Raw genomic sequence first — 72,089 nt, forward strand, 5'->3', positions numbered from 1 at the left:
ACAACTAATAAAGTGTGCTATCTACTCTATCTATCTATACTTTTCAACTGTTCTAAATTTGCCAGAACCATCCTGAATTTTCAGATACAGTTCTGGCAAATTTGGGGCAAAAGGGGACAGGTTTTTTATACACCATGCACAAAATGAGTATTCTTGGACATTTCCAAGAAGGGTCGGGTCAGATGTAATCATTAATTTTCCCACATAAATGTTGGCAAAATTATGTGTTATAAGAAAAATTGCAAAAACAACACAAATACTCCAATTTAATAACTGATACTGTATTGAATAATTAGCCAGATCAACCAGCAAAATAAGCAAGATTTTGCCGCCAAGTTATGAAAAAAAAATATCACAATTCACACACCAAAATATTTTACAAACATACTCATATAAGGAAAAAAAGCAAAAGGGGAAGGAGTATGAAGTGGTGAATATACACATAAATTTATTGAAAACAGCAGACAGTCCCCAACTTTCTTTATAAATAGTCTCTTGTTAGACCCACACTAGAGGGGGTGAAGTGGGCAAGGCTTCTTCAGTGCTTTACGTTGTGGATTGCAGTGCTAGCCAGTCTTTGACATCATGTAGCCATCATACACATGTCAACTCATAGTCTTTTTTCAATAAAGTCTATACACGGATTCATTCTCATTTTCTCGAATATTGAATTTTCTCAAAAATTCGGCAAACTTTTGTAAAAAAAAAAAAGTGCACATCCTCTGGGCAGAACCCTTGCTGGACAAGGCTGATTAACGGATGCAAATATTTAACCAAGATGACATTGTCTGAATTGAACTATTGTGTTTCCAACAAGTCTCAAGGATAATTCAGACCTAATTTGATCGTCTTGAGGAACATGGCTTGTTTCTTGGTTTTTGTTGATGTGAATGAAACCCATTATTTGGGTCTTAAAATTCTGACAAAAATTTGATTTGTTACAAAAACCATAATCCTTCAGAAATAGCAGTGTTTGTCCAACTCTTCTACCAGTTTTTAGCTCTGAGGTCTTCTGGAATTCTTGACCAAAGTGGATGGTAGAGAGCAAACTGGTTCATCAAACATTCAAAGTCCAAGGATTTTGGGAGAACCTCGTTACTGCATAGGCATGTAAGGCCAATTAAAGCTGGACCCGGACAAGAGCATGTCTCGGATTAAAGTCTCAATGGGCGTCTTTCCGACTAGACGCACAAAGAAAAGTTGTTCTATAACTGGTGCAGAGACAATGCGCAGTGACGGCAGACGCAGTAGAAGACGACCAAACCGGGTAGGTTGAGTAGGGTACTGGTTTCGGACATACTCTTCTAGGGCACACTGGGACTTCTCTTGAATGCTTTCCACGTGTCCAATATCAGACAATCCCACCGCATCTACAAACCAATATGATACAAATTAGTTTTCATGAAAACTTTCAACATAAATATCTAAGAACACAATAGTCTGTAAAGGTAAGAGTTAAAAAAAAACCATTAAATCATTGAGCTTACCAAATTGGCCACTTAGGTGCTAATATAACGGTTTAATAATAATGTAATAACTTTATTTCAAAGTCCCACCACTAAAAATATGCCACTCAAATTAGGGTCAAATTTTCAAAAATTCACTGTTCCATGCAAATTTGAACAATTTGCTATACCCTTTGAACTATTTGCCTAAACTGGTGTGGAAGATTGCATCGACAAGAAAAAAAATCACATTACATTGGGCTCTCCCATAATTTTGTGCAGATATCATATCACAGTAAGTCTGAAGGGGCTATCGGAGTGTGTATAAAAGCTGAGAAAGGAAATGCAGCAGACAACTTGTGAGGAATCTGGATATTGAGGAAATGTCACAGCTCAAGGCTTAGCCATAGAGATAGGAAAAGAAAGACATAAAACACTGAAAACCTGTACATATAGTGTGTGAAAGCACAGCAGTATGGAAGATTACTGTTTAAGAAAAATAAAATAGGTCATATATACATTTTCAGGGTAATTTGACACTTTGGAATACAATCAATTCCCAGTGAGTCGATTTCCTATGAAATCAATTTTTTACGACAATTCAAGGTATTTCAAAAGATTTGTTTTACTTTCCACTTTCAAAATATGGTCCCTGTTGCCGGGTCCCACTCTCGATTAATAGCTGAATTTGCCAGCAAAAGCCATTGGCTTGTAGTATTACACTATAACCAATCAGATGAATGGCCACCCATGTAATGGAAGGATGTCTCATTTTCTCCAGAATGGATAGCTATAATCCTCCATGCACTGTGGCCGATGAATAGGGGTTGTCTTCATGAGACATCCCATTTGAATCTGCAGAGTATATACTAATTGGCACTTGATCATAGAATACATTCATCTCAATACAGATACAATATAAGCCTCCTAAAAAGATTCCAAGACCCAGCATCGTCTACTTTCGACAATACATCAATCTGTACTTCAAAGACGCAAAGTTCTCCCTTGATCTCCCGTGATCAGCTGTAATTTGTGACAATTAAATTTCCCCACAGCACCACCACTGGAGAAATGAAGTATTACACAGCATCCATTCAAACAAATGGGATTTCTGTGTAGTGTGGGCCTGGACAAGTCCTCCAGAGTTCCAGATGTTCTTTGTTACCACCTTCTACTATGAGAAAGTAATAAGGAGCTTTGAAATCAAAGAACAACACCATCAACAATCAATAGAGAGATATTGATTGATGTTGACGTCTGAGCTTTGCCTTAGGTGAGCAGCATACATTCTGGTTAATGATTTGCTTGTGGTGGAATCACAGACTAATCTACAAGCATTAAACTGCCTCATTTCCATCTACGTTAGTAACAGCAGCACTCCAAAGTCAATGTCCTGTGTGGTATGTTACAGCTCGGCACTGCTCGATTCACACAGTCTACACAGAGAGAGCAATGTCCTTGGAATAAAGATTACAGCGTTAGCTTTCGTGGGAAGGAATGCATTACACCCTTGCATGTGTTAAATATGGCCTATGGTATAGCAAACGTAATTATTAACGCAGGCGGGTGATACCATGCGTCACATTTGTCCATTAACTGATTCCTGACCCTATTAATGGCTTTAGGGAAACCGCACATGGAACTGGCTGCATTGACAGATGTCGGGACTGTAGCTCACAAATAAAGGTTTCCGCATTATTAGTGTTGATTGAGAGATAACAATTACCAGGCGTTCAACCACTCCCTGTCAATAAGCTAAAAAGGTGCCTTGTATATTGTGGAGAGCTCTTCAAGACCAACCCTTCAGGTCAACACAGATGATTGGGCCTACTAGACGACCTTCATCCAAAGACAGAAGCAGCATTGAAGAGATCCAACTAGCATATAGAAACTTACAGGCAGTGCTCCATGGCACAAAAAAATCATGAAAATGAATTCTTAAAGGGATGCAGCGTTAAAAGATGACCAATTTTTAAATTAAGTTTTTGTGCTTAATGTATTTTATCTTATGTTTTGGGATTTTTTTCATATCACGATCTGTGTTGATAAACACAAATACAAGTCCTGCAATTTTCGTACTGACCACTAATGGTTATTATAGACCCATATTTCCTGTCCTTCCAGAAAGAGTTTTGAGCAATCTCCTTATCATCAGAGGCAGGATTACAGTCACTGATAACAGCTCTAGTAGATGTCATATAGTAGATAACATAGGATCCACCTTCCAGCAATAAGTAAAGGCCCCGTTACACATAGTGATGTCGTTAGCGAGATCGCTGAAACGTCACAGGTTTTGTGACGCAACAGCGACCTCGCTAGCGATCTCGCTACGTGTGACACATAGCAGCGACCACCCCCCCGCTGCGATATCGCCGATCGTACCTGAACGTCCTGGTACATTTTTTTGATCGTTTGTGTCCCGCAGGGCAGCATTCACCACTATGTTTGACACCATAACAATGATGAGCGACCTCAATGGCACGCCTGGGTAGAAACACTACACCTCTATCGAGGTCTGAGTCGTCAGAATAGCTGCTGTGTGACAGAGTCCCAACGACCGCCGAAGTCGTTATACGGATCGCCGTATCATTGCTGCGTCGTTAATTAGATCTGCCTGTTTGCCATCTCACTAGCGACCATGTAGCGATGTACCAGCGACCCTGACCAGGTCGTATCGTTGTCGGGATCGCTGAAACGTCGCTACGTGTAACGGGACCCTACTGTCACAGCTCACCTCCTCCTCCTGTACAATTACAGGTTACACCTCTACACAGCTGATACCACAAGATCCACCATTCACAATATACACTGTCAATGCTCTCCTGGTCCTCTTGCCTTTACAATTTCCTTGCACACTCTCATTAGATGCTTCCATACAAAAGATAGTGTCAGAGTCTATTAATTGCTGCAAATTTACATGTGAATTTCCTGGTAAAAAAAAAACAACTAAAGTTTAAAATAGCCCCAGTGGCTGGTGTGAAAATTGTATAATATGGAAAAAATGATGCCAGAGACTAAAAAAAAAAATCAATTTAACTGAGAAACCTGATTTAAACAACACATTGACACATTCCCTTTCAGAGGAAATAATATTATTAGATAATGAGATCTAATTCACATTTTTATGTCTTCTTGAGAGTTCATGTATATATGTAGGTGGTCACTTAGCGGAGAGTTTCAGAATCCCAGAACAGATTATTTTCGGCCAACCCACTCTCCCAAAAGAAACCAATACTAGAAGTGTCTACTTCCCTTCTTCATCTTTTGGTTATGGCTAGGGCAGCAGGTCTCCATACTGAAGCTAGCCAAATACATTACATATATTTTGTGAAAACACATCAATTTTGAACGGACCAGACAACTCTTCCTGAGGGGAAAGAAGAATCAGATCATTGCATTTCAACTGCCCAAACGTTTTGTTCTTGAGGATATAAGCCACCACCACAAGTGTCTGTTCAGAAGTGTCTGGTGGTGACTTGTTTCCGTTTCATTTCATAGAACACATGTACCTTCTCCCGGGACGAGTGCACATCTGTAGAGGGAGTTCAAAATTGATATCTGTTTGCCCAAATAACATTTGACCAATAGTTATCTATTGTCTTTGGCCAGGCTTTAACCATCAATGGATTACGTAACACAAGGGTGAAGATTCAGGATTATCTCCAATTCAGTCAACCAAAAATATATCTTTACACAACATGTAGTCATTTGTTGTAAAAATAAAAATGTATTAGTCTATAGACCGACATTGACTTATTAAAAATATCTTCAAGATAAGTCTTGCCTAACATTTTTAAAAGAGGTCAACCACTTTTTCAACAGTGGTTCAGCTTGGTTCATTGACATCCTAAAAATTGTGAATTCTACCCCTAAACCTTCAGGTGACTATACAAATTAGTTTAATGCTGGTCGAAAGCAACACATAACAATTTTATGTGTACAGAACTTTTTGGGGAAAAGACATGTTCCACGGGAGATGAGTAAATGGTTTACTCTCCCACACACAAGTGTATGGGAGGGTACAAGTGTTTTGGGGTATCGTAGAACATTCAGCCAAACAAGCACATGAATGTAGTCACCATTATGATAGAAGAAGAGTTGAAAGCTCTTGACCCTGCATTTCTCATGGATTGGGAAGTCAATTATGAGGAGCCATTTCAAAAACAATGTTTTTAAAGTTTTAATATGCCAATATTATATAATTTTTCCTCTAAAATTTGTTTAAGGCCTCTGCCACACTCACGTGAAATTCACGCACGTGCCGAGAGACACGTATTTTCCCTGCGTGTTGCGTGCAGGTAAGTACGTGTCTCTGGTACGTGCGTGACACGTGTGTTCTACGTGTGCTATCCGCGATAGCACACGTAGAATCGGTAATTATTATACTCACCTGGTCCTTCCTGATGTCCGCGCTGCTGTCCGTGGTGCTGATCCTCGGTCTCCAGCCCTCCCGTCTCCCCGCTGCTGCTGCTGCCAGGCAGTGAAGTGAATATTCAATGAGAATAATGAGCGGCGGTCGGCAGCAAGAGGCAGCAGCGGCAGAGACAGGAGGGCTGGAGAAGGTGAGTTAATGTTTTGTTTTTTTTTCAATGACATGTGTGTTTTCTCCGGCGCGTGTCACACGGGACCGCATCCACACTACACCCGTGTGGTGCGGGTGCGGGCCGTGTGACACCCGTGCTGCCGGTGAAAAAACGGACATGTCAGCGCTTTCAAAAACGCACACACGTACAAACGCACACGGACACACGTTCCGTGTGGTTTTACGTGTGTATGCCTGCTACAATAGGGTAGCATTGGTTAAAGTGTCTCCGTGCCGCCGGTACGTGTAAAAAATGACAAACACGTGCCGGAGGCACGGATGTGTGGCGCAGGCCTAACTGTCAATTGCAAGTACTGCAACGCCTCCCATTTTATTGTAAAATATGTGTATGGCACTCTGAGATGTCTTAGGACTCTATTAAACCCTTTACAAGCTCTATAACGTGAACACATCTATAATATCCAAGTGACCTCAACATATATGGCTATGGGTAAACAAATGGTGTCTGTTCTTTGCCACTCTGCTGTCACACACTATATGTAATGTTTATTGAGTGTTTTACGGCTTTCCCTTCCTATCTCTATTGCTCACCTGTTACATCCGTTCACTATTCATATTCACCAAAAACAGGCTGCTGCATTCCCTGTCTTGACTTTTATACAGGCTAGAATATTCCATCGTTATTTCATGTGATCTGATAGATTCAAGACACTATAGTGAAGCTTGCGTGGCTGCACCTGAGGTCATGTGAGGCTTCTCTGGTTGATACCATCTACTGCTTTGTATAAATGGTGGGAGGCATTTATTTTTTGGCGATTTGCGCAAATTGAATTGTTTGAATTCCTGGCAAATTTCCTCAAATTTCAAACAAATTTTATTTTCATGTAATCGATTTGCTCTTCCCTACACTTATGAATTAACTTCCTGTAGATACTATCTAAAACTCTTAATCTAATGCACCCCTCTATTGTTGGAAATATAGCATGCAAAATGAAGAAATCTCATGGAAAGTCCCATCGGGAAGATCAACCTGATTCATCCATGGGTGTAACTATGTACAGATATTTCCCGTAAGATAAGAATGACTGTAAAAACTAAAGTGCGTGGTCAGAAGAAATATAAATTTGCCTACTCCTATAAATGGAATCTTCAAAAAAGTGAAGTGGATAAGCGGAATTTTTTTAAAATGTTTTGAGATTTATTTGGTCACGGAAGGGTTAACAAATATGGTGGGAGGCTGAGTTATGCCTGCAATGGGCAGCATTTAGCCCAGTCTCTGGTACATATGTCAGGGTAGCAGGTGGGCACGGCTGATTTAGCAGGGACACCCATCAAGTGTCTCAGTTATGATCATTGGGATCTTTGAAGGTCAACCTGAAATGTCACTGAAGGGCCTCTGTATGGCTGCCTGACATTATCCATCTGACCTAGTGGGCACCCCTCCTGCGTACAATAAATCATACGCACTGACTGTTACCTCTGCGCTTCAGCATCAGTTACTGACATTGGTGACAACATGACACGGGAGACTTGTGCTCACACTGTCAACCTTCATAACATTGAAAATGGCCGTTCCCGAGAGCCCCCGTATTACAGGCCCCACATTCCACAGACGCAGCTTTTATATCAAGTGTTAGGTAATTTACTGCAGTCTTTAAATGTGGAGCACAATATTTGTGCTGAGGTTTGAAAGGTTACAACCAGGACAAATGTCTTACATGCCTTCTCCACCATCACAGTTGTCACCAACTGCTTACTTTCTTCCTACAATGCACTATATTCTGCAGCCTCTCAGACATGCCAGGGTCGGTTCAATTTTAAGAACCTGTTAAGATATATAGTTCAAAGGTCACACATGATCTTATACAACCAATGAGATACTTGAAATTGTTAGTGATGAAAGCTGGCAGCTGATTGGCTAAGCAATGACAAACATGTCCCTGTAGGGCCCGACAGCTAAGTGGGCCCACCACAAAATGCTTAAGTAATTAATGTGGACATTGCAACAAGGCATTAGTTTTTTTTTGCATTTCTCTGTGATGACATCACTCTGCATTATTCCTTTACTGTAACATCATTATTTGTGTACTTTCTGTTCTCTACGCTGTAATGACACTGAATAGATTATGCCTAAACTGTGGGATCACTATGTGACTTTTCCCACTGTTATGACATCACTACGCACATGGTCCATGTACTGTCACGTCACTGTGAACATTATCTCTGTTTTGTGACATCACTGTATGCATTTTCCTTGTACTGTGATATTACTTTATGTATCATAACATTATGACATCTTCACTGTGCACATTATTCTTCTCTTGCGACATCACTCTACTTGATCCCATTACTGTGGTGTCATTATGTGACATCACTAAATACACTATGCCACTATTGTGACATCACTGTGTTTATTATCCCTGTACTGATGCAAATTGTCTCTTCAGAGAGGAAGAAGACTTGAACTCTAGTGACACTTATTGGAAGTAGTAATCCTAAAAGTTAATTTCGACCCTTTAGTGAGCATTGCCATATGACTCAGGATAAAAAGCCAAACCAGAATATCAATTTGCAGACTGAATGTTTTGGGGTATTGCCCCTCCCTCATCAGTACAAAGTTTGAGATCTGATTTGGCTGTGTGAGATGCTAAAGGTACCGTAACACTAAGCGACGCTCCAGCGATCCCACCAGCAACCTGACCTGGCAGGGATCGCTGGAGCGTCACTACACGGGTTGCTGGTGAGCTGTCAAACAGGCAGATCTCACCAGAAATCAGTGACCAGCCCCCAGCCAGCAGCGACGCGTGGAAGCGATGCTGCGCTTGGTAACTAAGGTAAATATCGGGTAACCAACCCGATATTTACCTTGGTTACCAGCGCACACAGCTTAGCGCTGGCTCCCTGCACTCCTAGCCAAAGTACACATCGGGTTAATTGCCCGATGTGTAGTCTGGCTATGTGTGCAGAGAGCAGGGAGCCGGCACTCGCAGCGTGAGAGCGGCGGACGCTGGTAACGAAGGTAAATATCGGGTAACCAAGGAAAGAGCTCCCTGCTCACTGCACATTCAGTTGTTGCTCTCTCGCTGTCACACACAGCGATGTGTGCTTCACAGCGGGAAAGCAACAACTAAAAAATGGTCCAGGACATTCAGCAACAACCAACGACCTCACAGCAGGGGCCAGGTTGTTGCTGGATGTCACACACAACAACATCGCTAGCAACATCGCTGTTACGTCACAAAAGTCGTGCCTCAGCAGCGATGTTGCTAGCGATGTTGCTTAGTGAGGCGTGGCCTTAAGTCTGGGATCTATGGGGTAAAGTTTCTTCTTGTGGAGAGTGGCATGCCAGTATGCAATGTTCCTATGAGAGTATAAATATCCAAATTGTCTCTGCAGAGAGGAAGAAGAATTGAACTGAAGTGTTACCTATTGTAATTAGCAATCCTAAGTCAATATTGACCCTTTAACATGCTTTGCCTCATAACTATACCCTGGAAATACCGTGAAACACTGTGTCTGCAAATTGAGATTGTGCTTTGGCTTTTTATCCTAAGTCATATGGCAAGGCTTGTTAGAGGGTCGATATTGATTTTTGGGATTGCTGCTTCCAATAGGTGGCACTAGAGTTCAAGCCCTCTTGCTCTATGTAGACGCAATTTGTATATTTAGTTTCCCAGAGAAGCATTGCAAGGCGTTTAAGTCTCCTCATACAGGCATGCCAGAATTGGCATGTCACTCTGCACAAGGAGAAACCTTACCCTTTACGCACTTATCCCTGTACTGCAACATCATTGCGTACATCATCCCTGTACTGTAACATCCCTGTGTACCTTAATGTGACCCCACTTTGTACACTATACCTCCATTATGATGTAACGGTGTGCATTAGCCTTGTTCTGTGACATAGCTGTGTACCTTACAGCTGTACTGTAACATCATTGTGTGCATTATCAGGCTATGTGCGCACGTTGCGTACTAGCCCTGCAGAAATTTCTGCAGCGATCTGAAGAGCACACGTGCGCTTCAAATCGCTGCAGAAAATGTCCGTAGAGAAAAAAAAAAAAGCCGATTCCATGCGCTCTGCCTGCAGCTCCTGCCATAGACAGAGCAGGAGCTGCCGGCAAAGCGCACGGAAGAAGTTACATGTCCCTTCTTAGAACGCAGTGCTTCGGGCAGCAGCCGAAGCGCTGCGCTCTAAGACGCCACGTGCGCATGGCCCCTGCACAATCTCCATAGACTGTACAGGGGACGCAGGACGCATGCAGTTACGCTGCGCTACAAAGCGCAGCGTAACTGCATGTATTTACGCAACGTGCGCACATAGCGTCACTGTTCTGAACATCACAATGTGCATTATACCTGTACTTTGTCGTTGTGTGCCTTATACCTGTAATGTTAGATGAATGTCACAGTAATGTGACTGGGACATTATTTTGTGCGTTGTCCCAGATAATTTGAGATCACTGCTTAGCTGAACAAGCACTCCTGTTTATGAGAGAAGCCGAGATGGCTGTCAACTGAATGGCTGAAAATTTTTCGAGCAGCAGGTTTAAAGCAACTTTATTTTTTGGAGACCTTGCAAACAGCAACAGAGATCACAGCTTCTCAAAGACCTACAAGCATGACATGGAGGAAAAAACTTAAGGATATTTTCTAAAAATATTACTCACCAGGTGTAAACAAGGCAACGGCTTTTAAGCAGGAATACTCAGCAGAGTCAACATGAAGTGCCTTCAACTTTTCCACTTGTTCTTGAAAGACCCGGATATGGTCCATGAAAGCCACAACTCGGTCAGCAGACATTGGGGAGGCATGGAGGCCAGCTGCTGCCAGCAATGGTGCCACATGGAGTGGCATGGAGCACTGAGCAGCGTTGAGCACGAAGAGCTCACTCCACGTCATGCGAAGGAGAGCGACTTGGTCTGAGAGCTGGAAGTCAGGGAAGAAAGGAATGTTCTTGGCCCACTCAATGGCACTAAAGAGCAGACGGGCGGCCAATTCACAGATGTTCTCAATTCCCATTATGTTGTTGGGCTGGAGGCACTGGGCACCATATCGAGAAGTTGGATATGGCTCTGCTCGGAGGAGCAAGGAGATGAATCCAGTTAAGTAAGAGTGACCATTGTAGGGATCCACGTTGTTCAGAGCATACTGGCCAGGGCTGGTCTGGGGGTGCGACATTCGTCCACGCTGGACTGCTACAAAGAAAAAACAAGTTGCGGATCACTATTCAAGTTCTGAGAGACCCATCAGTAAATTTATCAGAAAACAAAAAACTTACACATCCTAAGAATTAAATTTTTGATTTCAAACTTCTGATTGTAATCCATAAACTTCTCTGATTTTGTATCTAATTCACAGATTGAAATCAACCCGATCTAAATTCCTCTTAGGAATCAAAAGGACCCATTTTATAACCAGCCCATAAACCCTCACGTTTTAGAAAATGTGTTTACTACTTGAAATACCAACTGTAAATATGCACGAGACCTACAAAAGCCATCAAATCATGTAATGGAAAACAAAATCTGCCTTCCTTGAGGGATATACAAATTGAGAAATAACGGTGCAAGAGCAAAAAAATAAAAGGGTTTAAAAATAGTAAAAAAAATAAATAAAAATCTCTTATTTTTATATTTAATTGTTGACACCAAACTGGTCAAATTGGGCTTGAAAGAAGAAGATGGCTCAAAAAAAGTTTAACATTTTCTTTCATTCTTTTTATTAGTTTAAGGCTATGTGTCCACGGTAGAATGTTGCTGCGGATTTTTCTGCATGAAAATCCGCGACTTTCCCGGCAAATCCACACCTTTTCAAAGGTGCGGATTTGCCGCGGATTTACCGCGGAATTGCCGCGGATTTTGGTGCGGATTTTTTTTTTTTCCCAATTCTATAGCCAAAATCCGGATCAAAATCCGCAACAATAATTGAAATCAGCAGCATGGGCACAGCATTTCCAAAATGCCATAGAAATGGCTGGGAAGTGCCGCTGCTGCAGATTTTCGGAAAATCTGCGGCTTTTCCGCGAGAAATCCGCGGCAAAATCCGCGCATTTTCCGCAGCGTGGACACAAGGCCTAAAGGGGAGTGCCACTAGGGGGAGTCGCATCATATGAAAACAAATATTATTATAAAAAAAACAACACAACAATAATATTTGTACAATTAAATTAATAAAGCATCTAATAACGTTACACCTCCATTAAATTTCTCATAAATATATACAAAAAAAATAATATATATATATATATATATAAAATGCCAATAAAAGCCGCTGTGACCTAAAAAAACCCCATAAATATCTAAAAATATTAACTTATAATAAGTATTGAAAGAACACTACCATATTGTGACAAATAGACAATAATAACAATAATAATATATTATACATAATATATATACAGTGTATATAATACTCTATATATAGTGCCATACAATAATATTCTGTTAACTTTAAAAAAAATCCCCAAATAGAACGATAAAAAAATAATAATAGTATTTTAATATAAATCTTTTTCAATCTTTACATTTTTAGCACTTTTAACTTTTTTTTTTATTATTGGAGATACAAAATAATATTTTATGGTTCTTAAAAAAAAAAGCTAAATTTTTTTGCGTTTAACTGCTTTAATGCAGTTTCTATAAGCTTAGACTATAAGATAAGAAGCGGACCTAAAATAATACCGACCTATAAAGATTACCTACCGACACCTAAACAGAAAGATATAAATCAGTAAATCACTAAAGGTTAAAAAAAAAAGTTCCACTCAGGATATGTGGGCTAAAAAGATGAGTCCACGCAAGGCGATAGTTCAGTTTTTTGCTATGGTACTTTTTATTCTGTATTCTATATGGGGGGGGGGATATACATGGAAAAAAGAAATGCATAAAAAGACGAAATTGCAGAAGTAACATAACACGCACGCACAAAAAACACCTTAAAAATACATACCCGCATATGATACTACAATAAAAAAATCCCTTTTGTGTAGAGTTTTTTTATTTTATTTTTATTTTTTTAGAAAAATTAGATTAATATGATGGATAGCACCGCTAAACTTCTTTGCCTCTTTTCTTCCCTTAGCATCATATCAATTTAGACTTGAGAACCCTATTGGGTGTTTGCTATATTACTTTCCAGTGTAACATCAGATTTTAGCATGTAGACCATCACCGATAGCCCACCCTCTAGTCTTGTTGAACCTCGAAATGCTCTTTCCTAGACAGTGACTTGTGTCTCTCAAGCAGGAGAAGCTCATAATCCAAGGGGAACCAATATTCTCATGACATACTGCTCTTTCCTGGGAGAATGGGGTCCTGTTTTTAGCTATGTATACCAACTCCCACCCCCACACCAAATAAAAAAAATGGTCTTTTTATACTGCTGGGTTAAACCATTATAATAATGGCCACTTGGTTTTAAGTGCAGTAGCCACATCTGCTCAACCATTTAATTACAGAGCTGAATTGATCATAATTCTACAACGTGTCATAACAGGAGAGGCGGCTTGAAGAAAAATCACCAGGGTCACCATAAAATTATTGGTAATTAACCCATTCAGTTTACAGCTCACTGTTCAGTTCAAACGCCTGTGTCTTTCTTTTTTTTGGGCGGGTGGGGGTTGTTGTGTTGATATTATATTGCCCCGTCTGCCTCTCATCTCGTGTTTTGTAAAAAATGTGAGTTCTAAAGCTACCACCATGGACTGTCTATGTGTACAAGATAAAACATTGTTTAAAAGAACTGAAGTCCTCAGTGGTTGATACCTTTTAATGAGGTTATGGTTATGTGTACAAGGAATGTTAGTGGAGTCCCAGAGAAGTCCCAGAGAAGTTAACAAATCTAAGAAGACTCTAAGAAAAATGTATCCCGGTGTTTTATATTTATCTTTTTTTTCCTAATGTAAAGGTATATTTTTGAGCAGCCGGAATATGGTGTGATTATATAAAGTAGAGTGGTACAATTCCACATAACCAAACCGTTGGCAATTATGAGCTGGAATGTTGAAGTGCCACACTTACGATGCTGTTTACATCGTTAAGGAGAGAGTAAATCGCTGCTCCTAAGGCATGACAAATGAATCAAAAATAGAAAGACAATTTTTGGCAAACAAAGTGCCACTCTTGTCTGTGGGCTATGACGGGTATTGCAGTTCACATGACTGGAAATACCAATCATAAACTAAGGATGGTCAGGAAAAATAGGTTTATCTATTGGATTCTAGGTATCAAGAAAATCAAAAGAAAACCTTCCCTTTTTGGAAAAAAAGGTTTGGAATGGGGCTTAGTACCACACTACCGCCAATGAATCACTTTGTCTTAATAAAGAAGTATGAATAGAGATCTGGGGCTGCAAACTGCTCTGCTAAAGAAAATATAGCTATGGCACTAGTATGATTCCCCTTCCTAACCTTAAGCTTAACTCTAACCCTAACGCCTTCCCTAAGTCCTTTTTTTCTCACGTATGAGAAAACGGACTGATAATTCTGATTAGACTCTGATCAGAGTGTGGTCCGAGTAACATCTGATTTTCTTATATATGGAGAAATAAAAAAAATAAATTCTCCATCTTCTTCATTCTGAGACTCCATAAAATTCGTTCCACACTCAGATGTCATCCGAGTGTGGATCGATGTTTTTCACCACCCCATTGTCTTGCATTGCCCATTTTGTTCTGACCGTCCGATCAAAAGTAGATATATCGACAACATTTTCCGTGAATCACTCTATCCAAAGGAAAAATTGGACATGTGACTGGCCCCATTGACCTATCACAGGTTCAAGTGCTATGCATGAAAAACACGGAAAGCACTCATACGCAAGAAATCGGACATCTGAATGACACCTTTCCTTAATTCTAACACTAACTTTTTCCCTTACCCTGAATATTTAGTAACCTGGCACTGAGCAAATCCCTCTGATAGATAAGTATGAGAAGTCTTTTTCGTATTGCGTAGAAACTTGTTTTTATGACAGGAAAATTAAACTGCCAGCTTCTGTGTGACAGGAATAAGTAAATGATCCATGTAACGCAGCATAATATGTGAGTATCATATGGATAATGGTAGTAATAATCACTCGTGTCACCCTCAGTATATAACAGCCAGGTTTTTCCTCTCTAGAAGCTTATTTTCTGTGCAAATTAGGCCCTTCCTCTGATATAAAATGGTAATTTTCCGCAAAGGTCAGCTGACCTGAATATATTAGACACTCAGTGAGCTGATGAGATGTTGGCAAATGGTCTAATGGTTTAACCTATTACCTGCTATGCTTCGATGCGAGGGAATTAAATACTGACTGAAACATTTAATAGAAGATGATCCAATCTGTGATGGTTTTGAAGCTTTTTAAGTAGAAGTTTCAAGAAAAACAAATTAACGCAAAGTGAATTTTTCTTCCCTTTTTTCAGTCAAACCGTTCATGAGTGCATTGTTGCATTAGCAGTTTTAGTTTCCCATGAGATAGACCGGCCACACCCAGAAGATGTATGGCTGGTGCTGAACCGGCCCATAATTAATGAAATTTTAAAGAGTTATTTTTTTGCTTTGTAAACCCGGCGCTGATATGGGAAACTCAGATTCTCATGAGAATAGTCTAATTTTTATGGCGTTAAGGTTATATCAGATTCTACCTCCCCTGAACATCTAAGATCTGAAAGACCTGAATGTTTCTTGCTTTATTAATGTTGCCCTCAAGTGGAACCAAATTAAAGTGGGATTAACCAGTGTAATGTGTATGGGGGCCTCACAACATGCCACTGGCAAATGATGTTGGAGGAGAAAAGGAGCCAACATGTTGATTCTTTTAGTTTTGGTAAAATAAGCCACCAACAGAGGAGTCTCTCATAGCTCACAGAGGAAGAACTGTTCAAGTAGAGAGAGTGCTCCTGTATATGAAGGAGTCTACAGAGACCTACCAGCCAAACCTATCGACTGAACCATCGTTCGGCCAACATGTATCTTGTCATGCGGACTATGGGGATAGCAGGAAACCTTGGCTCCTAAGCTGATCCTCAGGCTAGGGGGCCCTATGTCATCCTTAGTCTCAGGGATATCCCTAAAGGTGGGGATGCTTGAGTCTCCTTCCTGGCCTTGCTCCTGAGCAGCTCTAATCTGATACCACCTCCTCCAGGGGAAGTTGGGACAGGAGTGAGATTAAACCCACAAAACTAGACATACAAGGGAAAGAAAAACTCTGTCACACAGCACGCACAAACAGCGGTATCAGACAATAAAAGTTAAAAAGGAAAACAAGAGAAGGGAGGAAACAAAAGGACTATGGGTAATCTCCACAACCACTCCAGACAAAAAGAAACACTTTCCAGATAGTCTGGGACACCACAACACACAAACCAACACAGTATAACCTATTAAGACTGGAAGTACAGCACTCCTGAAGTTATGACTGGTGCCCAGATAGGATCCAATCCCATAGTATAAGATGCAAAAAATCTGGCATTCAGATGTATTAAAATGAAACAAAAGATCCCTTTAATTGGTTGAACCATGGGTAGTGTACAAATTAAATTTTTGTTTTGGTCTCATCAACCTTTGTCAAAAAGACACTGTCAGTAGTGCTTGTGCTTGACGACCTGTAGGGCTGTGAGAGGTGCATTTTTGTTTAATTTTAATACATCTGAGTGCCGGATTCTTTGCACAGTATAACTAATAGCTGGCATAGGTAGAAGATTTATTTCAGCCTAAATATGAGAGGAGCAGATGTGATTGGCTTCCTCGCAGCATGTGATCAAAGGAGCCTAACAAGCAGACTAGTAGAGGTTAACTCTTGCTGGCCTGTTATGAGTGAGCACACAGCATGTTGATGCCCGAGTTTGACTGTGTTGATCAGAGAAACCATCAGAAGGAGTGTCAGACTCTCCAATGTGAACAGTGCCTGACGCCGCCATAACAGTTGGTGAAGTTTGTGGAAAACTCTGTGTGACATGTCTATTGTGTTGGGGGCACTTTGGGCTGGGTTCAAATTTAGGTGGCTGTACTTCACAGTCCATAAATGGACTGAAATACCCAATCTTAAATCTTATAAGGCTGTAAGTTTGGGTCAGGAGACTATCAGTTGGTCTGGGCATTGCAGTCCACATACAATCCAAGTAATATGGCCATTTGACTTTGTTACCAATCACTGCTGCATGTAAGCATAGCCACTGCTAACAAATGATGAAACACTAATTTATCAGTTTATCACATTCATTATATGGACCTAAAAATTTTCGTTGGTCATCAGCACAGTAGGTCATAGGGATGTGCTGACAAAAATAATGAAATGAGAAATGTGTAAGCCCTCAACCCAATCATTGCTAGGTGACATTGGTCCTCAATGAGCACTAAGTATATCAGGGATTATTTGTGATTATGGCTAGCTTATCTGTATGTGTAAAAAGACCCTTATCAGTATCTAACTGAATGGGTTTACAAACAAATGGCCATACAATTAGTGCAAAGTTAGCCAAACTCACCAGCCTCCGACCAGTCTTTTTGTATCCAGGTAAAATAAGCTAATGTCATAGATGTCAAGATGAAAAGAAAAAAACATTTTGGTAACGTGTTAGCCAGTTGAAGATGTAACTTCAATTCAAAGCTAGCAGTCACCTTCAGTACTAGTGTCGGAGAGATTATAAGAACACAACCGTATTGGAGCCCAGGATATTATACCTCTAAGATGATGTGTGGTGGTATCAATAACTTAGACATTTTGGATTAATATGTTGTTTTTTTTAACTCTAATAGGGCCAAGTGGAGTTCTAGGTGTGACTATAGACAATACATTTTTTCAAGAAATTAGCAAGTCTAAGGAGAGTAAAAAATAATTGCTATAGTGTAAGAGTAAAAACAGACATTTTTGACAGATTAAATTAGCAGATGTCTGTGGAAATGGCTTTCCAATGTGTTGCAAAATCATTTTGACAGATGGTCATTGAGGCAAGTGTTAGCAGAGCATTTGGGCCAAAAGATAGAGCGGGCCATAGAGCTAAGGAGATAATTGCCCAAACGATCATTCATGCGGACAATTGTCCCTGATCACTGCCTGCTGTAAACATGATCAGTAGAAGTGAGCGAATCGATTAGCAGGACCTTGATCGAATGGCCGTCTGTATTCTGTAGTTTCCGAATGGAAGCCATACTTGCAGTCATTCTCAGGTCCTCTATTAATTTAGCTGATGTTTTATATTATTATGGGTGCTTCACAGCACAAGTTGATATTGCAGCAGGCTGGCTAATCATAAGTGGAGAAAGGGATATCAGCAGGTCGCTTTTTTCTAATGACCAGTGATCGAATGATGATCACATCTTCTAGGCTACCATAAAAAATGTTGTGGTCAGCACATTCACTTGTGTAACCCTATTTTTTTATGAGATTTTAATACATTTTTCCATTTGTTCCCACCATAAATGAAATCTTGAAACAAAGCCTCGTTCTAGCTTGAGTCTCCGAAAATCACCTTCTGACCATGTACTCTTGGATTTTTTTGTTTTGGTTACGGGAGAACTAAATAACACTTGTGACCATCTTGAGCACTCAATATCTCACAATGAGATTTACCAACCAAGGAAATGTTGGTAGGTCACCTCACTATGAATGATCAGCTTACCGTGTTCAAAATTGTTCTATTCAATTTTAGTTCCTGATCCAATTTTACAAAGTTTACTACAACTATGTTGTCCGGGATCACAGGTCTGAATCTAACCAAGCAATGTAGTATTAAGGATCTTCATGCTGCCCTTCCTTTACTATATGTATGTTCGAAATAAAAAGTTAGATACCAACATTAATATATTCTTTACAAAACACTACAGATTATGCTTGTACTATAAAGCAATAGATCACATAAGAATTTTTTATTTCCCAAATTGGTCAAATGTTGTATTTTTTTTAATTCTTAAAAAAATACAGATTTTTTTTATTCTCAAAATAGAGACAGTCCACAATATGAAATCGTTTTCAGCTGTCAGATTTTAAATCTGGCCCTTACATAACGAATAATTACATTATAATCGTCACCATTAAGCTCTTTATCTACTAAATTGAGACATCATCTTCGAAAAGAAAAAAAAAAAGTCATCCCCTGGCTCTTGTTTTCGTACCAGAGTAATTTCCTCATCTCTTGCTGCTTAGGAATTTTGATACGTACTGTAGTTTCTATTGTGCCATTTTGACAAGCTCTTTAGAAAGAAGCTGAGCTAAGCTTGGTACAATTGTTAGATTCTACACAGAAAATCTACTGCTACATTCTTCTGTTGACATATTCCGAAAGCTTCTGCTCATTATGGGTGGGTGGGCTAAAGGGGACTTTAGATTAGAAATATTGGTATAACGCAATGGTACACGTATCACTATTTCTATACTATCCCCTATTTTGCTATTTTTTTAGTTGACTTTTATCTACTTAGAACTAGTGTAGTATTTTATGTTTTAAGTGTACTCGTTCCATTGGTCTCCAGCACGGTTGAGTCTACTAGTAGCTTTTTTAATCTTTTATAACTAATTTATATCTTACTTTCTTGTTTGCACATTACTACAACATACATATTTCTTGACAAAACCTCTTTTACCCTTTAAAGGGCGCTTTCACAGGTAGAATTTTATGCAATATTTTTAGTCAAAGCAAGAAATAGAATCAAAAGGAACAGAAAATGTAAAGTCTGGAGTTATATTTCTCCTTTCTCTGGATTTACTGCTGCCTTTGGTTCCCAAAAAACTCGACCAAAAACTACAACAATAAAAAAGCACCTTAATCTTGCCACCTACTTAGAATTTACATTCAATTATTTTTTTTTACATATTTAAAAAAAATAAACATAAAAAAGAAATTGAAAACTAAGAAAAAAACTATAAAACACAATGGAAAACTAAAAAAAATTTGGAAAACCAAAACTTTTTAAAAATCTATTTTGTACCCAAAATATTTATATATTCTATTTTTAAAGACATTTTATTTTGGAATTGAGTCCTCATGTAAACATTTTTAGAGAACCTTTTATAAGATTTATTTTGCTCATTGACAGCTCAAGTTGAGTCATTTCAACCTGTCATGTAGAGAATATTAACGTTGACTGATCTTCTACCGTTCAGTCATTGTCTTTGTTTCGAAATTAAACATTTCTCATCTCCTGAAAATCAAGACTTTCAGCTACTAGAGTTTATCACCTCTGGTAACATTTGCTTTTTTTTATGATCTGGTAAGATGAAAAGAATTCATCATGGGCTTTCAGGACTGAGAAAAAAATTAATTGCAAAAAGTTTCAAAACTGTCAAACTATTTTTTTTTTTGTAAAGCATGTCAATCAACATACTTTCTCAACATGCCAGTGTCCTGTGAAGGGCTGACCTTTCTAACATTGTGCAAGGTGTTTAGAGTAAGGATCGGGTGACATGGCTCATTAACCCTTTCTGGACTGAAGGCTTTTTTTTTCTCTCAGTGAGGATCAGATGACTGGGATCTTAAAAAAAAAAAAAAAAAAAAAATAAGACAATGCTTAAACTATTTACGAAATTATTAAAAAAAAAAAAAGGTTTTACTTTTTATAACTTTTTTAACTTTAACACGAAAAGGCTTAAGAGTCCAACTTTTTATTACATTTATTTCTTCTTATTTTTTTAATGGAAAGCTCTGTTTAGTCTTTATAGACAATCATTGAATCAACATTTTTTTTTATTTCTTATTTATAATTCATATTTTATTATTAGTCTTTTTCGATTAGTTGGTGCTCTAATGTAAAGTTTGTGATTTCGTAGTTTTAATTGATTTTCATTATTAGTCTTTTTAATTAGTTGTTATTTTAATGTAAAATTTTTCATTTCTTAGTTTTAATTCTTAAAAAAATTTGTTTAAAAGAACAGAGAGTCCTCAGTGGTTGATACCTTTTAATGGCTAACTGAAAAGATGGTAATAATTGCAAGCTTTCGAGACTACTCAGGTCTCTTCATCAGGCATGGTATAACACAAAATCTGAAGAGTCACATACTTATACACAACAGGACTTAGAATAGTGCAGTAAAAAAAAAAAAAAAAAAAAAAAAAAAGAACAAGTTATATGAAACAGAACTATCTCTATGGCAGGGGGACAAGCTGTTCTAGCCATAAATACTGCTGCAGTTCAGTGTGAAAGTTTTATTGTCCTTTGATAAGGGTCTGGTCCAGGGCTGTGACACGCTCGGATGGTCAGAGGAGCACATCTTTTAACTGATGTAAAAAGACATGAATCCATGAGACACATTCATTCCTTCTCTGAATGTGTCAAAGGTCATCATAAGTTTGTACTCCCATAGTCTCCTGTCTCTCTGGGACTTGAAGTTTCCTTTCAATACCAGCAATTTCATGTCCATGATGCTGTGGTCTGGGTTACAAAAATGTTTGGCCACAGGTAGATCCATCCTTTTTTCTCTAATTGTGTGGCGGTGAGAATTCATCCTTGTCCTGAGCTGTTGTCCTGTCTCCCCTACATACAGACCCCCAGTTGGACATTTGGTACATATAATTAAGTACACCACATTGGTTGTGGTGCAGCTGAACGTACCTGGGATCTTGTAGTCCTGATGTGATCTGGGAATCTTTATCTTGTCCGTTGTCAATATTAATGGACAGGTCTTGCATTTTTTCTGGTTGCAGGGAAATGTTCCTGTTGGTGTTGGAGAGGACAGGGAGCTTCTGACAATGATGCTTCTTAGATTTGGGGGCTGTCTAAAACACAGAAGTGGGGGGTCTGGAAAAATAGATTTTAACCGGGCATCTTTTTGCAGTAATGGTTGTAGTTTCCGTGCAGCTCCTCTAAACACCTCCAGATGTGGATTGTAGGTGACTACAAGAGGGACCCGGTTGTTCTCTTCTTTGGTTTTATAATGTAGAAGATGGTTTCTTGATATTCTGGTGGCTCTTATAATCTGGTTTTCAATTGTTCTTGGGTGGTAGCCTTGATTCAAAAAGGTTTTTCTGAGGCCCTCAAGGTGATTGTCTCTATCTGTACTGTTGGAACATATCCGATTCAATCGGATATGTTCCAACAGTACAGATAGAGACAATCACCTTGAGGGCCTCAGAAAAACCTTTTTGAATCAAGGCTACCACCCAAGAACAATTGAAAACCAGATTATAAGAGCCACCAGAATATCAAGAAACCATCTTCTACATTATAAAACCAAAGAAGAGAACAACCGGGTCCCTCTTGTAGTCACCTACAATCCACATCTGGAGGTGTTTAGAGGAGCTGCACGGAAACTACAACCATTACTGCAAAAAGATGCCCGGTTAAAATCTATTTTTCCAGACCCCCCACTTCTGTGTTTTAGACAGCCCCCAAATCTAAGAAGCATCATTGTCAGAAGCTCCCTGTCCTCTCCAACACCAACAGGAACATTTCCCTGCAACCAGAAAAAATGCAAGACCTGTCCATTAATATTGACAACGGACAAGATAAAGATTCCCAGATCACATCAGGACTACAAGATCCCAGGTACGTTCAGCTGCACCACAACCAATGTGGTGTACTTAATTATATGTACCAAATGTCCAACTGGGGGTCTGTATGTAGGGGAGACAGGACAACAGCTCAGGACAAGGATGAATTCTCACCGCCACACAATTAGAGAAAAAAGGATGGATCTACCTGTGGCCAAACATTTTTGTAACCCAGACCACAGCATCATGGACATGAAATTGCTGGTATTGAAAGGAAACTTCAAGTCCCAGAGAGACAGGAGACTATGGGAGTACAAACTTATGATGACCTTTGACACATTCAGAGAAGGAATGAATGTGTCTCATGGATTCATGTCTTTTTACATCAGTTAAAAGATGTGCTCCTCTGACCATCCGAGCGTGTCACAGCCCTGGACCAGACCCTTATCAAAGGACAATAAAACTTTCACACTGAACTGCAGCAGTATTTATGGCTAGAACAGCTTGTCCCCCTGCCATAGAGATAGTTCTGTTTCATATAACTTGTTCTTTTTTTTTTTTTTTTTTTTTTTTTTTTTACTGCACTATTCTAAGTCCTGTTGTGTATAAGTATGTGACTCTTCAGATTTTGTGTTATACCATGCCTGATGAAGAGACCTGAGTAGTCTCGAAAGCTTGCAATTATTACCATCTTTTCAGTTAGCCATTAAAAGGTATCAACCACTGAGGACTCTCTGTTCTTTTAAACAATTTTTTTATCTCTACTGGCTAACACGGTACAAAGATATATTTTACTTGTATTTTAATTCTTAGTCTTTTTAGTTATTAATTGTTGCTTTAATGTTAAACTTTTAATTTCTTAGTCTTAATTCTTAGTCTCTTTAGTTATTAGTTGTTACTTTAATGTAAAATTTTTCATTTCTTAGTCTTAATTCTTGGTCTCTTTAGTTATTAGTTGTTACTTTAATGTATAATTTTTCATTTCTTATTTTTAATTCATTTTTATTCTCTGTCTTTTTAGTTATTAGTTGTTGCTTTAATGTAAAATTTTTCATTTCTTAGTTTTAATTCTTAGTGTTTTTAGTTGTTGCTTTAATAATGACTGTGTTTTTAGTTACTCTTTGTACTTTAGTTTGATAAGACATATTTGGTCCTGTATCAAAAAGACAAAGCTTGACACAAGATACATCAATTACTTGAAATTTTAGTGGATGTTTAGTAGATGCTACCAGATGCCTAATCCCAATTTTGTAAACAGATCATCAATGAGTCTTGTTGGTTCACAGGAGAGAGTTCTCAGTTGTAACTCACTCCCACTTTTGTCTTTCCCTTTGAATGGTTGTTATTTTGGGCAGATTTTAAGATACTGTCTTGGCAGCAGTAATGGGGGATCTTACAAAAAGCCAAATTTCCCAGGGAATTTTCATTATATCAACAACTTCCCTACTGGGTAAGATGTAGGTGGTCATTTTAGCAAGAGTAAAAAATAACCAAAATACATTGCAGATGGAGTATTTTATTGTTTTTTACTTTTTCAATTAAAAATATAATCCTGACATATTTACAATTCTTAAAAAAAATCTCATTCTGCCTCCATGGTTAAAAATAAGCAGACAAAAAAACAGCAGCTAAGCTGTAAAAGACAATTCTAATTAGAAATCAGTCATTTTTGTCTAGTTTTTTTTACTTTTAATCCACAGAGCCAAATAGACAAGTTTTTGGAAGTCTTTATAACAGCACACAAAAGAAGTAAAAAAAGCATACAATTAATTTATAAAACAAAAACTGATTAAAAAGGACAAATAAAAACTTCATAATAGGAGTTTAGTGTAAAAAAAATATACAAATTTTTTAATTATACTATTTGATTGACATAGATGTGTAAGCTTAGTTGACCTTTCATATTTTTCTTGTGTTTTTTTGTTGTTTTTTTTTTCTGTGATTGTTGTTCTCCTTTCTCACCCTTGTTACCCAACACTTTCCATGTAAAAATGACCTGAAAAAACCTAATAAAAACAATAATGAAGAAAAATACACAAAATATGGCATATAAAAGGAAATAGCCATGTGATATTTTGATTTTATTTTTAGAAGATTGCTGATAAAATGTGAGCCAAAGTAAAAATAAGGATAAAGAAATAAATAAAATCAAAATAATATAAAAGATGTAACAAAAATGACATGAGAAAATTAGCCGTAAATCTGAATCCTATGAAGATTTTATCATTCATATTCTTTTTCAATGAGAATTTTACAAAAACTAAATATTCAAAGGTAAAAAAAAACTTGGATTGGATTTGATTTTTCAAAATTGATACTATATTAGTGTCTTGTGTAACAGAATTGATATCCCCATTCACCTTTTGTGCCTTCCCTATTTCCTCATAGACTGTAAGCTTATGAGCAGGGCCCTCACTCCTCCTGGTATCTTAATTTTGTTATTTTGTATTGTCTCATATTGTCTGTACATGTCCCCTCTGAATTGTAAAGTGCTGCGGAATATGTTGGCGCTATAGAAATAAAACTTATTATTATTATAACTTATATGCAAATAGAAACCTGAGTTTTTTTAGCAACAAAATGTAGAAATTATTTTTTACTACTTTTCAAAGAATCAAAAAGAGGAGAAGTACAACCCAGAGAGGAGCTGCAGCACAGAGAGAGATTCCAGGATAATAGATCTGCTGACAATGATCAGGCGTCTCATGTAGAATCACATGGGACACATGTTACATTAGATGTGTCCATGACTTATTCATAAGTCCCAGCACCGACATGAGCACAATGCTGGGATACTTCATGGTAATGGAAATTCAGTAGCTGCAACAGCTGTCAGTCTGAACACAGATAAATATACTCCGGACTATTTGTGGAACAAGTGTGGAGATCTTCTGTGAAGATATGGGGCCTGAGTACGTAAAGAACACAGATACTCCACAATTGGCTATCAATTATCACTAATCTATCTATCTATACACTATCTATACCTTGTTCATCAATTTTATCCATCTATCTAATATCTATCTACTTATTGTCCTCTATTATCTCATATAATTCTCACTTTACTATTTTTTATCTCCTGATATCTATTTAATCTATCACATGCATTCATATCTAATTATCTTGCTATCTATCAACTCTCTATATCATGTCCATCTCATATTTATCAATTGTATCTGTTTCTCTCTAATTTCTATCATATCTATCTCATTTAACAATTTACCTATTTCTCTTAAATGTCTATTCTATCACTTGCCATAATATCTAGGAATTATATATAGTCAATTGATGGATAGATAGATAGATAGATAGATGATAGATAGATAGATAGATAGATATCTAACGATCCACACCATGTCTATGTATTTTTATCTAATATTTATCCTTGAGCGTATCAGGTATCTATATATTGTGTATTTATCTTTGTCCTGTCCATTCCTACATCTATTTATCTATCCACAATGTTCTCATATATCTATTCTTTAAGTATGTAATCACAGGCCAAAATAAAAATAACTGCAGTAACAAAAAGTGCAAATATGCACAATATAGATGGATAAACCCCATATATCTCTACCTTGAACCATACATATTACAACGTTACTCCTATTATAAGATTTACTTAAGAACAATAGTAAGATAAATATCTCTGTTGAAGTATAATGAGGAAAAATAAATGGACAGGGATAGCTGAGATTTCCCATGGGGCAGATACACGCTTTCTATGACATAACAATCACAATTTATTTCTCCTGGTTGTGGTGCAGAAATATAGATGACACTAAGCATATAATAGTATGGCAATGAGGCCTGCACCACAACAGTGTGCTAATAGTGAGTGTGCATGTATTGCAGAGGGTGTGTAGTATAATTATGTTGTGTGTGGGTGTAGCCTGTGTATTGTGTTAGTGTATGTGTGTCCTGTGTGTACTATATGTGTATATGCATGTCTATGTGTGATATATGTTTATTGTGTATGTATGTAGTGTGTATATGTGTGTGTATATATTCAAATTCAAATAAGCTTTATTGGCAGGACCAAATACACATTAGTTTCGCCAAAGCTTTATATATCTATATAGATATATATGTATGTGTGTAGTGTGTGTATATATATATATATATATATATATATATATATATATGTATATATATATCTGTGTGTGTATTGTGTATATATCTGTTTGTGTGTATATATAAACATGTATATGCGTATATATGTGAGTGTGTGTGTATATATATATATATATATCTGGTATGTGTTTAATGGGTGTGTGCTTATATGTGTGTGTAGTGTGTATATATAGTATGTATGTGTGTGTGTGTATATATATATATGTATGTATGTGTGGTGTGTGTTTATTATATGTGTATAGTGTGTGTGGTGTATGTAGGTAGTGCTTGTGAGTGTGTGTAGTATGTGTATATGTGTGTTCATTCTTATCTCTGTGTACATATAACAAGTCTGATAAACTACACAGGAATGCTGCCAGACCAGGTTGTTCCACTTACGGGACTTTTTTTTTTTTTTACATAAACTACCACTTTAAATCTTGACAGATCACATTCATAACCAAGCAGGTCTTATGACATAACCTAAAGTTTATTATTATTTTATTTTTATTTTTGGTACTAATGCTGACTAATGCCAACACTCGTTTGTCCTTTCTAACAATTAATACAACACTTAGCAACTTAGGAAAGTATTATCTACATGTCTCTCTAGCTATCGTCAATTAGTGGAACCACAACACTGGGAATGAATCTCGACAGATGGGGAAAACACTAAAACATTTTAGCCAAAATATATTAATAGGAAGAGATGTTTGTATTCACAGTAAAGGCCTGACAAATATATATATATATATATATATATATACATTCATACATATATATATATATATATATACACACATATATATTTTACATATTTACATATATATATACATATATCTATATATATAAACATATTTTTTATATATATTTATATACACACACACACACACTCGTGCATGCATGTATGTGTTTGTATGTACATATGTGTGTATATATATATATATATACCGTATATATATATATATATATATATATATATATATATATATATATATAATATTATTAGGACATCACATATATCCATTACTCCCAGTTTTTTCTTACATCCAATTTCGGTATCTCTACAAGTTTGTTACCATGCCTACTAAATTATATTTATATTATTTATCAAAAACTGATATATTTATTTTCTTTCTGCCACCTAATTTTCCAGGCGACCTATATGATATCATTAAACCATTTTTTGGGGGGGGTGGAGAAGGTCAGCGCTCTCATTTAGGCCGTTTCGATTGCCTTTATTAACATCATTATCAATACATTAAGCTGTGAATATTTAGCTTTTTATATATCTCATATTCTTTGACAAGTGGATAACATACATTTATGTAATTTTTAATGTATTTATATTTACTTTTTATCTGTAAGCATTTATATATTTTTTTTAGTGTTTGGCTTTCTACGAACAACTACAGTAGTAAAGACCAAAAAGAATATAAATAGTAATAAAAAGTTGCATCGAGGAGCCAGTTTAGGTTCTTTCGAAAAAGGAAAACATCAGAACCAACCAAAAGGTTGAAGAACATGACCAGTACGATCCCACCTTAGGCTATGCAGGGACTCACCTTCTCTCCTCATGCCAACTTTTAGGCACTTCTTTAGCCGACAGTATTGGCACTGGTTCCTATGATGCTGATCTATCGGACAGTCTCTGTTGCCCCTGCAAGTGTAGGTGAGGTTCCTTCGGACTGATCTCTTAAAGAAGCTTTTGCACCCTTCGCAGGTGAACTGACCATAGTGTTTGCCACTCGATTTGTCCCCACACACCATACAGTCCACGTTGGGAACTCCTTTGTCCCCTGAATGAACGGGGTCCTGCCCTGGGACAACTCCTTTAGGCGTGCTTGGCGTTTGAGGTGTGCCTCCAGGGTCTTGATTGCACAACCCAGGTTGATTGCTCACCTGAGAGGCTGCCACCCCTGGGATGTCTTCCTGCCAAGGATTAACCACCATGGCCATAATACTGTATCAGAAGCTGATATCCACAGCTCCACAATCAGCAGCAACAACCCAAGCTAGGAGGGTGGCTGGGAAAGTGTGCAAAGTTTACCCAGTGCGATTGCAAATGGAAGAGAAAAGCACTGCAGAGAGGCCACCTGGTTGCTTTAGGAAAATATATATATGTATATTTCTCCTCTGATCCAAATGCACGCTGCCCCCACGCTGTGTCCAGAGTCCAGATATCCCTCCAAGAAAACAGGAAGACTGAGCGTGCCTTCAGATCCTCCTTCCAGGGAGGGAGAGATTAGTCATGCACTCACAGCACTAATGTCCATGTGTGTCTTTTATAACAAATCTTTAGACGCAAGGGAGAAAGAAAAAAGTTGGCTTCACCTACAAGAACAAAAAAAAAATAAAAAAAAATTAATGACTAAAGAAAAAAACAATACCATCAAAAACAGTACACTAAAAATAGGAAATGCAAACTTTTTATTATAAAAAAAATAATTCACAATAATGTTAACACTTACATATAATACTTAATATATATTTTCTTAACACTTATAGATATATCCCACGCTTGAAAATGAAAAAATATGTATTCTCGTACCATTTACAGATATATCCTGCAATGCTTTCAAATTAAAAATATATATATTCTTGTAACAAGTATATATTCCGCAATGCTTTAAAATAAAAATATTCTCGGAACATTGCTAGATATATTTGTGATGCTTTAAAATAAAGAATATATATATATATATATATATACATACACTCAAGCTGATTTCTGCACTGGCATTCTTAAAATTTTAACATTTAAAAAAAAAAATAAAGAAAAATTGCACATGCAAAAAGACAATATTTTTGTGTGTGTGTGTGCAGGAAACGGTACGAGAAAATAGGACATATGAGTGTCTACTTACAATCTGCCTCCTTTCTGATAGAGCAACCTTAGTCACTTCTATAGAAGTGATGACTGTCTCCCATAGAAGACAATGCTGCCGCAGCTTGCAATCCGAAGTGAATGAATAGCTCAAAAGAAGTTTGAAAAGTGACACAGATTTTGCCTCTTGGTAAGAGCCAGCCCCTTCCCTCCTCTAGAGCCTCCCGTGAGTGTGCATGTCCCTCTGCTGCAGTGAACTCTGACAGTAAGTCCCATTTACATTGTGTCCATGGAGATCTCCTAATCAGGACAGACATGGGGCTGTGCTATGACTTCACAGGGAGCTGGGACGAGCTTCAGCCTGGTGCAGCCATTGGCTCGCAAATAGAGGGGGCTGGATGGCAATAAGGGGGGAGGCCTTGGCTACTGACAGCGGCTGTGTCATGCTGCCTTGTTTTCTCCACTCACCTGCTAGGGGGCTTTCTCTCAAAATGAACAGATAGATTTGTAAAAATTGCAATATTAACAAAGATTGTAAGAATTTTGATGGGAGGTTATGACAGCAATGCAAAACAGATAGCATGATCTCCGAATATAAAGACTTGGCGCAGTCTTAAAGAGGTTATGCACTACTTTTAAATGGCTTGCTTATCCTTAGGATAGGTCATCAATGTCTGATCGGTTGGGGTCCAACATCCAGTACCCCCACTGATCGGCTGTTCTCGGTGGCGGTAGCAAGTGGCCGGAAATGCTCAGTTCCAGTGCTGCTCTGCCCTCTAATAGCGGCCGCAACCCGGTACTGCACATTCGCTTCCCACTCACATCAATAGGAGAGGGATATGCAGTACCCGGCCGCAGCTGCTCTCAGTTGACGGGACAGCTCCGGAACTGAGCATTTCTGGCCTCCTGCTGCTGACAGCACCAAGAAAAACTGATCGGCAGGGGTGCCGGATGTCAGACCCCAGCCAATCAGACATCGATGACTTAACGGGGCTTTACACGCAACGACATCGCTAACAAGATGTCGTTGGGGTCACGGAATTCGTGACGCACATCCGACCTCGTTAGTGACATTGTTGCGTGTGAAACGTACGAACGACCACTAACGATCAAAATTACTCACGTAATCCTTGATCGTTGACACGTCGTTCTAATCCCAAATATCGTTGCTGTTGCAGGACGCAGGTTGTTTGTCGTTCCTGTGGCAGCATAGATCGCTATGTGTAACACCCCAGGAACAAGGAACAACACCTTACCTGCATCCTCTGGCAACGAGGTGGGCGTCACTTTCTTTCGGCTGCTTCTCCGCCCCTCCGCTTCTTTTGGACGGCTGCTGTGTGACGTCGCTGTGACGCCGCATGATCCGCCCCCTTAGAAAGGAGGCGGTTCGCCGGCCACAGCGACGGCGCTAGGCAGGTAAGTCCGTGTGACGGGTCCGAGCGATGTTGTGCACCACAGGCAGCGATTTGCCCGTGACGCACAACCAATGGGGGCGGGTGCTTTCACCAGAGACATCGCTAGCTATGTCGCTGCGTGTAAAGCAGCCTTTATCCAAAGAATAGGCAAGCAATGTAAAATTAGAGGACGACCTCCTTAAGAAAGAAAAAAAGATGGAAATTCTTAGCACATTTTGCTCATTGTAAAAATTTGCATCATTAGCTAGCAAAATGCTCAAACACCATATAAAACAGAAAACAAGATATTAATGGTAAGATATGTATAACATAAATAAGAAAGTATAAAAAATACCAAATAAATAGTAAAGAATATAATTATGATAATTTTTATTTCTATAGCGCTAACATATTTCTCAGCACTTTACCATTCAGAGGGGACATCTACAGACAATATCAGACACTACAGAATAGCACAATTCAACAGATATCAAAAGGAGTGAGTGAGCTCACAATTTATGAGGAAATAGGGGAGGCACAAAAGGGAAATAGTAAAAAAAAATAATAAATAAATAAAAATAGAACAGAGTGGAAAAAGTATAAATCTTAAAACATAATATATTAATTGAATAAAATAGAAATAATAAATGATAATACAATAGAGAAAAATAACAATAAAAAAATAAAATAGCAATGAGAATATTAAAACATAAAATAATTGTAAAGTGTTAAAAATAAATGAACATTAATAAACCATAAAATACAAAATAAATAATGGATCATAAATGATAAATACTAAAAGAAAAATATATAATTTTTTTAATTTGAAAAAGCCGTATGTATTACTTTCCACATTTCTTTCTATCTTTCTATGTAAAGTTCCTTGCACACTCAGGGATTGAATAACGACGATGTATCACGGATGAAACATCACAATCACTTGCCTCCGGCTGCATTGCTCTGTACAGACGGTCTGGCTGTGTGATCGTGAGATGATACAAGAACTGACAATATTCTGTGTTGGATAATTACAGCATCTGTAATCCGGGTATTTGGGTTTCCACTGTGTTTAGACATTGAAAGCCTTATAGTACGGCTCGGAACCCCAGAAATCATCTGATCTGTGGAGGAACCAGGCAGCAAGTGTTCAATTTTCCCACAGCGCTACCACAGGTGAAATGAAGAATTATTCACATACCAAAAATTAATTGGCTGAAGAGTAATGTAAGAGAGTTGGGTCCTCCAGAACATAAGATGTTTTTTGTAGCCATTTTCTCTTTTAGCCCATACGGAGGGTTCTAAATGAGAACAGACTATTAAGCCACCATTTCACAATGGAGTATTAAAAATTAAGTTAATAAACTAAATAACCTTTTTAGCTATTTCTGTTAGGAAAATAAATCCCAAAAGGGGCATCTGATATACTCCAGAGCTACACTCACAATTCTGCTGGTGGAGTCTCTGTGTACAGACATTGCATTACTGATCCTGTACTGATCCTGAGTTACCTCCTGTATTATACTCCAGAGCTACACTCCCTATTCTGCTTGTGGATTCACTATGTACATACATTACATTACTTATCCTTTACTGATCCTGAATTACATCCTGTATTATACTCCAGAGCTTCACTCACTATTCTGCTGCACTGTGTACATAAATTACTGATCCTGAGTTACGTCCTGTATTATACTCCAGAGCTGCACTCAGTATTCTGTTGGTGCAGTCACTGTGTACATACATTACATTACTGATCCTGTACTGATCCTGTGTTACATCCTGTATTATAGCCCAGAGCTGCACTCACTATTCTGCTGGTACAGTCACAGTATACATACAGAGCTGCACTCACTATCCATACAATATCATTTATATGTTGGCACATTCCTTGTTGCTTCTTCTCTGGGTTAACCATGTGACCATATTATACAGCATAGAAAGTTGGACTTCTTCCACACAACACCATGGACCATGTTTGCGCTATAAAATACATGATGATTAGGACTTCATGCATTTGCAGTGCAGCAGCCGCGTGGGCCTGGCTGAGAGGAGTGTGTGAGGTTTCAGGAGATGACACATACAGGAAGGGTCCTCGGTGCAGTCTGGCTGCTGATCCTAGACACACTCATCTCTCGGACCCTTTTAAGCTTTGCGGTTGGTCAAAGGGGACTGTAAATAAGCTGTTTCTTATAATTGCCCATAAAATCTTTCACTCCAACTTCCATTATTCACTGCAGACAGAGCCAAGGGGCTCACCAGTCACATAAATTTGTTTGGGATCCCTTTTAGGTAAAATTCATTACGTTTATCTGGAGTGAAATCCTTCTGGTAGGGTCAGAGATTCCTCAGGCTTTTCCCGGTGATTTATAAGCTGGATGGAGAGACTGAGAGTGATCATTATTCATTCCAGGAAATGTGGCTCTCAGGTGAACCCTCCGCAAACACCGGCTTCAGCCCCACTTTAATTCCTAGAGATTTGGGGACTTAAATTGAAGCAAAGGTTACATGGATGGGGGATATCATTACAAAACATGGCTACTGTAGGGAGCGCCGCTAAAGAGTGTGATGTTCCCCCCTCAAACTTGGATATATGACTTCTCATTCAACCATCCAAACCCTGCTCTTTTCCCCAAAACAACTGTGAATTTACCCGAGTAAGTACATTTTTTCCCATTTTTCAAAGGTATCTTATTTGGCCAGCAAAATAAGTACCTCCAAATAGCTGGGAATTTGCCCTAATTTGCCTTCCCTAGCTATGCCAAAATAAGTCTTTTCACCATGATGATACCTGATTAAGACACAACGATCTGGCCTGGTTGAGAGAAAGTCTGTTTGCCCCAAAATAAGTCTCTTCACCATGATGATGTTACTCGATCAAGAACTTACGGTCTGGCATGGGTGAGAGGAAGCCCATCTACCCCAAAATAGGTTTTCGTTATGATGATGCTGCTTGATTAAGAAACTAACACTCCACTCTTGGTGAGAGGAAGCCTATCTTCCCCAAATATGTCTCTTCACTATGATGACACTGCTTGATCAAGAAAGTAACACTCCGCCCTCGGTGAGGAGAATCCTATCTACCCCAAATAAGTCTCTTCACCATGATGATGATATGTAATCAGGAACTAGTGTGACGCCCTAGGCAAGCCAGGGGTCACAGGTCATAACACCACCACACCCTACACCCCAGCTATTAACATCATAGCTAACCAAAAATCCTTGTTGCCTTCCTCCAGGGGCTGATGTCCACACCAGGGGGTGGGCCAGGCGGTTAGCTCCGCCCACCGAGGAGTTCACAGCCCTGGAGGTGGGAAAACCAGGCAGAACAGTTAGGGAAGTGAAGGAGTGCAGTTTAGGAGAAGGAAGTGGTAAAGGAGGACAGTGAGAGTGGTGACAGAAAAAGTGACAGTTTGTAAAGCCTGAAGCTGGTCCGGGTGTGTGCCCCGGACTGAGACAGCAAGGTCAGCAGCCGGTGGTGACTGTCCACAGGAGTGGCTGACCGGAGGTTGCCGAAAGGACTGCGGACGGGTGGTGGCCCGGCGGTACCGGAGCGGTATACAAAGTGAAGCCAGCACCAGTGGCAGGGGCCTTTCGGATCCCGGCAAGGCTAGGAGTCGCTGTGAATTTGCCAAATCCGTTAGTGAAGGGGACCTCTGGGTCTCCCAACAACCAAGTCCCGATTGAAGGCAACAGTCCAACCGTTGGAGAGAGACACCGCCACCGCCAGGGCACCAGTTTCTCAGGGCCAGCGCCTGCGGGCAAAGTAGGGCTCCTCCGGCCCGTATCCAAGCCGGGGAGCGGGTTACCGGTGGGAACCCATCGTTACCAACATCATCTTAGGTGCAGGAAAAGGGACCGTCACCGTCAACTACTGGGGAAAAGCAAGTGCAGCCGTTCGTGGGAACCGTCTTTCCAGCCGTGTGTTTTACCGAGAACTGTGTCCCTGTCTCAGGCTGAGTGAGTACCACGGTGCCGTGAGGCACAGCGCTGCCCCCGCGTCCCTGCACCCCACCAAGCCCTGCACCGGCCCTGCCATCCCTCATCACCCACCTCATCACTGGGCCCCGGGACAACCAACCCCCCTACCCACGGAGGGGAGGACTAACATCTAGCTGCTCCATACCATCACTCCCGGGATCCCCATACAGAGCAGCGGTGGTGTCAACAAATCACCACTACCGTGGATGGCGTCACGGACAATAAACTATCCCAAAAAAAACCAATCCCCTTTCACTCACGGGCGAGGAGCGCCGCTCAAGTCCCCGGGATCCGGCCCATCGCTCGAGCCACCGAGCAGCGGCAGCCGCAGTGCCAGCCGGACCCGAGCAGAGGGAGAGCGCGGCGTCCCCTCCTCCGCCCGCGACAACTTGGCGTCACGAACAGGATCTTACCGCTCTGCCGTTGGGTAGAGGTGTGCCTTGTGACCGCCGGAGGTGTCCTGCCAGAAAATTTCAGAAGTCGCCATCTTTGGCGCGAAAAGTTCCCGCTCGAGCGTCTTCTCGAGTAGCGAAGGCCAAAACCCCGCCCCTATAGAGGAGGGGCCGGAAAGAGGCTAAGGGGGACGAAATGGCGACTGGTCGCATGTAGCCGCGGCTATAAAAGCAGGGACGCCAGGACTCTGCAGACATCTTGTTCCTGGGAGAAGCCGCCAGCAACATGTGGATGCCGTCCCGCAGCCCCGTAGCCCCCGCGCCTGGAACCGCGGCGTGGGTGGAGATCCGGACCGCGCAGCTCTACCAGAGGCTGCAGGTCAAGATGCAGCTCCTCATGGAGGAGTGGGAGACCGACATGGCGGATGTCATAGCGACTGTGCGGAGACGCGAGGAGGAAGCGGAGGAAGGGAGGGTGAGCGACCCACACCCAGATGCCCTTGAAGGGCCGGTCATCGCGGCTGCGGGACCCGGTCTAAGCCCTCTCGCCCTGCTGCCTCCCTCGCCACCCGTCTCGGAAGCCGTGACCCCGCCACTAGGCCCGCTACCACCGCCACCGGTAGCGATACCCAGCATGCCCACCCAGGCGGGCCGACCTGTAGCCGGAGCCCGTAGTCGACCGGAGGTGCTGCCATGGAAAGCCCCGAAAACCGAACCGGAGGCGTCCCCCGAGAAAGTCCCCGAGCCGGAGCCGATAGCCCGCTCTGTGCCGAAGGCCCAGTCGCGGAAAGACCCTGTGCCCATCCCCCACACCTCGGCTGAGGTTGCGCCGGGTTGCCGATGCAAGGCAGCATCTAAGGCCAAGTCACCGCTGGACCTGTCGCCCAGAGTACCAGCAGTGGGCAATGTCCAACAGGTCTTGCGGGGCCCGACCCGTGCGCCGGAGCTCGCAGCAGCGCCGTACTGGGACAGGGAGCCGGTACCGCTGGGCCTGGAAATCGGTGAAAGAGAGAGAAAGAAGGCGGAGATGGTGGCCCGTACGATCCGGGAGAAGGAGAGCCTGAGACAAGCTACCTTCCGGGTCCGGGGCCCGCTGTATGAAGGGCAGGTGAGGCGGTTTGATGTCCGCCGGGGCTATGGATTTATTTATGAACCGGGCCTGGAGGCCGAAGTGTTTATAGCCCGGCGGGATGTGAATGCTCACCTACCAGAGGAGCACCCTGGTCGTAACCTGATGCCGGGCGACATAGTCCAATACACCCGGCACTGTGGAGAGAGGGGGTGGTTCGCGCTGGATGCTAAGTTGAGGGGCAGCCAGGAGTCCCGTGTGAGCGCTGCGCCCCCTCCCTCAGGTGATGTCGAGAACTCAGAATGATGGCAGCGGAGCACCGTCGCACCGTCCCCGTAGGGACCACCAGTTTGTGTGTTTAAAAGTTTTGAGAAAATGAACAATGAGAAAATGATTACCGTGAAAGTAACCTGATTGTCTGCAACCGTGATTTGGAAACCGGCCGTTGCTGGCACCGTTGTCCCCGTGGGGACCACCTACAGTTTATGCATAGAAACTTCTATGGACAAGCCCGAGAACTTGCAGGGCAACCACAAACGTTTAGTGGCTTGTAAATAAAATCTGTTGTTGCAGCTAACCGTTACCGCCTCCGGAGAGGCAGGTTGGAGGGAGGGCCCGCAGTGGAGCAGGCTGGGGCCCAGCCACCACAGGAACCGGTGGCTACCCTCTGGAGGGGAAGGACAGATCCCGCTCGGGTAACTGGTTCAGGACTGGGGTCAAGGGGTGCTGCCTGGGTTTTAGGGGCAGCATCAAGGCCAGGTTACTTGGGTGGGAGAGAGCGGCAGCCGCAACCGTTTTAATGTTACCGTTTTGCAACGTTTAAGTACCGAACCTCCCGATGTGGGATGATGTTTTTCTATTTGTATGTGTGTTATTTTTATATCTTTTCAGAAAATAAAACCGGTGTTGGACGGGCAGCCCGCGGATGGTCTGCATTTTGCTAAGGGGGAATGTGACGCCCTGGGCAAGCCAGGGGTCACAGGTCATAACACCACCACACCCTACACCCCAGCTAGGAACATCAAAGCTAACCAAAAATCCTTGTTGCCTTCCTCCAGGGGCTGATGTCCACACCAGGGGGTGGGCCAGGCGGTTGGCTCTGCCCACCGAGGAGTTCACAGCCCTGGAGGCGGGAAAACCAGGCAGAACAGTTAGGGAAGTGAAGGAGTGCAGTTTAGGAGAAGGAAGTGGTAAAGGAGGACAGTGAGAGTGGTGACAGAAAAAGTGACAGTTTGTAAAGCCTGAAGCTGGTCCGGGTGTGTGCCCCGGACTGAGACAGCAAGGTCAGCAGACGGCGGTGACTGTCCACAGGAGCGGCTGACCGGAGGTTGCCGAAAGGACCGCGGACGGGTGGTGACCCGGCGGTACCGGAGTGGTATACAAAGTGAAGCCAGCACCAGTGGCAGGGGCCTTTCGGATCACGGCAAGGCTAGGAGTCGCCGTGAATTTGCCAAATCCGTTAGTGAAGGGGACCTCTGGGTCTCCCAACAACCAAGTCCCGATTGAAGGCAACAGTCCAACCGTTGGAGAGAGACACCGCCAGGGCACCAGTTTCTCAGGGCCAGCGCCTGCAGGCAAAGTAGGGCTCCTCCGGCCCATATTCAAGCCAGGGAGTGGGTTACCGGTGGGAACCCATCGTTACCAACATCATCTTAGGTGCAGGAAAAGGGACCGTCACCGTCAACTACTGGGGAAAAGCAAGTGCAGCTGTCCGTGGGAACCGTCTTTCCAGCCGTGTGTTTTACCGAGAACTGTGTCCCTGTCTCAGGCTGAGTGAGTACCACGGTGCCGTGAGGCACAGCGCTGCCCCCGCGTCCCTGCACCCCACCAAGCCCTGCACCGGCCCTGCCATCCCTCATCACCCACCTCATCACTGGGCCCCGGGACAACCAACCCCCCTACCCATGGAGGGGAGGACTAACATCTAGCTGCTCCATACCATCACTCCCGGGATCCCCATACAGAGCAGCGGTGGTGTCAACAAATCACCACCACCGTGGGTGGCGTCACGGACAATAAACTATCCCAAAAAAACCAATCCCCTTTCACTCACGGGCGAGGAGCGCCGCTCGAGTCCCCGGGATCCGGCCCATCGCTCGAGCCACCGAGCAGCGGCAGGCCGCAGCAGCCGCAGTGCCAGCCGGACCCGAGCAGAGGGAGAGCGCGGCGTCCCCTCCTCCGCCCGCGACACTAGCACTCTGCCCTAAGTGAGAGGAAGCCCATCTACCCCAAAACAATAAGTCTTTTCACCATGAGGACAATGCTGTTTGATCACAAAGCTAACGCTCCACACTGGGTGAGAGGAAGTCTATCTACCCCAAAAATATTCTCTTCACCATGATGATTCTGCTCGATCAAGAACTAACACTGTGGCCTGGGTGAGAGAAAGTTTATGTACCCCAAATGAGTCTCTTCACCATAATAATGAGGATGCTCGATCAAGAACAAACACTCCACTTTGGGTGAGAGGAAGCCTATCTAACTTATAACAAGTGTCTTCACCATGATGATGATGCTACTTGATCAAGAAACTAACACTCCGCCCTCGGTGAAAGGAAGCCTATCTACCCCAAATAAGTCTCTTCACCATGATGATAATGTTCAATGCACTCTTCCATAAGTGAGAGGAAAAAAAAATAAAAAATCCAGCTTCCAAGGTTTGGATAAAATTTTAGGCTTTATTACAGATTTACTAATTAAAATCCAAATAGAAAAAGGTATCTATGCAGGTTGTGCGGAGCCCCAAAAATGGGGAAATAAAGGAAAAAATAAATTAATTAATGAATGAATTGACCATGGTTGGGTTGTTGTTCAAGACCACAGTCAATTTATTTAATTTTTCCTTTATTCCCCCATTGGGGTTCTGCACAACCTGCCTAGATACCTTTTGCTATTTGGATTTTAATTAGTAAGTCTGCAACAAAGCCTGAAATTTTATCCAAACCTTTGAAGCTGATTTTTTTTTTTGCGTCATTGTTCACACCGGACAGGGTCTTTTCCGTTCTCCATGGAGGGAAAAGTCTGAATGCAGGTGAGCTGACCTAATTTTTCTTCCTGAGTGAGAGGAAGTTTATCTACCCCAAAATAGGTCTCTTCACCAGGATGATGATGATGTTAGATGAATACCTAACCCTCTGGCTTGGGTGAGAGGAAGCCTAGCTACCTCAAAATAAGTATTTTCACCATGATGATGATGATGATGATGATGCTTGATCAAGAATAAACACTCTGGCCTGCATGACATGAAGCCTGTCTACCCCAAAATAAGTCTCTTCACCATGATGATGATTGATCAAGAACAGACACTCTGGTCTAGGTGAGAGAAAGCCTAGGTACTCCAAAATAATTCTCTTCACCATGATGTTGATGATGCTCTATCAAGAACAAACACTGGCCTGGGCGAGAGAAAGCCTATGTACCCCAAAATAAGTCTCTTCACCATGATGATGATGCTCGATCAAGAACAAACACTTTGGCCTGGATGAGAGGAAGGCTATCTACCTCAAAATAAGTCTTTTTGACACTTATTTGCCTGGTTTACATTTCTGCCTCATTTCTCCATAATCTTTCTCAATCATTAATACACTTCCTATGATGTGACATCCTGATTAAGCAGGAGAGAAATTCCTGGTTACTTCCCAGCATTATATCAGCGTATTGATCCTCTATATTGGGATTGAGCCCTAAATGTCATGGCTGAGGCAGTGTGGCTCCTGTGTATGAAGCATCTAGGGCACACACTAACCAACAAATAATGAAAAGTCTAAATAAATAATAATAAAAAAATGAGAAAAAAAATTCTAGATATAATTTAAATATCTCTAAAATCATTAAATAATTGAAATCTTAATAACATTAATTAAACATAGCTTATTATTTCTAAAAATAATTTAAATTGTATTAAATAAAGTATAATGGTAAATATTTATTTCTTTACATGGTTACAAATATTTACATTTGTTTTTACATTTTTATATTTTATTACTTATTTATATAATACATATATATATATTATTTTTTTACCAGTGTTTAAGGAGATAAAAAAAGGCTTTTACTGTATTTTTTAAACAGTGGATAGCTTTTTGGTTCCTTTAGGCCCAAAAATAGCGTGACGACAATTTTTTCACTTTTGAGTCTCGAATACAATCCTGGTCACTATTAAGAGGCTGCGGGTGTGTGTGTCTCCAGCCGCTGTTGTTGTCCCGGATTTGCACACCTGTGTTTTGAGGCTGCGGTAACTTTTGCCCTTTCCCTTTAGAAGCAATGCTCCCTGAGCCGAAATTTCTAATCCCTCGTGATGAACGGAAAGAAAAACACAGCTGCAGGGCGATGTGGATATGCTCGAATGGTGGATCTCTCATTCCTTCATGCAGCTTCTGCAAAATGTCTTGGTTGGAGGGTGGGAGAGGGGTTGCAAAAAAAATCCACAAAGTTCAGAGGTCGTGTATCGCTGAAGATACATTTTCAAATATGTTGTGACACTTCGTGTGAATGTAGCAATTTTTATTAAAGGTCCCTGGTGGGACGCAGTTTATTACCATGAGGTCGGGAAGGCTTCTTGGGATTTTTCTAGATAGCCATGACCATGTCTCGAGTCTAGTTCTGCTATACTAAATGTCATGATTTATTTAGTAATATTCCCCCCTTTTTTGTCATTTTAGTTGGTTTGAGAAAATGTGTAAGAGAATAATACATGCGTATTGTGGAAACAGCAGGTAATCAGTTAATCATCTGCAAAAAAAAAACAAAAAAGCAATAATAATAAAAAACACTAAGTAAAGTGAAAATAACATAATAAACAATTCATTATTCAACTTGCGATGGATCTAGCTCCTATAGTAGGCACTGGGGAAATAAATAATGCATAAAAGCGGAGTAAAATAATAAGACGTAGCGTATAGGATAAAAGAAAGTAGGAAACAGGAGAGGAGGAAGACTACATAAAGAGCAAAAATGGGAATCCAGGAAAAGCTCCAAAAATCAACATACGACAATGCGCTGTACAAGGGTGACGTTGCCTATTCCGAGCCTTCTCAGTCTTTAGGTCCTTGGAGAACTCGGTACCCATTGCAAGAAAAGAAAAATTAGGAGATCCTTATGTTTTATTTTTTTTTTACATCCATCACTGTGCATTAACAGCACACTTCATTCTATGGGTGGTTATAATTAAGGCAATCCCACACCCGGAATTTTTTTTTGTATTTTTTTTTGTCCATGGAGCTGAGTAAGGGTTTGGGTTTATTTTGCTTGGGGAGCTGTTGTTTTTATTGCCACATTTTAGGGGTAGATACAACTTTTTAATGACCTTTTGTTCCATTTTATTTTTTGGAGGGGGTGGGGCATGAGAAAACATGGTTTGAATAACGTAATGTTTAAATAATATTTATAAAGATAGTGATACTTTTTTAGTCTTTTTGTCCGATTTGGGGTCTTAAATCAGTCCATGGTCTTCCAATATTCTTTGACATTACTGTGGCAGAGTCTAGGGTCTTCCATAAACCCGCTAGCAAACATGACAACCCATCAGCACGCCACCATGATCATGCTGCAGATGGAGTGACAAAGCTCCGTCCACTATCTAACCACTTATGTGCCGCAGTCACTACTGCCTGTAGCATCTAAGGTGTTAACTGACCTGGACAAGAGTTATTTTGGGTCCAAGCAGTTGCAGAGTGGGCGTCAGCTGTATAACACAGCCTGCACTTGCTGAGTATGGAGTAGCTTTAGTTCCCGAGTTTACGCCATACTTTCACCCTCTGAATGTGGGTCTAGATGATACAGCATCCTGGGATCTGCTCGTTATGGGCACTGTACTGTCCGTGTAGACCCCGTAAAGACCACCCTTACCCCAAATATTTGCCAAGCATTTTTTAACAGAGACCAAGACCCCGTATTTTGTTATTTCCATTGCACACAGAGACCAAATCAGTACAGTGAGGGGATCAACTTGTTCTCTGCATCTTGGTGGTCACAGCTGTTTGATTTTTTTTGTATTTTACAGACCTTTGTGGGGTTTTCTTCCCTTTTTTATGTCTTCGTTATACACGGATGATGACTGTTCCCTTGTTTTATTATTCGGAGCGAGAAGCAAATGGGACTTAAAATAAAATGAACTTTTGGGGAGTTACACATTCGGCTGTGTAAGGAGGAGCGTAGCCTTTTTGTGAACTGCTTTGTGCAATAATAAAATCCGGTCTTCGCCCCCTGATGTCAGACATAAAGTTAGAGGCAATGACAAGACTTTCATAGCGGAAGAACTTCAACGTCCTGATTCATGGCTGCCAAGGTTCTCACTCGTGGTCCCAGACAAATAATTAAAAAAAAATATTCAATTTTTTTCTTCATTTTTTTTTTTTTGACTGGCTTTTACAATGGACGTCCAGTGGTGTCAAGGCTGGGTCAAGACCTGGGAAGAATGGAGAGGTCTTAAAATTTACAACCCAAAGTGACCCCGGCTGCAGTCTCACAATGAAAAAAAGCAACAAAAGACAAGATTTAGATGGCCAGAAGCTTTTTTTTAGACTCCTGGCCCCATCTTGAATTTTTTTTATGTTTCTTACTTTTAATCATATCATAACATTTTCTAATATCTTTTGTGTTTCCATGTTTTGCTATTTTCAAGATGTCAAGACTTGCTGTCAGTGAAGACAGACCTTGTTGGTCTCTACAAACATAGACCCAGCGGACATGAACAGGACAGGTTTTCCTCCTCTAGATGCAAGGAATGGCTATGTCTTTTTACTGACCGCAAACAGACGTCTTGAAAATGCCAACACACATTTTTTAATAAAAACTTTGTAGAAATGTCTATAATACAGAGGTTATTATTTATCATCATAAAATCCCCAAATAGCCCTTTGCAACAAACTTTGTGTTTTTTTTATTTAAATTTTAAACTATTATCAAGATTTCTGCTTGCTATCATTGAACAGAAATTGTGTATACGGCCTGAAACATAAAACCTCACCCTCAGGGTGGAATTTTGTGATAAAATATGTATATTTATACAGGTGGCACTATCAAATGTCATTGAACTTCGCTACAAAACCTAAATTTAGATCAAAACTTCCCATTCATTCCCTTCAGCTGCAGAGTAGAAGTGTCATTGTAGTCATCAGATGGATCTGTAGTCAGAATACTCTGCGCAAGTGTGGAAAACAGGTTTTTCAACTTAAGTAGCCCTTCACCAAACACAGACAAATATATATACGTATGTGGTAACCGTCATTTTATTTTGTATTTCGGAAATCAATTTCCTAGCATATCTTATCAGAGAAATTTGTTTCTTTCTCCGTCTGGACTGAGTGTTCACCCTCAGTTCATAGGTAAAATCTGTATTCAGAGAAGACCTGATTTTCACCATACGTAGGATATAAATAACAGTTGGCACTTGTAAAATTCTATGGGTGGGAGGAGCTGTCTCTGGCTCCTCCCCTCCATAAAATTTTAAATGCTCCAACTGTCATCTATCTGATCATTCTATGCAAATTCTCTTGAAACAAATGTTACTGTTATGTGCACTAAAGTGTACACGTGGTAAATTTTTCTTAAAACTACTTCACCTGACCCGTCCCTTATAGCCCCTGTGTAGACTGAAATAATCCTAAATAGATGACTCAGATAATCACTTGGACATTTGTTTGATAAGTTGACTTCAAGGATTCCATGTACCTTTTTAAGAATCTGGGGGAAGGTGCAGAGTAAAATAAAGTAAACTGAAAGTTATAATCTGCCAAGACAAACAGGCTATAGTTCACAGCAGAGATATCACTAGCTGGAAATGGAAGCCCAGGGAAGTGTTAAATAGTTACACTAGCCAGGTGATAGGGCAGACCAAATTATAGCATGGGAAACACTTGTTGGCAGGAAGGGAATGAACACACAAACTGTCCACACACAGACAAAGTGTTCAGAACCAGGACAGAAACCAAACCGGATTGTGGCTCAGTGGAGAGAGAAATGGACAACAGCAGAAGACGGTGCTGGATCAAATGCGTGGCATGATAGTTACCCTTTTAAATTTCTGATAGCGCCTCACTTTCTTTTCCTCCAGTGTGCTTTCCACGAGCATGATTGACCGCATTTAGGGCCACTGGGACTACAGTTATCGAAGTTGTAAGGCCACCTTTATCCATAATCATTATCACTACAGGATCCAATGACTGAGAAAAATGAGGAATTCTACTAAAGAGCTGGTTTCTGGGTCCTTGTTGTTTCATGGAAAGATTGACATATATGTTTGTTGAAATAAATCAATGATTGAACCCTACAAGTGGGAACTTATTTTACCCACTCTTTCATTCAACATCAAAGAAGGAAGGAAGAGTGAGAGACTTCCATATACATTAGTTGATAATCCAGGCAGCAGCCGGTTCGGAGGACATTTCTCCATTGTGTACTTGGTTTAGATAAACAAAAAAAAATGCACTAAACTGGTTCACTTGGGTACTTTAAGTGCAAGTTGAGAAAGTTAGTACTGAAGACCGGTGTCCTGGATGACTCTTACAACTACTAGGGCCCTATATTATAATGATGTTACGGTGGCACATATCTTATGACGTTACGTGAAATTTACTGATTGCAAGAAGCGCAAAGCATGAGCGTTGGCCGAGGATGTTTGCACTAGTACTTGGTTTTTCGAACCTGATTTCTCTTTAGATTTTTACACATATTCACACACATTTTTTGGAATGCATAATCGACAAAAATATCTGATAGCTCAGTATCACGTTGACCTTGACATTAGAGTCTTGCAGTAACCATCAACCTTCAGGTCGATATTTTTCAACTTTGCAGTGATGACATCCACTGACAAATTTGAGTCGATGGGATCAAGTTTGGTTAAGTTACTTTTCTTTTTTTTTGTCTTGTAGCAGTCGTTGATTTTTTATTTTTATGTTTTTTTGCAAAATTCTCCAAAATGGCGCATATGGTTAATGAATTTTGCGCAAAATCAAAAATGTTATTTTTTTGGTTCTTTTTAGAATGAAAGGTCCGATTGTTCCTCTAAAATGTTGAAAAATTTGCAAAACATTCTAGCCGTACAATAAAAAAAATTACAATTTGCAATTAGATCATAATCAAATAAATATCTAGAAAAAAAACAAACAAAAAACAACACATCGGAGAATAAATAATAATGCATTGAAGATAAACTTAAAAAATAGGAGAATAATTTGATGCAAAGCAGAAAGACAAAAAACAACAAAAACTACACAACCAAAATTGCAAATGCAATAATGAGTCGGGCGCGGAGTCTACAAAGTTTCTAGGAGCCACATTGGTCTTTGGGAGAATAAATGTGAGCTTAAGACCTACATATGGACTAGTTTTGATATTTTGGACTGCAGATGCGAGTTAATGGACACTAGCAGATTGAAGTTTGGAAAACCCTTTCGTGAACAATCATTTCGCAGATCGCAGAATTAGCAATTCACATTTTAGTCCATATTTGCATTACAATCCTTCATTTAGTCATACATTTTCAATAAGACCATAGGAAGGATCTCTGTGGGGCCCATTATTCTGTATTGAGGGCTATATGAAGCCCATTATTCTGTATGGAGGGCTATGTGGTGCCCATTATTCTGTATGGAGGACTAAATGAGCATATTATTCTGCATGGAGAACTATTTGGGGCCCATTATTCTATATGGAGGGCTATGTGGGACCCATTATTCTGTATGGAGGACTATGTGGGGCCCATTATTCTGTATGGAGGATTATGTGGGCCCCAGTAATCTGTATATAGGACTATGTAGGGCCCATTATTCCGTATGGGAGATTATGTTGGCCCCGTTAATCTGTATGTAGGACTATGTGGGGGCCCATTATTCTGTATGGAACACTATGTGGGGCCCATTATTCTGTATGGAGGACTATGTGGGGGCCCATTATTCTGTATGGAGGACTAAATGAGCATATTATTCTGCATGGAGAACTATTTGGGACCCATTGTTCTATATGGAGGGCTATGTGGGGCCCATTATTTTGTATGGAGGGCTATGTGGGGCCCATTATTCTGTATGAAGGGCTATGTGGAGCCTATTATTCTGTATGGAGGGCTATGTGGTGCCCATTATTCTGTATGGAGGACTAAATGAGCATATTATTCTGCATGGAGAACTATTTGGGGCCCATTATTCTATATGGAGGGCTATGTGGGACCCATTATTCTGTATGGAGGACTATGTGGGGCCCATTATTCTGTATGGAGGATTATGTGGGCCCCAGTAATCTGTATATAGGACTATGTAGGGCCCATTATTCCGTATGGGAGGTTATGTTGGCCCCGTTAATCTGTATGTAGGACTATGTGGGGGCCCATTATTCTGTATGGAACACTATGTGGGGCCCATTATTCTGTATGGAGGACTATGTGGGGGCCCATTATTCTGTATGGAGGGCTATGTGGGGCCCATTATTCTGTATGGAGGGCTATATGGGGCACATTATTCTGTATGTAGAGCTATGTGGGGCCCATTTTTCTCTATGTAGGGCTATGTAGGGCCCATTATTCTGTATGGAGGACTAAATGAGCATATTATTCTGCATGGAGAACTATTTGGGACCCATTGTTCTATATGGAGGGCTATGTGGGGCCCATTATTTTGTATGGAGGGCTATGTGGGGCCCATTATTCTGTATGAAGGGCTATGTGGAGCCCATTATTCTGTATGGAGGGCTATGTGGTGCCCATTATTCTGTATGGAGGACTAAATGAGCATATTATTCTGCATGGAGAACTATTTGGGGCCCATTATTCTATATGGAGGGCTATGTGGGACCCATTATTCTGTATGGAGGACTATGTGGGGCCCATTATTCTGTATGGAGGATTATGTGGGCCCCAGTAATCTGTATATAGGACTATGTAGGGCCCATTATTCCGTATGGGAGGTTATGTTGGCCCCGTTAATCTGTATGTAGGACTATGTGGGGGCCCATTATTCTGTATGGAACACTATGTGGGGCCCATTATTCTGTATGGAGGACTATGTGGGGGCCCATTATTCTGTATGGAGGGCTATGTGGGGCCCATTATTCTGTATGGAGGGCTATATGGGGCACATTATTCTGTATGTAGAGCTATGTGGGGCCCATTTTTCTCTATGTAGGGCTATGTAGGGCCCATTAATTCTGTATATCAGAGTATCATCGATCGGCTAAAAAGATCAATTGTTAAGTTTCACTCGATGAATGTTCACTATGTTTTATTTCATCCATTTTATAAACTATGGTCCAATATGTGCGGTCAGGTTTAAATTGACCTTTCTCCAAACTGATGGGCTCCTAGTAATAACTAGGGGAGCCTGTTCTAGCTTTTGGGTACAGATCCTACTACTTACAAAAAGTTTTCTTCAACTACATAATGAATAGATGGATTTTAACCTCATAACGACGGCCGTACGACTTAAAGCGGCGGCAAAACAGGGTACTTATTCTGTTCCGCCGCTTTAAAGCGGCGGCCCGAAAAAACCCTGTAGCGCCCCCCAGCGACCGAAAATCTCGGGGGTTTCAGCTACCGGGGGTAGCTGAGACCCCCCAGATTATGAATCGGGGTGTTTTTTTTGGACCCCGATCATGTGATCGGCGGTATACACCGTATACCGACGAACACATGAAAAAAAAAGAAATGGCCGGTAAAACTGATTTCTTTTTCATCTGACATGATCAAACATGTCAGATGAGAAAGAAATCTAACCCCCTAGTGCCCCCAAAGCCCCCGGTACCGGAGAGTCCCCCCACCCCCACCCCTACCCCCACCGGACATCCAAAATGGCGCCGAAGCGCACAGAAAACTGCCGCCGGCGCCGGCTCTGCAGTCATTTCCCTCCGATCTGAAATGATCAAACATTTCAGATCGGAGGGAAATGTCCTCCCCCTGACCCCTCCTCCGGTCCACCGGAGCCCTCTGGTCACCGGAGCCCCCTCCGGTTCTCCAGAGCCACCACCCCCCTCCCCCCTCCGGAGCGTGGAAGATGGCGGCGCACAGCGCGCGGCCGCCTTCATTCTGCTCTTTCTGCCGCATGTGACACGTCACATGCGGCAGAAAGATGTCCCCAGGTCCCACTAGGTCACCCCCCCCCCCTCCCCCAAGCCCCCGGTTATACGTTACCTGTCTGCCGCTCCGGGCCCGCGATCGCCGCCTCCTTCTTCAATGCTGGCGGCGCATGCGCAGACAGCGGCTGTCAGCAGGGATCCTGCTGACATCGCAACTGCACAGGCTCCACTGTGGACCGGGGGAGGGTGAGTGCAGTGATCTGCAGCCACACTCCTCACATGGAGAGGCTGCTGTTCCAGAAAATGGGGCGTACGTTCTGTGAGCGTGCCCCTCATATTCTGGAATGAGGTTACTGCAGGTCACTCTGCCCTAGGTTGGACCGGGGCAGTGTGAGTGCAGTATTCTCAGATTACTGCACCCACACTGCTCATGGAGAGCTTGCTCTTCCAGAAAATGGGGGATACGTTCCCTGAACGTGCCCCCCATATTCTAGAAGATCCAGAGTCGGCGCGGGACCTCCAAAATGGATTACAGCGACCGGAATTTCTTTATTTTCAATAAATTGGTAAAAGAGGAATGTTTCGGGGAGTGTTTTTTCAAATAAATTTTTTTTTTGTCTTTTTTTTTTCTATTACTGACTGGGTTAGTGATGTCGGGTATCTGTTCAGATGCCGTGACATCACTAACCCCAGGGCTTGATGCCAGGTGACATTACAGCTGGTATCAACCCCATATATTACCCCGTCTGCCACCGCACCAGGGCGCGGGATGAGCTGGGGCGAAGCGCCAGGATTGGCGCATCTAATGGATGCGCCACTTCTGGGGCGGCTGCGGCCTGCTATTTTTAGGCTGGGAAGAGTCCAATAACCATGGCTCTTCCCACCCTGAGAATACCAGACCCCAGCTGTCCGCTTCACCTTGGCTGGTGATCTAATTTGGGGGGGACCCCACGTTTTTTTTTTTTTTTAAAAAACGCCTGGGGAGCCCTCCAAATTGATCACCAGCCAAGGTGAAGCTGTCAGCTGTAGTTTGCAGGCTACAGCTGTCTGCTTTACCCTAGCTGGCTATCAAAAATAGGGGGGACCCCACGTCGTTTATTTTAATTATTAATTTTTTGGGGGGCTAAATACAAGGCTAGGCACCCTTTAGTGCCACATGAAAGGCACTAAAGGGCGCCAGCTTAGAATATGCAGGGGAATGGGACGTTATATTTGTTTGACATCTATCCATTCATTCATTGTAGCATTTTACGCTGTGTGCCCACAATCAGGGTTTGCAGCGTTTTGGGCGCAGAGTGTTTTCCCTGTGTCCATAACGCTGCGTTGTGTAGTAGAAGCACAGTGGAAGGATTTTTAGAAATCCCATGCCCAATGTGCTTCTTTTCTCCGCAGCATAAACCGACCTGTGGCGCAGCTTCCCGAGCCTCAGCATGTCAATTTATGCTGCGGAGATGAGTGTTCTCTGCAGGTAGCATAGAGCTCCACAGCGGCCTGAACCCAAATCGTGGGCTTGGGCAGCTGCGTTCTCCCGTGGACAACACTCACATCTCTGCAGGAGACTGACACTGTGTACTAGATGCCGTGTCGCTGGATCATGGCCACAGAGCCTAACAGTGAGACATTTGTTGCTACAGCAACATTTTTGTGAAGTACCTGTGGATTCAAAATGCTTACTATACTCCTGAATAAAATCCAGTTTCCAAAATGGGGTCACTTGTGGGGGTTTTCTGATGTATAGGTACCCAAGGGGCCCTGCTAATGTGACATGGTGCGCGCAATTTATTTCAACTTTTCCAGAATTCAAATGGTGCTCCCTCCATTCCAAGCCCTCCCATTTATCCAAACAGAGGTTTTTGGCCACATGTGGGGTATCCCTGTGCTCATAAGACATTGGATAACAACCTGTGGGGTCCACGGTTTGTTGTTGTCTCTTGAAAAAGTGAGAAATTTGATGCTAAAGCAACAGTTTTGTGAAAAAAATGAAAATTTTCAATATGGCAACCTAAGCTTATCAAATTCTGTGAAGTACTCGTGGATTCAAACTGCTCACTATACACCTTGATAAAAGCCTTGAGGTGTCTTGTTTCCAGAATGAAGTCACTTGTGGGGGACCGCCACTGTTTAGGCACCTCAGGGGCTCTCCAAATGCAACCTGGCGTCCGCTATTGATTCCAGCCAATTTTGCAGTCAAATGGCACTCCTTCCCTTCCGAGCCCTGCCATGCGCCCAAACAGTTGATTTCCACCACATATAAGGTATCGCCAAACTCAGGAGAAATTGCACAATAAATGTTATGCTGAATTTTTTCCTTTTACTCTTGTAAAAAAAAAAGCTACCTGGTTGAAATAACAATTTTGTGGTAAAATTTTATTTTTTTTTTTCATGGCTCAACGTTATAAAATTCTGTGAAGCACCTGAGGGTTCAGGGTACTCACCAAACATCTAGATAAATTCCTTGAGGGGCCTAGTTTCCAAAATGGGGCCACTTGTGCGGGGTTTCTGCTGTTTAGGTACCTTAGGGGACCTCCAAATGCGACATGGTGCCCGCAATCTTTTTCAGCCAAATTTCCTTTCTAAAATTCAAATATTGCTCCTTTCGTTCCAAGCCCTCCCATTTGTCCAAACAAAGGTTTCAGACCACATGTGAGGTATCACCGCGCTCATAAAAAAGTGGTTAACAAACCTTGAGGTCAAATTTTTGGAATTACCTCTTGAAAAAGTGAGAAAATTGATGCTAAAGCAACATTTTTGAGAAAATTATTAAAATTTTCAATATGACAACGTAACGTTAACAAAATCTGTGAAGTACCTGTGGATCTAAAATGCTCATTATACCCCTAGATAGAAGCCTTGAGGGGTCTAGTTTCCAAAATGGTGTCACTTGTGAGGGATTTCTTCTGTTTAGGTACCTTAGCGGACCTGTAAATGCAACATGGTGCCCGCAATATATTTCAGCCAAATTTGCTTTCCAAAATTCAAATATTGCTCCTTCTGTTCCGAGCCCTCCCATTTGTCCAAACAGAGGTTTCTGACCACATGTGGGGTATCGGCGCGCTCATAAGAAAGTGGGGAACAAGTTTTGAGGTCCATTTTGTTGTGTTATTTCTTCTAAAAGTGAATAAATTTGGGTTAGAGCAACATTTTTAGGTAAAATTTAATTTTTGCTTTTTTTCATTCCACATTGCTTTTGTTCATGTGAAGCACCTGAAGGGTTAATAAACTTCTTGAATGTGGTTTTGAGTACTTTGGGGGGTGCAGTTTTTAGAATGGTGTCACTTTTGGGTATTTTCTGTCATCTAGGCCTATTGAAGTCACTTCAAATGTGATGTGGTCCCTAAAAAACTGGTTTTGTAAATTTTGATGTAAAAATGAGAAATTGCTGATAAACTTTGAACCCCTCTAACTTCCTAACAAAAAAAAATTTTGTTTCCAAAATTGTGCTGATGTAAAGTAGACATGTGGGAAATGTTATTTATTAACTATTTTGTGTCACAGAAATCTCTGGTTTAACGGTATAAAAATTCAAAAGTTGAAAATTGCTAAATTTTCAAAATTTTTGCCAATATTCAATTTTTTTCATAAATAAACACAAAAAATATTGTCCTAAATTTGGTACTAACATGAAGTCAATATGTGACGAAAAAACAATCTCAGAATCACCGGGATCCGTTGAAGCGTTCCAGAGTTATAACCTCATGAAGTGACACTGGTCAGAATTGCAAAATTTGGTCTGGTCATTAAGGTGAAAATTAGCTCCGTCACTAAAGGGTTAATATTCTTTACTTCTTCCCCTCGCTGTTTTCTTCTGCCTCCGCACTCAGCTCAATGCCCATTACAGATTTAAAAAATCTTTATCAAAACAAGTCCTTTCCGTTGCAAAATACCAGCCAAAAACTTTGGGTTTCCAGCTGCTACTCTGTCTGTGCCAACATCTTCTGCCACTTCTAGTCTCTAACATTTTCCTACATTGTATTTTACTTTTGTGCCTACCTGCCAACTTGAAACAACAGCGCTAAAATTGTCCTTCAAAACGTATGGACAGATGCCAGTGAAGCTAGGAGAGCTTGGGAAACTAGCTGAAATGAGGGTGGCATTTGGGGATCCAAAAATAGCCTGATAATCAAAATCATCTTTTTTTTCAGAGTGACAATAAAGTAATTGTTAAGCATGAAGAACTGGGACATACACAGAAGAGGCAACCATGTTTTTTTAAGCAGGAAACCTGTTCTTCGTGTATAGGCATACATTTCAGTGTTAATGTACACTACAGTTTAAAAGTTTGGGGTCACCCAGACCATTTGGTATTTTCCATGAAAAATCATACTTTTATTTATCAATGAATTGCATAATGAATAGAAAATATAGTCCAGACATTGACGAGGTTAGAAATAATGATTATAACTTGAAATAATTTTCTCCTTCAAACTTTGCTTTCGTCACAGAATGCACCTTTGCAGCAATTACAGCACAGCAAACCTTTGGCATTCTAGATGTTAATTTGATGAGGTAACCTGGAGATATTTCACCCAATGCTTCCAGAAGCCCCTCCCACAAGTTGTATTTGCTTGATGGGCACTTTTTGCGTACCATACAGTCAAACTGCTCCCACAACAGATGAATAGGGTTGAGATCTGGTGACTGGGCTGGCCACTCCATTACAGATAGAATACCAGCTGCCTGCTTCTTCCCTAAATAGTTCATGCATAATTTGAAGGTTTGCTTTGGGTCATTGTCCTGTTGTAGGATGAAATTGGCTCCAATCAAGCGCTGTCCACAGGGTATGGCATGGCATGGCATTGCAAAATGGAGTGATAGCCTTCCTTATTCAAAATCTCCTTTACCTTGTACAAATCTCCCACTTTACCAGCACCAAAGCAACCCCAGACCATCACATTACCTCCACCATGCTTGACAGATGGCATCAGCCACTCTTCCAGCATCTTTTCAGATGTTCTGCGTCTCACAAATGTTATTCTGTGTGATCCAAACAACTCAAACTTCAATTTGTCTGTCCATAACACTTTTTTCAAATCTTCCTCTGTCCAATGTCTGTGTTCTTTTACCCATATTAATCTTTTCCTTTTTTTAGCCAGTCTCAGATATGGTTTTTTCTTTGCCACTCTGCCCTGAAGGCCAGCATCCCGGAGTCGCCTCTTCACTGTAGACATTGACACTGGCATTCTGTGGGTACTATTTAATGAAGCTGCCAGTTGAGGACCTGTGAGGCGTCGATTTCTCAAACTAAAACTATAATGTACTTGTCTTGTTGCTCAGTTGTACAGCGCGGCCTCCCACTCCTCTTTCTACTCTGGTTAGAGCCTGTTTGTGCTCTCCCCTGAAGGGAGTAGCACACACCGTTGTAGGTAATCTTCAGTTTCCTGGCACTTTCTCGCATGGAATATTCTTTATTTCTAAGAACAAGAATAGACTGTCGAATTTCACATGAAAGTTCTCTTTTTCTGGCCATTTTGAGAGTTTAATGGAACCAACAAATGTAATGCTCCAGATTCTCAACTAGCTCAAGGGAAGGTCAGTTTTATAGCTTCTCTAATCGGCAAAACTGTTTTCAGCTGTGCTAACATACTTGCAAAAGGGTTTTCAAGGGATTTCTAAACATCCATTAGCTTTATAACACAGTTAGCAAACATAATGTACCATTAGAACAGTGGAGTGGTGGTTGTTGGAAATGGGCCTCTATACACCTATGTAGATATTGCATTAAAAAACAGACGTTTGAAGCTAGAATAGTCATTTACCACATTAACAATGTATAGAGTATATTTCTGTTTAATTTAATGTTAGCTTATGTGAGTTAGTGGGGTGACTCATATGTGAAGGATATGTATCCACCTGAATGCACACAGAAACATATTAGAGTACTGGACAGTGGTCAGTCCACTCCCTCCGGGCCGGGTTTAGATAGGTCTCATGACCACTGATTTCATTGAAACGTTCCTGCAAATATTTGGGAGGGGCAGAGTTTGTTTTGTTAGTTGCAGAGCAGGGAGCTTTGTGTACGCCAGCCTTGTGTGGTCTGTGCATTCTTCTGTCGCATCGTGGAGCGACCCGGTGGGGCTGTCTCCCATAGTAACCGGTATCTTCTGTCTGCTATTATATTTGAACTGTATGAAACTCCGGCTGCGACCCGGAGGACATCTCTGGTTACCTGTTGTTTCCAAGTGCTAAATAAAAGCCGTGTGAGTTGGACTGTACTGTGTCACTGCCTCTTTATTGCCCTGTGCGAACCCCGCAACAGTACACTTCATTGAAAAAAATGTGCTCTTCTTTAGAAAATAAGGAAATATCTCAGTGACCCTAAACTTTTGAACTGTAGTGTAGATATGTAGATTAGAATCTAGGAACAAGATCTCGCTCATGGCTTCTCTTCAATTAATCTCATGTGCTATATTCAAGGCTCCTCTTACACGCTGTTTGCACAAACTTCACCGACTGTCATGTCGTCGTCGGGTTCTTTTCAGATCACAGATTCTGACACTCTGCCCACTGGTTTCTCTGGTGTCTGGGATCAGCACAGGCAAACTTGGGCTCTGACCTGTTGTGTGCTGATTCATAGACAGGCTAGCAAGAGTTAATCTCTGCTACTCTGCTTGCTCCTTTAATCACGTGTGTTTAAGTTGTGCTTATTGCTTGAAATGGTTGTGGAGTTTACCCCTGTTTTGTAGCTTTCTTCTTGCTCTTGTTTTTCCTTCTGAATCTCTTATTGTCTTTACCTTTGTGTGTGCGTGCTGTGTGACAGATTTTTGGTTTTCCCCTGTCTGTCTTTATCTGTAGGTTTCTACATACACCTGTCCTATCCCTCCCTAGGGAGAGGGGGAAATAAATCAGGACTGGTCAGGCACAGGGCCAGGAAGGAGACACGGGCATCTCCACCATTAGGAGTATCCCTGAGATTAGAGATAGCATAGGGTCCCCTAGTTTGAGAGATAGCTTAGGAGGTATTTTGTACTCTCCCTGTAACAATGTTTCGGTGGGAAGAATTTTGGGGGGCTTGGACAGCTGTCTTGAAATTGCCAATAATTGGTGCTGGAGATGAAAAGCAGGGTTATTACTGCTCTGCCCCCGAATGAAGAGATTGTTGATTATTAATCATTTTCTTTATTTCATAGGTGTATGCATTTCAGGGCTCAAGTCCCCTTCTTCAGGACAAAAAGGAGGAATCAACAATACAATGTATGTTGGATGTATTTTTGATTCCTCCTTTTGGTCCTGAAGAAGGGGACTTGAGCTCTGAAACACGTAGACCTATGAAATAAAGAAAATTATTAATAATCAACAATCTCTTCATTCGGTGGCAGTGCGGCATTATCCCTGCTTGTCCTCTCCAGCACCAATTATTAACCCTCTTGGGGCTGCGGCATTACTTTACAAGCCTTCATAGGGGTTGTGACTTTCACAACCCCATTGGGTGAGTGTAATATCGTGCATATTACATACAGTATTTATATCTAGTAAGACCCTATTTGCGCTCCTTTTTCTCAGTCTTGAAATTGTCAACATGGCATATTCTACTGAGTATGTTTGGCTTGCTCTTATTCTTATGTCAATTAAGTGCCCAACCAATCTGACTCCAACCTAATCATATAGCTGTTGTGCCAGATATATTTAAGTTTCTACAAATCTACTTGAAAATAGAGGAGATCCTTATCCTTGGGCTTCTCCCAATAATTAAACAGACAAATTGTTCTATGGGGCAGCTTGAAAAATTGGGAGAACAACCACCGGACTCTTCCATTGAGATCAACATGCCTAACAAACAATAGTTCCCAATACCTGGTTGCTTATGGAAATGCCATATCGTTCAGAAAACACTTTGTTGGCGGCCTTCTTGTCTCATGCCGTAATAAAGCATGTGAACAAAGGAGGAGGGCTCTCTGCTCAGCTCTCAATTGACTTTAGTCATTCTTGTGTTTTAGTATTTTATCTGAATGGCAGCCATATCATTACTTATTTAGTGTTGATCTTTATGGTCTTTACTAAGTAGGCGTTGCTCACAGACTCCTCTTGGGAGTGTCTTTAGACTATTGTGCATAATTATCCTTGGGTACTGCCCTCTTGTAAAGACTATAAAAGTTAAGACTAAATAAAAAGGCCCATATCTTTGGAACCGTATGGTAGAATAAAAAAAAAAGCAAACAAAAGCTCAGAAGATTCAGGGGAGCAGCAGAAATAATTCAGTTGTGACAGGTCTTCTTTAAATCTATAATTTCCCTTTCAAACTGGGGACATGATAGGCCACATGTCCCAGGGGTTAGTGTGTCGGGGAAGACGCCAACAAGTCAAGGCCCATTTATTTAGATTCAGGACTAGGAAAGAAAATTGAAATTTCGTTTCAATTTTATGCAACTATAAGGTCAATGAAACCATAAACATTTCTGGTGGCTAATAATGGAGCCATGATTATAGGGTCCCTTTTATTACCCTATCTTACCTTTCTAGGGCCTCTTCTAAATGAGTTGACAGAGATCAGCGACTTATCCGTTCATTAGTCCGATGTTTCATTATATATTATAATATTTTTAAAAAAACTCAAAATTTAATTTAAAAAAGTCTTAAAATTACCCAGCAGCTAAATTTCTGAGAACTTAAATTATTTTCTTTTTTTAGACTTCCAAATGCTCCCTTATCTGGCGTCCTAATTTCCTGACACAATATTAATGTGTTTATATAAGGGACGGATTGTTTAACGGTTTCCTTCTGTGTAACTATTCTAATGAATACACTGCTGTAAATTTAATATGATTCAAAAGTGTTTGTTTTGTTGGAACGTAGTTAATGTTAATAAATTTTAGCCATTGGGTAAATTCTTTTTTTTTTGGTTTCCAACCTTTGTTCTGTAAATAAAGACCGGTTACTGTCCACTTAACATTGTAGGGCAGGCCGGGCAAAGTGTGGGCCACATCCAGCCCTCTAGCTCTTCCAGTCCGGCCCATGGGCCAAGAGAACTGAAGGGCTTAAATCAGTGGCCCGTGGGCCACACCATACCCTTCCCCTGCCGTCCATCTGCTGATGCCCGCTTTCTGACGTCACCGCTATCTGTATCCTCAGGATGCAAACAGCAGTGAATACATGGGTGGAGGAAGGGTCGTTGACTTTGTCTTTCATCAATGAGCACGAGGCACAGCAGACGCGATGACGTCACATTATCGTGTGTCCTGAGTGGAGCGTAAGTTTACCGGATACCTGAAAAGAGTGGCAGTAAAATGGGAGCAAGGTAGGTATGTAGTGGTTTTTTTTCATGTGTATGGGATGTTTTCATGTATGTAGTAGGATGTGTGGGGGCTCCTAAAGTATATAGGAGGCTATGAGGGGGCTCATAAAGTGTATAGGAAGCTATGTGATGGCTCAAAGTATATAGGAGGTTATGTGGGGCTCATACTGTATATAGGTGGCTAAGTGATATTCATAATGTATATAGAAGGCTATGTAGCAATTCAAAGTGAATATAAGGGGTTATGTGGGAGCTCATCCTGTATGTAGGGAGCTATGTGATGGCTTATGCTTTATAATGGAGGGGGCTGTATGGGGGCTCATACTATATGTAACGGGCTATATGGAGGCTCATGCTGTATGTAGGAGGCTGTATGGATGCTCATTTTATATATAGGTGGCTGTTTGTGCTCATAATGTATATGGGGGATGTCAGCATATTTCTGCTCAATATTAAATGATACAATTAATATTAATATAAAACAATAATTATATTAATATTGAGCAGAATTAATTTTAGCCTAATGTTTCGACCTCGAGACAAGTCACGGTCTATCATATAGCCCCTTGGGAAAATTAATTGCCCACCTCTGATTTAGGGTGTTGTGTTCTACTGTATACTGTATATACAATGTATAAGAGCCTTTCTTTACCTTGCTGTAGTGTTACCTGAACCCGCGGGTGCCGGTTCCAGGTGTATCCGCTCCCCTTGTTCTCTTTGCCAGCTGTGACCTGGGTTGGCTGTCCTCTGTGCACACTTGTTGTTGATGGGCTCCCATGGCCTAGAGCTACTTGGGAACCTCTCCGTTTCTGTCTTGGTCCTATTGCAGGCAGCCTTGACTATTTAAGGGGTTCAGTCCCCGGTCCCCTCTTTGCTGCTTGTGCATCAGACTTTTTGGGTTGGCGATGGACCCTGGAGATCTTCTCTCCCGGCAGAGTTAACAGCTGACCATAAAGTGTCGCACTTTCCTAGGGTCTGCACCACGCCTTGTGCTGAGTCCCGTGAGCCTTGGTTCCGAACTTTCACAGGCCCTCCGTGGTACCTGGAGTCTGCTGCTTCCACAGGTAACCCACAGTGCCTGGAGTCCCGTTCCGTACTCCACAGTTCTCACTCCTTTTACAGCACTCCGTTCTCACTGCAGGTCTTTTCAGTACCTTCCACTTTCTACTACTTCTGACTACTACTCCTCTCCTCCTCTGTCCTTCACTTCTCCTCACTCTCTTCTGACAGACTCTCCTCACAGAGACTGCTTCCTTCTTTACCTCATTTTGACTGACTTTCTACAGAATGCACACCCTTCTTCCCACCTTTTCCAACTGACCACTGGCCCCTCCCCCTCGCAGGGTCTCCCTACAGGTTGGGTGGTACTATCCAATCAGTGCCCTCCCCTTTTACCTGTTACTTGGCAGTCTCCCAGTTTGGTGTTGGGGTTGTGTGTGTGGCCTGAAGGTGCTGGTGCGTTTGCTCTGGCACGGATATTCCAGGGGTTGGATTTCCGCGGGTTACATTTGTGGCACCTGGTACCTCAGGGGTGCTACAATTACATGTTCCTTAAGGTGTATCCACCAACTCCTGATTGGTAAGTGACAATATAACTAAATATATTTATCATTGTAATGGCTATATAGATCAAATCGGGGACCAACATCCATTATAAATAGCTCCTGTGTTCCAAAAAGCCTAATTACGTAGTTGCTCATTCACTGCTTGTTTTCAGAACATGAAAGTTATGATTATTTTAGTTTCCCTAATACACATATATTGGACACAGTGATGTCACAATAGGGGTGTTATATACATTGGTAGATCAGTGATAATGCACAGTGATGTCACATAACAGGTATAATACACACAGTGATGTCACATAACAGGCATAAAGCACACAGTGATGTCACAGTACAGGGATAATGCACACACTGATGTCAGAGCACAGGGATAATGCAGACAGTGATGTCAGAGTACAGTGATAATACACACTGTGATGTCACAGTACAGGGATAATACACACAGTAATGTCAGAGTACAGTGATAATACACACTGTGATGTCACAGTACAGGGATAATACACACAGTGATATCACAGTACAGGGATAATACACACAGTGATATCACAGTACAGGGATAATACACACAGTGATGTCACAGTACAAGGATAACATACACAGTGATGTCACAATACAGGGATAATATACACAGTGATGTCACGTACTGGGATAATACACACAGGGATGTCACAGTACAGGGATAATACACACAGTGATGTCACAGTACAGGGATAATGCACACAGTGATGTCACAGTACAGAGATAATACACACAGTGATATCACAGTACAGGGATAATACACACAGTGATGTCACAGTACAGAGATAATACACACAGTGATATCACAGTACAGGGATAATACACACAGTGATGTCACAGTACAGAGATAATACACACAGTGATATCACAGTACAGGGATAATACACACAGTGATGTCACAGTACAGGGATAATACACACAGGGATGTCACAGAACAGGGATAATACACACATTGATGGCACAGTACAGGGATAATACACACAGTGATGTCACAGTACAGGGATAATATACACAGTGATGTCACAGTACAGGGATAATACACACAGGGATGTCACAGAACAGGGATAATGCACACAGTGATGTCACAGAACAGGGATAATACACACAGTGATGTCACATTACAAGGATAATACACACGGTGATGTCACAGTAAAGGGATAATACACACAGTGATGTCACAGTACAGGGATAAGTGGAGTTTGTTTCCATAATGCCGTGGTCATAATTTTTAGTCTCTCCTACCCAAGTTACTCTAGCATTGGTGATATGTAACTCAAATATGCTAATTTTAGAATATTCTTCTATTTTTCTGGCAATTAATGTCTGTATATAAAAACTAGTGACCACATTGGATAGTTAATGTGGTAAGTTAAAAAAACAACAAAAAAAAACCCAAAACAAAAAAACAAAAAAAAATATCACTCGGGGCGTGTTATTTTAAATTCACCACTGATCCATAGGTCTCAGAGTGTTTATGTAATGATGTGAGTTCTGTCACAACATACAAAGTATTCATCTTCCCTCTGATTAACTCAGATCTTATTTCATCCCCTGACATCAAAATGTAAATCCCCTGCAAATCAAGGGAATTATCACACCATGTAAACCATGTGAAAAAATGCATGCCCAGTTAGGTTACTGCTGAGGTATAAAGGATGTAATAATTATTTCAAGACAATGACTTACTGTATCTAAAGCAATACTTAAAATATATAAAATAAAGGCTAATCATAATTAAAAATTATCTAATAATATCTAAAGTGATAAGTATTAAAAATATATGTTAAATATAAATAATAAATAAATAATAAATATAAATTATCTATGCAAATAAAAAATATATAAACATCTATTTTAACTAGAAAAAATACACTTTTTTATTTTAAACATGTTTTGTAAGTAATTGGCATTACTTTATTCGGATTTTATCAAATAAAAAAAATATTGCAGTTGTTATAAATTGAAAGATGTAAAATGAACAAAAATATCAGTACAATACAATAATCATGTAGTTGTAAATCTGGAGACAATAATATGAAAAATGTAAAATAAGTTAAAGAAATAATAAATAATGATACAATTGAAAAAAAAAATCTGAAAATGGATAAATAAATTAATAAAAAAAATAAGATATTTATTGGCCTGGAAGTAACCCCTCCAAAAACTCAATGTCACGATGACTATGGGAACCGGGGCTACTAAGCTGACCCTCAAGCTAGAGGAACCTTAACCTCAGATATACTTTTGATGGTGGAGAGGCCTGAGTCTCCTTCCTGGTCCTGCTCCTGACCAATCCTGATCTGATTCCTCCTCCCCCTTCTCCCAGGGAGGGATAGGACAGGATTGTGTTGAAAACCACAGATAAGCAATCAAGTACAAAACAATAGGGGTAAACACCACAACCATTCTAAGGGTACCGTCACACTTTAGCGACGCTCCAGCGATCCCACCAGCAATCTGACCTGGTCAGGATCGCTGGTGCGTCGCTACATGGTCGCTGGTGAGCTGTCAATCAGGCAGATCTCACCAGCGACCAGTGACCAGCCCCCAGCCAGCAGCGACGCGTGGAAGCGATGCTGTGCTTGGTAACTAAGGTAAATATCGGGTAACCAAGCGCTTGGTTACCCGATATTTACACTGGTTACCAGCGCACACCGCTTAGCGCTGGCTCCCTGCACTCCTAGCCAGAGTACACATCAGGTTAATAAGCAAATCGCTTTGCTTATTTACCCGATGTGTACTCTGGCTACGTGTGCAGGGAGCAGGGAGCTGGCACTGACAGCATGAGAGCGGCGTATGCTGGTAACTGAGGTAAATATCGGGTAACCAAGCAAAAGGCATCTCTTGGTTACCTGATATTTACCTTGGTTACAGCTTACCGCAGGCTGCCAGACACCGGCTCCCTGCTCCCTGCACATTCAGATCGTTGCTCTCTCGCTGTGAAACACAGCGATGTGTGCTTCACAGCGGGAGAACAACGTCCAAAAAATGAACCAGCACTGTGTGTAACGAGCAGCGATTTCACAGCAGGGGCCTGATCGCTGCTCAGGCCTAAGCCACACGGCGAGAAAATCGGTGCGAGTGGAGTGTGATAAAACATCGCATTCCACTCGGACCAATTCTAGCCTGTGTGTCAGCACACATGAGCGATTATTTTCCTAATCGACCGAGAAAACAATCGCAGCATGCTGCGATTGTAAGCTGAGACTCTTTCTCTCGCACCCATTCAAGTGAATGGGGCAAGAGAAAAATCGCACTGCACTCGCGGTACACCGGTGTACTGCCAGTGCAGTGCGATAATGGCAATAGCCTGCTACGGAGGAGAGAGGGAGATAAATCTCTCCCTTCCCTCCTGAGAGCCGGCACGCCCCTCCGCATCGCCAGCCCGCCCCCCGCAGCTGAGGTCTGTTCACATGATCGGAGCTCAGATGCAGGCACACTCGTATGACACCCGGCTCCTGCTGTGCTCTGTGCTGCCAGCGCGAGCCGAGTCTCATGCGAGCATCGCAGTAGTGCCCTGTGTGGCCCCAGCCTCAGTGTCACACACAGCGAAATCACTAATGAGGTCACTGGTGCGTCACAAAAAGCGTGACTCAGCAGCGATCTCGCTAGCGATCTCGCTATGTGAGAAGTACCCCTAAGCAATAGGCACGACTTAAGAACAATTTTCACCAGAAAGTCTGTAACACCACACCTCACAGACCAACATATAAACTATAGCTGGCATGGGTAGAAGGGTTCATCCAGCATGCATAGGAGTTAAGCGGATGTGGTAGGGCTTCCCACAACATGCGATTAAAAAAGCAAGCAGACCAGAAGCTATTAACTCTTGCTAGCCTGCTTATGATCAGCACACAGCAGGTCAATGCAGGTCAACGCCTGAGTCTGCTTGTGTTTATCCCAGACACAAGAGAAACCATCGGGCGGAGTTTCAGAATCCACAATCTGAACAGAACCCAATGCCAACATGATAGTCGACGACGTTTGTGCAAAACTGTATGACACTCAAATTGTTGACAATCTATTCTAGATGCTAAAGGATGAAAGAAAACAGCAGACGTTGGGTCACATTTAGAAAAACCTTAATTTTCCTGAATTTTTAAAATTTTTATGTAAGTTTGCCTTTGACAAAACAAATTCTTCGAGAGTTGCCATCTGGGTTCACCTGCCTAACATTATTTTTGGGTGTAGAAAATTTCATCTTAAATTTATAGCATCACTCCCAAAACTGAAGACTGGGAGCCATGATGAAAACTATATAAAAAATTAAGACAAAGGAGAATTGTCTAGGGCTTAAAAAGTAGGTTGCTTTGTCCCAAAAAAAAACAGTGCTAATCTCCACGGCTGACGTAGGGCAATGGTACCAAATGTCAGCCATTTATTTTTTGGGAACCTATGGAGAAAAACAGCAGACCCAGGTCCAAAAATGTGACCATCGAAATAAAAAATAGACACCAAAAGGGTGTCAACCGTGATGCATGGAGATGTAGAGGCTGTAACTTGGTCTTAATGATGTGAAGAACCTTTTGCTGTGTCTCCATTTGGTTGGCCATGCTGCTTGTCCAAATAACAGGGCTTAAGGCCGAATTCTGGAGCATGGGAGCATATGATGCCATCTCGTCTTAATATAGCGGAACAAGTGTTTGTTTTGAAGCTGTCTCTCCAGTAAAGGAGACAAACTCTAGCACAGCGCCACCTATTGGAAGTAGCGATCCTAAAAGTCACAAGTGGATTTTTGACAATCCTTTGCAATATGACTCAGGATATATAAGCCAGATCAGAATCCCAATTTGCAGACACGGTGTTTCGGGGTGCTTGCCCCTCGTCAGTGCAAAGTATGGGGGTGTCTGATCTGGCTCATGAGAAAGCTATGTGGGGACCACGGGGGAACACTATTCTCCTTAAGGAGACTTTGCAAGCCAGTCTGGCTGCCAGGTAAGGGGACTTATAGCTGCAATGCCCCTAAAATTCCACGGGGGAACACTATTCTCCTTAAGGAGACTTTGCAAGCCAGTCTGGCTGCCAGGTAAGGGGACTTATAGCTGCAATGCCCCTCTGGGAAATATTCAAATTGTCTCTCCAGTAAAGGAGACAAACTCTAGCACAGCGCCACCTATTGGAAGTAGCGATCCTAAAAGTCACAAGTGGATTTTTGACAATCCTTTGCAATATGACTCAGGATATATAAGCCAGATCAGAATCCCAATTTGCAGACACGGTGTTTCGGGGTGCTTGCCCCTCGTCAGTGCAAAGTATGGGGGTGTCTGATCTGGCTCATGAGAAAGCTATGTGGGGACCACGGGGGAACACTATTCTCCTTAAGGAGACTTTGCAAGCCAGTCTGGCTGCCAGGTAAGGGGACTTATAGCTGCAATGCCCCTAAAATTCCACGGGGGAACACTATTCTCCTTAAGGAGACTTTGCAAGCCAGTCTGGCTGCCAGGTAAGGGGACTTATAGCTGCAATGCCCCTCTGGGAAATATTCAAATTGTCTCTCCAGTAAAGGAGACAAACTCTAGCACAGCGCCACCTATTGGAAGTAGCGATCCTAAAAGTCACAAGTGGATTTTTGACAATCCTTTGCAATATGACTCAGGATATATAAGCCAGATCAGAATCCCAATTTGCAGACACGGTGTTTCGGGGTGCTTGCCCCTCGTCAGTGCAAAGTATGGGGGTGTCTGATCTGGCTCATGAGAAAGCTATGTGGGGACCACGGGGGAACACTATTCTCCTTAAGGAGACTTTGCAAGCCAGTCTGGCTGCCAGGTAAGGGGACTTGAAGCTGTGATTTTTTACATGTAGACTCTATTCTCCTTATGGAAAATGTGTCAGACCAGACAGGGGTTGGAGGGACAGTTTGGTGGTGGAAGGGTCAGATGGAGTGAGGAGCGTCTGGGAGACGTGTTGACTTTTGCGACTAACAGAAAACTGCCAAAATAAACAAAAAGTTGGAATCGGGGGATGGGCCCATCCTTGAAGGTCATCAAAGAGCACTAAAAAAACCAGCTCTGTGACGCAGGACTATGCAATATATCTACCTTGCAATTAACCTCAGGGTGACAAGGAAACAGGTCATTCTTCAAGACGGCTTTTGTAACTTATAGGACTTGCCTAGAAAACATTCATATCTCAAGACGGGTGTGTCTGTGCAGGCAATTCGTCCACCAATAACATCTCCAGATAAAGGGATTTTTCTTTTTTTTCCAATAATAATTAGAATTTATGAAGGTGTCACTTCAACGTCGTAATTTTGAACTCACCTGTATTTTGCACTACTATATTTAATTCCTTTTGTCTTTGGTAATTTGTTGTTTCTAAAACTAATTGATCTAACTAAAATGCCAAATTTTGGCCTTCTGCAGCCATTGATACATTTTTCAAGTAAAATGTCCAAATATCAAAGGCTACTTACAGCAACTGACAACGTTGCACATTATGATGGTTTTTTTTTAAAGGGATAATTTACCTACGTATATGTTTACAATAATGTGATGTGATTAAATACAATTTTGTGTAAATGGAGACAGTTGAGGCTTAAGTCCTACCAAGTGTAAGACCACTACTGACTGCCCTGCTCTCCTGCCCTGGCGGGGACGCCGACACACTCACCCTACTGGCTACCCAGTGGTAGCTCCTGCGTCCCGCTCCCTGCCGCTGGCTTTTATAGCCTGCACACACCATGTAGGACATCTGGGAATGCACTTAGGGTGCTTCAACCTATTCTTAAAGCGCCAGCGCACACAAACCGAGAAGTGCCTCTCAGGCTATAGCTGGGTTCACACTAAACGACAGCGACAACGACGTCGCTGTTACGTCACCATTTTCGGTGACGTAACAGCGACCTTGTAAGTCGCTGTTATGATCGCTGCTTAGCTGTCAAACACAGCAGAAGCAGCGATCATAAGGTCGCTGTGCTACATGTTCAGAGAGCAGGGAGCCGCGCTTAGCGCTGGCTCCTTGCTCTCCTGCAGCACACATCGGGTTAATTAACCCGATGTGTGCTGCAGCTACATGTCACAGTTCAGAGAGCAGGGAGCCGCGCTTAGCGCTGGCTCCTTGCTCTCCTGCAGCACACATCGGGTTAATTAACCCGATGTGTGCTGCAGCTACATGTCACAGTGCAGAGAGCAGGGAGCCGCGCGCACTGCTTAGCGCTGGCTCCTTGCTCTCCTTGCTACAGTATACATCGGGTTAATTACCCGATGCGTACTGCAGCCACATGTCACAGTGCAGGAGCCGGCACTGGCAGCAAGGGCGGCGGAGGCTGGTAACCAGCGTAAACATCGGGTAACCAGGGAAAGGTCTTCCCTTGGTTACCCGATGTTTACGCTGGTTACAGCTTACCGCAGCTGCCAGTGCCGGCTCCTGCTCGCTTCATTTCGTCGCTCTCTCGCTGTCACACACAGCGATGTGTGTGTCACAGCGGGAGAGTGACGACCAAAAAATGAAGCTGGACATTCAGCAACGACCGGCGACCTCACAGCAGGGGCCAGGTCGTTGCTGGATGTCACACACAGCGACAGCGACGGGACGTCGCTGCAACGTCACAGAAAATGGTGACGTAGCAGCGACGTCGTTGTCGCTGTGTGTGACACCAGCTTATGGCTGTTGTCATGTTCCTTGTGCTGCTGCTACTCTATTGCTCTATTGCTTACATCAGTTTGTAGCCCAGGATCTGCCATATCCACTACTGCACCTATCCGTACCAGCTGTATCTGCTGTACCCACTACTGCACGTATCCGTACCAGCTGTATCTGCCATACCCACTGCTGTACCTATTCGTACCAGATGTATCTGCTGTACACGCTGCTGCACCAATCTGTACCAGCTGTGTCTGCTGTACCCGCTGCTGCACCTATCCGTACCAGCTGTATCTGCTGTACCCACTGCTGTACCTATCCGTACCAGCTGTATCTGATTTACCCAATGCTGTACCTATCTTTACCAGCTGTATCTGCTGTACTCGCTGCTGCACCTATCCATACCAGCTGTATCTGCCGTATCCACTGTTGCACCTATCCATACCAGCTGTATCTGCCGTATCTGCTGCTCCACCTATCTGTACCAGATGTATCTGCCATACCCACTGCCACATCTATCAGTACCAGCTCTATCTGCCGTACCCTTTGCTGCACCTATCTGTACCAGCTGTATCTGCTGGATTCATCAATCCATACTGGCTGTGCCTGCCGCATTAGTTGTCCCAGCTGCATCTGCCTTATCTGAGACTGTCAGTGTCCATACCCCTGGGGCCAGGTGTTGGAGCACTGAGTCTCCCTGAGTGGCACCTGGTGGCTACCGGCAGCCCAGTCCATCCTCACCATCAGAGGCTCTGGTGAATACATGGTCTGCGCTTAAGTCACGCCCCTCAGGTATACCATTTGTTGCTGCCCAGTGGGTCCACTTCTGCTCGCATCCACAAGCAGTACACCAAGGCTCTTAACTTCTTCTGTTCCAGTAGTTCAATAAATTTTGGTGACTTCTAATCTCTTACTGAGGAGACCCATTATGTATAGAGTCTTGATGGCAATGCTTAATGGGAAAATATGCAAATGTGTTCTCTCCTGATATGACTCCACCTTTGTGTGCCAGCATCGGAGAAGAAGAAAGAACCGTGTAAGTACTCGTAGTCAAGTGAATCTCTATCTTAGGCCATGTTACTAAATTTTAGGTGTCGAACGAAGACTTTCACTTGAATGTACAGTACCTTCTGAAATAAAAATGTCAATGACAATCATGGTACAGTGGCAGGAGGAGATACCGTAATATGCCACCATAATATACATATTCTTCTTAGGGTACAGTATTTTTGAGCAATTCTTCCTTCTTTTTGTTGCCATGCCATAGTTTAAGAAATAGCTTGGTTTCCCTTCAGCTTGGACTAAGATATACCTTGGCTAAGGCATTGAGCATGCGCATGCCCCCTCCAAGTACTCAGTACTTGCAAATAACCGTACCTACGTCCGGCGGTTTTTGGAACCCATTGATATACTGATCTAATGGTGAACATACACCCTAGTTAGCTAATCAACCAGTAGTTATTACTTCTGACTAAAGTCTGTCCAAATTGATTTGCAAGAACTGGTCCATTGGGAATGCCGTCCGGTGGACAACAACCAGAAGAATGGCCTCTTACCTTACAGCATCTGTGGCTGTTTTTTTGATTAGCCCTTCTGGCATGATATCACATGTGCGGTACTCCGCAGCAATGATGTTGTGCCAAGTTGGCAAATCAAAAGCAAAGTAGGGATGATGTTAGTTAAGAGGCGGTTCTCAAGGCTCATGTCCAGTGACCGCAGACTATCAAGGAAAAAGGAACGAGTCCTGTGAATTGTTTCGTACCTCTGCTTCATTATGTTTTTCACGAGGAGAGAGTAAATAGTCAATACTAGACAGCACTGGCGGCGACTTATCTCCTATGAAGCAATATTAAACTCCTTAATGCCAAACTCTTTATTTCCTATTGAAGAATAGTCAGAATACTTGCATACACTTTTGAAGATCGGCCAACGTTCATCTAATGTATATGGTCCCCTCAATGTCTGGAAATACGAACAACACTCAGCAGACACCATCTCTACGAGGCATTTTGTTTGTAAGAGCTCCTTCAGCAGGTGTACAAGTGGTCTGATGAAAGAGCCAATTGCCAAGACCCCTTTAACTGAGAGCACTCAACAAGATGTATTGCCCGAAATGCTGATCCTTGAAGCCTTTCAAGAGCGGGACCCTTTTGTAGAGAGCAGACACCACCACCTCACCTCTCGCAGATAAGATAAAGTGTTCTTTGTGGATTCCATGCAAAGCTCTTATCATTCCTTCCTGGTATATAGAGGGAAAGTGAACGCCCCCCACAGACTCACATGTCAAGTTCTGAGTTTTGATAGTCAATTACCCCTCAATTAAGAGAATTATATACAATTGCTCTTTTTTTTACTTCTTGGTCATCACAGTCACAATAATGCAAAGTGAGTCATATCTTTTCCTGGACAAAAGGATGTTGTCCAAATCTGAACCTATACAAGAGCACATTAAATTGAAGGGAAAAATGAACACATGCTACAAGGCTATCCATCAGTATTGTAGCTATATTGAGTGCTGGGGTAGCGTCACACCCGGGCCCGGGGCCATTTTTCAACGTAGGAAGACACTTGGTAGGTGTTGGCAACGAGACTTCAAGTTACACATCTGGTTTCCACTAACCAATTATGACTGTCATGTACCCAATAGTTTTTTTTCCCCAATAAGGAGGACAAGGGATCAAACATATTGAAATTCAACATGCCCAATCCTTTTTCCCACACATTGGCCAAACAAATGTCAGCTGACCATTTCATACAAATTAGATGGTCACCGCCATGAAAATATAAGGAATTATTCTAATTACAGTTCATTGTCTTCACCCTACCCTTAATGTTTACCCTTCCACAGATACTAAATTACTAGCTAACCCCAACAGACCTTTGTGTCCAGGCTTTGTAATGTCCCACTATTAAGGCTTGTTCTCCAGCCAACTTGGAAAGTTACGATCCGTTTTATAAGCACTGGCCTGGTCCTGTCTCCTGTAAATATACTTTTTTATGACTTTGCTAACCCCTATTTAAAGTTTCGGCCCCTCCTTAGCCTGCAGCTCCCTATAATACAGAGCATATGATGAGTGTAGCCTGAAGAAGGACATTACTCCTGAAAAAAAAAGTGAAACAACAGGACTTCTTGTGTCTCCTCTCCCCCTCCTTTTCCAAAGGTCACAACCTTTTGTGCCCTTTATATGACATGCTGGGTCACGTCGCCTCCCCCAATCCACATTCCATAAAAAAAGAACTAAATTCCAACAGAACCACTGACTGCGAGCTGCATCATCATCTGTTTTTTTGGGGGAATGGGGGAGGTATGAGGCAATTTATTACATCCTAAGTAAATAGATATACTTGGGACCTCTGTATAGATAAATGGACCATAATTATGTCCATTGCATTTCTGACAAAAGGAGATTGTGTTAAGTAAGAGAAGCCCATACACCTTAAATAATTGTTGGCTGAACATTTTGGGACAACCGCCTCTACAAACTCCCCTGTACACACAGACACTTAGCCTTTCAACTGTGATGGAAGAAGAACAAGAACGGGGATTGAAATTCCTCATACCCAATTCTTCTGTCTCGTGACATTATCAGGAGGCTCAATACACATCAGACGGTCATCTGGTCCTGTCGAAACCGATAGGTTTAGCCACATTTTCTCTAATTTTTACAGATGCTGAGAGGCAAAAAGTTGCATTCCTAACAACATTACTCCATCCCGCCAAATGATACTAACATTGCAAAAATTTAAATATTGGGGGATTTGACCCACTAGGGAAATTTTTTCTCAAATTGGTCTTAAAAGCCACGGTCATGGTAGGAGAACACTATCATTTTTCTTCCAACCAACGTAGAGAGGTCTGCAGACCTGGGAATAGGTCATTTTTATCAGAAAGGTGGAGGGGGTCCAACTTTTTGATCTAATTAGGCATACATTTTGTAGACTTCAGGATCTCTTTCGGCTACTAATAAAATTAAAATCCGTACCAAAAGGAATGGTGCATGTCTATCATTTACTTTATTAAAATGTTATTGATGTTCATCTTGCTTGATGGAATAAGATCATGACTAATTTTTCAAAAATTATTACCGGGAAAGAGAAAGTCACAACTTTTTGAAGAAAAAAAATATATATATATGTATACTGTAAATATACTTTTTTTTGCATTTTGGTACATGATCTAATTTTACATCTTGCAGATATATTTCAGAATCGGGGGGACAGGTAACAGTGGTGACCGTATCTGCCTAGTCTTAATTGCCTGACCCAGGGGCAGACCGTTGCATTGACAACAGTTGAGAATGGAGCAGCCTTCCCTTGTGTCTGATCTTCCACAGAGACCCCAGGGCTGTGTGAGTCAGCCAATTATGGCTGATTTGGCTTCAGAGTAATAAAAATCAAGTTAAGCAGGTCAAGCGTTGGGGCCACGTAGTTGCACACATTTCTGTTTAATAGCCCACTTAGGAATCACAGAGATGTTTCTGTGCTGATGGAGAGATAAGGAGCAGGATTCAGCGCAGGCTCCATGTTACACCTTCCTTCTTCATCCTCATGTACTACAGCTTGGGGCCACCGAGGGATTAGTATGAATAACAGTGTAATAATACCTGAATAATAGACATCATAATACTTTCCAATGAAATAAATCTGCCCCGGGGCCATCCGCATGCAACACTTTCAAAGCAAAAATTCAAGGTAGTAATTACACGCACAGAAAAGAATTAATAGAAAAAGAAAGTCAAATCACAGTCAAAATTTCTATTATTTTGAAATCCGACGTTTAAGGTTTTTTTTCTAGGTGGTCAGATGTTTAAGGGTTCAATAAAAATTTTAGAAAGCCTAAGTTTTGAACCCTTCAAAGCAGTTTCTTGAATTAGTGCCATGTTTATTTTCCTATGCTCCAGTAGTTTTGGGAGACAGGCCATCATTGTCCTTAGCTCTCTGGGGATTTCCTGTATAGGTGTGAACTGTGATGATGTCGTCCAGGTCTCTTCAAAGGTTAGCACGTACCCTGATCCTTCGTCTCCAACCAAGGCCCAATGAATGCTCCCCCCAATGCTCATTCCCAGAGCTTTGAACTTTTATGATTTCTGTTCATGATAAGGGGCTCTTCAATATAGTCTTCCAGTTTATGACCTAGTATGTACTCTGATTTGCTTCTCTTCTGCCTCCTTACCTCTCATGGCGGACTCCTTCATTTTATCTGGCTTTCCTGCTGCAGTAACATGGGTGGATCCATTGTTGATGTTGTCTAGGTAATTTAAAGGGTTTAAAAGATCCTTCTTCCCCATCCATGGCCTAGTGAACTCAGGATACTGTACTGAAGGTGTACTCTCTCCAAAATTATTACTTCACTTGACTTTGGCCAAGAATAGTTGGTCCTCAGCTCTCTGATGGGTCCCTTTTTTCTACTCGCATTTGACTCTTCTGCTGCGGTAACATGGGTAGGACCTGTAATAATGTCTAATCTAAAAAGTTAGCACCTGCCCTGGTCCTTCTTCTCCAACCAGTGCTAAAAGACC

At 41.6% G+C, this 72,089-nt stretch overlaps 1 protein-coding gene across 2 annotated transcripts; it reads right to left on the reverse strand.

Annotated features, from left to right (window-relative positions):
- Window positions 1–423: 423 nt before the first annotated feature.
- On the reverse strand, window positions 424–29,575 carry LOC142258336 (nuclear receptor subfamily 2 group F member 5-like). Of its 2 annotated transcripts, none has more exons than XM_075330906.1 (4): window positions 29,379–29,575; window positions 28,077–28,845; window positions 10,659–11,183; window positions 424–1,370 (listed from the first exon to the last, which is right to left on the reverse strand). In XM_075330906.1, exons 2-4 carry the CDS (start codon window positions 28,468–28,470, stop codon window positions 1,096–1,098), a joined length of 1,194 nt encoding a protein of 397 aa, XP_075187021.1. In that variant the 5' UTR covers window positions 28,471–28,845; window positions 29,379–29,575; the 3' UTR covers window positions 424–1,095. The 2 variants fall into 2 exon arrangements, with proteins under 2 accessions (XP_075187021.1, XP_075187020.1); XM_075330905.1 differs by having other exon boundaries at window positions 10,659–11,186.
- Between the last annotated feature and the right edge of the window lie 42,514 nt (window positions 29,576–72,089).

This window comes from Anomaloglossus baeobatrachus, chromosome 12, assembly GCF_048569485.1.
Source record: "Anomaloglossus baeobatrachus isolate aAnoBae1 chromosome 12, aAnoBae1.hap1, whole genome shotgun sequence".
NCBI classification, from domain to species: domain Eukaryota; kingdom Metazoa; phylum Chordata; class Amphibia; order Anura; family Aromobatidae; genus Anomaloglossus; species Anomaloglossus baeobatrachus.

Bases quoted from the DNA above. Each gene is read 5' to 3' on its own strand.
- LOC142258336 (XM_075330905.1), bottom strand. From the start codon at position 28,470: ATGGCCATGGTGGTTAATCCTTGGCAGGAAGACATCCCAGGGGTGGCA. The intron at 11,187-28,076 runs GTGAGTCCCTGC...TTTTCTTTGTAG, and splicing joins AGTTGGCATGAGGAGAGAAG to CAGTCCAGCGTGGACGAATG. The intron at 1,371-10,658 runs GTGAGTAATATT...ATTGGTTTGTAG, and splicing joins CGTTGCCTTGTTTACACCTG to ATGCGGTGGGATTGTCTGAT.